The sequence below is a fragment of the Emys orbicularis genome, chromosome 21 (genome assembly GCF_028017835.1).
Source record: "Emys orbicularis isolate rEmyOrb1 chromosome 21, rEmyOrb1.hap1, whole genome shotgun sequence".
Classification (NCBI taxonomy): domain Eukaryota; kingdom Metazoa; phylum Chordata; order Testudines; family Emydidae; genus Emys; species Emys orbicularis.
Window position 1 is genome coordinate 21,896,874 of NC_088703.1, and position 66,999 is coordinate 21,963,872.

The following is a 66,999-nucleotide window of genomic DNA, read 5'->3' on the forward strand; positions in this document are numbered from 1 at the left end:
AATGGAAACTATCCAACACCAGATTGAATGGGTGGGTGGGATAATGAGATGCAAATATATGCACAGAGGGAGTGCGGACAGGGTCTGGGGGTAAAGAAAGAACGGGCTTGGGGCCCCCCTAGTCTGAGTTTCTGGGGTGGGGGGAGGAGCCAGGGACACCATTAGACAGACACCCCCCCCAGCACAGCAATGAGGCTTTAACTGGCCTCAGGGAAAGGCTGCAGGTGTGCCCCCCCCCCCCCAAAGAAAAAGGCCCCATCCCCCACCCCCCTGAACCAGCCAGTCCCCGCCCCGGGGCCGGATGGGAGCCGGCGCCCCCTAGAGGGGACAGGCCCCGCGCCCCATTCCCCACCCCCCGAGCCAGCCCGTCCCCGGCTGAGGGAAAAGGCCCCGCATGGAGCGGCAGAGAAAATCCTGCAGCGCCTGGCGCGGCTAGCAGATGGCTGGGGGGCGGAGAGGGGGCTGGCTGCGAAGGGGGAGAACAGGCTGTACGCAGGGAAGGTGAGAAAACAGCGCGGGGAAGGCGGAGCTGGCAGAACAGAGGAGGGAGGGAGAGAAAACCGGACTGGGACAGAAATCAGAGCTGGAGACGCGCACACTGAGCCCAACCAGCGCCCCCAGATGGACAAGGCCGGGCACTGCCCCCCCAGCCGGCGCTCCTGCCCTGTCCCCCCCCAGCCGGGCGCGGCCGGGCACAGACGGACGCCGCTGTGGTTCCGTCGCACTGTTTATTCCGCTCCTTTGACATGGCACGAGCCAGCCCCCCAACAAGCCAGCTGCCCCCCCCCATCCCCACGCCAGGGCAGCAGGGTCCCAGCCCCCCCACGGACAGCTGGTCTCTGGGCAGGCCAGGAGCAAGAGCTGGAAAGAAAACCCCAGGAGTCCTGGCTCCCAGCCCCCCCCCTCCCACCTGCTCTAACCACTACGCCTCGCTCCCCTCCCAGAGCCCGGGAAAGAACCCACGAGTCCTGGTTTTCTCTGTCCACCCATTGCTGCTGGGCATCACAGCCCCAACCCCCCACATGCCGGCTCCCCCTTGGTCTGGTGGGGGCCCCCCACTCTGGATCCTGGAGTCTCTCCTGCGGGCAGAGGGGGGGTCTGCTCAGGGGGGCCCCAGCTGGGGCTGGACGGGCATCTTCACAGTCAGCACCTGTGGGGAGACGAGGGGGCGATGAGTGGGGAGGGGGGCCGGGGGGCGTAGAGCTACAGCTGAGCAGCGAGGCGGGGGCGGGCTCATGGGGCAGGGGCCACTGATAAGGGGGAGGAGTCCCAGCCTGGTGGGAGGGGGCACACCTGAAGGGGCGGGGTCACGACAGAAAAGAGGGGGCCACAGCCGAGGCACAGAAGCGAGGCCACAGCCAGAGGGGGAGGAGTCACACCCTGGGGCAGGGGAGGAGTCACACCCTGGGGCAGGGGAGGAGTCACTGTCTTGTGGTATGGGAGTTTTTGTCCTAGGGGATGAGAGCTTGCCCCACCCTGATGCAGAGGGGCGGGATTCCCCGGGGGGGGGGCAGGGATGGGGGGGTTCCCCAGGGGGTTGGATGGCAGGGGAGAATGGGGGGGTTCCCCGGGGGGGGGCAGTGACGGGGTGGTTCCATAGGGGGCTGGAGGGCTGGGGCCAATAGGGGGTTCCCCGGGGGGGGCAGGAACAGGGGGGGTTCCCCAGGGGGCTGGAGGGCTGGGGCCAATGGGGGGGGTTCCTCGGGGGGGCAGGAACAGGAGGGGTTCCCCAGGGGGCTGGAGGGCTGGGGCCAATGGGGGGGGTTCCTCGGGGGGCAGGAACAGGAGGGGTTCCCCAGGGGGCTGGATGGCGGGGGGCAATGGGGGGTTCCCCAGGGGGCACGGTGGGCAATGGAGGGTTCCCGGGGGGCTGGATGGCGGTGGGCAATAGGGTGGTTCCCCAGATGGGCAGGGACAAGGGGGTTTCCCAAGAGAACTGGATGGAGGGGGGAAATGGGGGATACCCGGGGGACTGGATGGCAGAGGGCAATGGGGGGTTCCCCAGGGGAGCAGGGATGGGGGGGTTCCCGGGGGGGGCTGGTTGGCAGGGGGCAATGGGGGGTTCCCCGGGGGGCTCACCGCGGTGCGCCGGTGGAAGCGGGCGCGGCTGCGCTCCGGGACGACGTCGTGGGGGATGTAGATGTCGAGGACGTAGGGGTCCGGGCCCCCCCGCAGCACGACCCGGTCCTGCCCCAGCTCCAGGGAGAGCTCCCGCGCCGAGCCCTGCGGGAGGGGTCATGAGAGCCTGGGGGGAGAGAACTGCCCCATGGCCGGCACCCCCGCCCCACAGCGCCCCCCTGCAGGGAGAGATCCACCCCACAGCACCCCCTGCAGGGAGAGACCCACCCCCAGCCAGTACCCCCGCCCCACAGCGCCCCCCTGCGGGGAGAGACCTGCCGCAGAGTACTCCCGAGGGGAGAGACCCATCCCACGGCTGGCACCCCTGCCCCACAGCACCCCCCTGTGGGGAGAGACCCGCCCCACAGCCAGCACTCCCGCCCCCCAGCGCTCCCTGCACGGAGAGACCCGCCCCACAGCACCCCCTGTGGGGACCCGCCCCCAGCTGGCGCCCCTGACCCACAGCGCCCCCTGCAGGGAGAGACCTGCCCCACAGCCAGCACCCCTGCCCCACAGCGCCCCCTGCAGGAACAAACCCACCCCACAGCTCCCCCTGCACGGAGAGACCCGCCCCACAGCCAGCACTCCCGCCCCACAGCGCTCCCTGCACGGAGAGACCCGCCCCACAGCACCCCCTGTGGGGACCCGCCCCCAGCTGGCGCCCCTGACCCACAGCGCCCCCTGCAGGGAGAGACCCGCCCCCAACCGGCACCCCCGCCCCACAGCGCCCCCTGAGGGGACAAACCCGCCCCATAGCACCCCCTGCAGGGACAGAGCCGCCCCCAGGTGGCGCCCCTGCCTCACAGCACCCCCTGCGGGGACAAACCTGCCCCATAGCACCCCCTGAGGGGACAGACCCACCCCCCAGCTGGCACCCCTGCCCCACAGCACCCCCTGTGGGGAGAGACCTGCCACATGGCCAGCACCCCCGCCGGGACAGACCCGGCCAGCGTCCCGCCTCCCGCCACCCCCTGCTGGGACAGACCTGCCCCCTGGCCAGGGCCCCACCTCCCGCCCCCCCTGCTGGGAAAGACCCGAGGCTGGAGCAGCCAGGAGCTCCCCCCGGCAGAACTCACCACTCTGGGCAGGTGGATCTCAGCCAGCAGGAATTCGGGGGACCCTCCCGCCGGCTCTGCCAGGATGGTGAATTTGGGGAGCACAGGGGAGCTGTGGAAAGAAATGGGGGTGGGGAGGGCAGGCGGTCAGAGGGGGCCAGGTCTGAGCTCCCTGCCCCACACAGCACAACAGCCAGTGCCCCATTGGGGAGGGGCCGTATGGCAGTGAGGGGGGACCCAGCAGAGGGAGGGAGCTGTGCGGGGAAGGGATTTCAGTACCCAGTAAAAATCCCTGTCTGCCACCCCCCATCCCCCTTTGCCCCAAGGCCCGGCCATGGACCCAGCCCCCCGAGTCTGTCTGGGGACAGCACAGCCCCATGGGGCTTTAGCAGCCTCTCCCACAGGCACACACCCCGCCCCCCAGCATACACAGCCCCCTCCACCAATCAACTAGCCAGGGAACCATTTCAACCAGGCCAGCCAGACCCCTGCAATCACGTCAGTCTGATTACCACATCACCTTCTCCACGCACTGGATTTCATCGCCCCGCCCTTCCCATCCTGCTGCCCGGAGCCCCTTGTGCCTGACGCCATCGCAAAGCTGGGGTGCTGGGCTTTTGGGGGGTGCTGGAGAATCCTTTGTAGCCCCTCAGGCTCACAAAAGACCCACGGTTCTAGGCTTCCCCCACCCCGATGAAGCTGGGCACGGTCGGCTCAGATGAGTTGTATTTTCCATCCCTGGGTGCGTGCCAGATGGGGGAGAGCCCATTGCACTCCTGGGGGGACCGGGGTTCAGACACACCAGCTTTTTTCCTCACTACACATGGAGCCAGCGGAACTCTCTGCCACTGGATTTCCAGAGCAGCAGCCAGCAATCAGAGAACAGCAGCCATGGGGGGGGGGGGGGGATTGGGGAGGAGGTTGTTAAAATCCACAGCATCCCAAGGAGCTAGACCCCCAGGGGGCAGAGTCTAGGGGGGGAGGGTAATCAGACACCCCCCACCCCCCCCACTCACCTGAAGTCCATCTCCTGTATGACAGGGCTGGACTTGGTGCGGATGGTCTGTCCCGAGATGGAGCCCATGAACTTCCGGTTCTTCAGGATTCGCCACCCTACAGAGTGGTGGGGAAGGGGTTAATGGGGAGGGGCAGATTGGGGGCAGTGGATTAAGAGCCCCCCTACCTCCCACAGTCCTGCCAGTGCCCCTCATTCCCGACCCGCAGCCCCTGCTAGCCCAGCCCAGCCCCCCCCAGCCCTGCCGGTGCCCCTCACTCCTGACCCGCAGCCCCTGCTAGCCCAGCCCTGGGCTCCCCCAGCTCTGCCGGTGCTGCTCACACCCGACCCTGGACAGTACCCGGGTGATTGACGTGCATCTTGTACTTGTCTGCCAGCCCCTCCAGGGCTACGGTGATGAAGAACTCTTTGAAGAAGGGGTCAGCCTGGCACAGAGAAAGGGCAGGGTCAGCGGGTCCCAGGGGACAGCCTGGGGACCACTAGGGAGCTGCATCCCCCCCCCGCCCACACATTAACTCCCCCGCTCCACCCACAGCTGCGGGGGGCCCGGCCCAGCAGGGGGCGCTTACCTCCACTTTGCTGAAGAAGCCGGAGTTGATGACCACGTCGTACGCGGTGCAGCCGTTCCCGCCTGCGACAGAGAATGACTGTGAGCGCTCTGAGCTCCCCTCGCTCCGCGGCCGGGGATCAGACCCAGTGCGGCCTGATCTCTGGGGCCGGGTGGGAGCCAGCACCCCCGAAGGGGAACAGCCCCGTGCCCCATTCCCCACCCCCCTGAGCCAGCCAGTCCCTACCATGGGGCCAGGTGGGAGTCAGCGCCCCCTAGAGGGAAAGGCCATGTGTCCCATTTCCTGCCCCCCAAGCCAGCCAGCCCCCACCCTGGGGCCGGATGGCAGCTGGCACCCCCAGAGGGGACAGGCCCCGTGTCCCATTCCTTGCCCCCCTGAGCCAGCCAGTCCCCGCCCTGGCGCCCCCTACAGGCATAAGGGACAGGATTCCTTGCTGAGGGTCTGGGATCACAGTGGGTGTTTGTATGCAGGGGGGGCCAGGGGTCACCGTGGGAGGTTCCACCCATAGGGCTATGGGGTCACAGTGGGGGTGGCTCACTGTTGTCCAGCTCGGCGTGGGGCTCCCCAAGGCTCATGGGGATGCGGAAGGACGAGGTGCTGTCCGACTCAATCAGACACTCCAGCTCCTGGCAGCTGAGGTCGGGGGGCGCCGGGATGTGCAGCGACCGGCAGATGTTCACAAACACCTTCTCCTGGGAGCCCGCGTGGGTCTTAATGCAGAAGCCTGGAGGAAGAGGGAAAGGAAGGGGTTGGTGCCCCTCACTCCCGACCCGCAGCCCCCTAGCCCTGGGCTCCCCCGGCCCAAACTCCATACCAGGCTGAGGCTGGATTGGCTTCGAGTCACGCACCGAAGGCATCGCGCTCTGGATCTTCTGGGTGGCCTGCAGGGAAAGAGGGATGAGACAGGCACTGGACCCCACCACACCCACCCCGTGGTCCCTCCAGACCCACACGCCTGCGATGAGGCCCCAGCACAGACAGGTCCTTGTGAATGAACCCACAACTCCTCACCCCCCCCCCCCCCGGATCCCAGCTTGCCTCAACTCAATCGCGGCATCACCTAAAACAAATGAGAGTGGGACCAAGGGAGGATCCCACCAGTCACCGATTCCCCCATCCGATCCCACCAGTCCTCACAGGGTTGATCCTGCCCCACCAGATCCCATCAGCCCCCCGCTTCCTCCTCCCAGGGGCTGATTCCTCTGTCAGCTCCCTTGGCCAGATCCCACCTACCACAGCTATCAGAGTGCTGCAAACCCTGCAGGTGGGAAGGGAGCAGAGGCCACTGGGTCGACACCGCACCGAGAGATCCCTGCTGGGACCCAGCCCTGCCAGCTCCGAGGGCTTGCTACTCCCCCACAGGGCCCCACAAGCAGAGCCAGCCTGCTGCCCCCACAACGCTCCCCAGTGCAGCCCTGCACCCGGGGGGGTGCGGGCAGGAGCTGGGCCCGCTCACAGACCTGGAGCAGCAGCTGTCTGAACTCCTCATCGTCTTCCTCCTCCAGCTCTGCCGACAGCAGGGACTTGTCCGTCTGGGAGGCCATGGGCTCTGCTCCGGGGACGGGGCTGCAAAGCAGACAGAACTTCAGACGGATGTGCCCGCTCACGTGGCATGGGAGCGAGGGACCACGCAGCCCTGCCAGCCCCAAAACTGCCCCCTACCGCCATGGGCAGAGGGGCCCGCGGCCTCCCAAGGCAGGCCTGGTCCCTGCCAGCGCGGACTCCGGAGCAGTGCTGGAGCCCGGGGCACCAGGCCCAGCCACCGGCTGCACAGAGCGGATCGGGGCACCGGGGGGCATTGGCCCCTGGGGTGATCTATGCAGACTAAGGGACGGCAGCCCCCAAGGTGTCACCCCCCCGCGGCATCATGCCAGGCTGCCGGCACTGCCAGCCCAGGGTGCCCAGAGGAGGCTGTGATACCAGCCCCCACATCCCATCCCCCGCTGAGCCGGGGAGAGAACCCAGGAGTCCGGGCTCCCAGCCTCCCACCACTAGAACCCCACTCCCCTCCCCGAGCTGGGGAGAGAACCCAGGAGTCCTGGCCCCAGCCTCCCACCACTAGAACCCCACTCCCCTCCCCGAGCCGGGGAGAGAACCCAGGAGTCCTGGCTCCCAGCCTCCCACCACTAGAACCCCACTCCCCTCCCCGAGCCGGGGAGAGAACCCAGGAGTCCGGGCTCCCAGCCCACTCCCCTCCCCGAGCTGGGGAGAGAACCCAGGAGTCCGGGGTCAGGGAGGGCAGAAGGTCACACCAGCTTCCCCGCCCGCTCCTCGGGCACTGACCCCTGCCCTTTGCCTCCCCGCTGCTATTGGCAACCCTGGCCCAAGCCTGCGACGCCCACTTCCGGGAGCGTTAAACCAACTTCCGGTGTCTGTTGCCACACTTCCGGTAAAGACAGTATCGCTTCCGGGGTAGGGGTTTCGCCGCACTTCCCGTCTTCTGCCACATTTCCTATCACGGGGCGGAGGAGGCGGGACTTGCGGCGATTCACTTATTGGTTCTTTGTCAATTTCAGAGAGGCCCTTTCCGGCTTTTGGACGCCACACTTCCGGCTTCGGTCCGCCATACTTCCGGTCTCTCCGCAGCGCGGTTTTACCTTCTTCCGGCGGAAGTGACAGGTATAGGTCATGGCCCGTCCCCGAAACCCTAGTCTCTATGGTGCTCCGGAGGCCGGAAGTGGCGCTGGGTCCCTCCAGCGGCCAGGGGCGGGCTGCCTGGGGGCAGAGTCCGGCGGGGAGTCAATGGCTGGAGCTGCGGGGGGGCGCCCGTCCGTGTGGGGCATCTACAGCTCCATGGAGTATGGGCCTGCCCCAGAGGGGGCGGGGCCTGCCCAGGTAAGCCCCCCCCCCCCCCATTGGGAGCCCGGACTCCTGGGTTCTCTCCCCAGTGCTGGGAGACGAGGGGGGGCTGGGAGCCCGGACTCCTGGGTTCTCTCCCTAGTTCTGGGAGGGGAGGGGATGGGGGCTAGTGGTTAGAGCAGGGCGGGATGGGAGCCAGGACTCCTGGGTTCTCTCCCCAGCTCTGGGAGGGGAGGGGTGGCTAGTAGTGTGGGGGGGAGGTTGGGATCCAGGACTCCTGGGTTCTCTCTCCAGCTCTGCCCCAGGCTGCGTTAAGGTGGTTGAGTCCCACCAGTGCTGTGTGCCTCAGTTTCCCCACAGGCGGCAACAGCCCTGCTGGCTCCTAGGAGGCTGTGGGGATTCAGCTGCTAGGGCCTGGCTGGCAGGCTGGCCCTCGGCCAACGCAGAATTGCCAAGACAGCGAGATTCCACTTCCCCTTCCCTACCCCCACCCGCGGCCCTGACCTTGGTGTAGCTGAGGCAGCACCCGGGGCGGAGCGGGCGGGGGAGTGATGGCTGCACTGTGCCCAGAGCCCGGGCCCCGGGCCTCTCCCGTCCCACCTGGGTTTTTCCACTGCAGCCCCAGCTCTTGTCCTGCTGTGCTGACCCCGCGCCCAGACTCAGGAGTTCTTCCCTTGTGGGGGCGGGGACGGGATGACAGTACAAGAATAGAACCCAGGTGTCCTGGTACCCAGTCACCTCCTCCTAGATCCCACTCCCCTCCCAGGATTAGTAATAGAACCCAGGAGTCCTGACTCGCAGCCCCCCTACTCTAACCACTAGACCCCACTCCCCTCCCCGAGCCGGGGAGAGAACCCAGGAGTCCTGGCTGCCTAATTTCCCATCTTCAAAACACGCCCATGTTAAAACACATCACAGTGGGTTTGCTAAGAGCTGGGATCCAATGATTGACAGCCAGGACTCCTGGGTTCTCTCCCCGGCTCTGGGAAGAGAGGGGGATCTAGTGGTTAGAGCAGGGGGGCTGGGAGACAGGACTCCTGGGTTTTCTGCCCAGGTCTGACCCTCTGTGGCTGTGTGTCAAGTCCATTCCCCCTCTCCATATCTCAGTTTCCCCGTCTGTTTAATCAAACAGTGGGTAGCGTTTCATTTCAGCTCGCAGGGGTGCGTCTGTTATGCTGGGCTAAGAATCAGAACACAGCGATCCTGCTGGGAACACCCCCTGTCCCTGCCACAGCGGGACCCCTCCCCTCCCGCACCTGACTGGGCATTCTGCAGAGAATCCCCTTTTTGCACTATAGGGCTTAGGACCCGCGGTGACCACGTTCTGCTTCAAGCCACTAGAGGGCAGCGTGGGGCCGGTTGCCCCCTCGTGGGTGTGCGGTGTATTGCCGAGGGTCGGTCTGACCGTTCAAGGGCGTGTATTTCTCCTGCTTCCCCCCACCCCAGGCCTGGCTGGAAACTCACGGTCGAAGCTTTGGGCACTTCGTGGATGGCAAATGGTTGAAGCCGGAAGGCAGAGAAACCGCCAGCAGCAGCAATCCAGTCACCGGTACGAGCCCAGGCCGCAGCAGCTCACCATGTCTGACCCTGATGGGTTAAACTGGATCTTGAGAGGGGGGCGGGGAACGGGACGGGGGGCTTCTCCCCATAGGGGGCGCCGGCTCCCATCCGGCCCCAGGGCGGGCGACTGACTGGCTCAAGGGGACAGGAAATGGGACACGGGGCCTCTAGGGGGTGCTGACTCCCGTCCCAGCTGGTGAGTCCATGTGTGAACCGAGTTGTTTGGGTCACAGCTCAGTTCTGAGCAGAGTGTGGGGGGGGGGGGGGGCTGGGTGGAAAGCAGGGAGATCTCTCCATGGGGTGACGATTGGGGGGGGTGATCTCTCCGTGGGGAGGGGGGCTATGCGTAAGTGGGGATCTTTCTCCCTGGCCCTAGGGGAGCTGCTGGCCACCACCCTCCAGGGGGCGCCGGAGGATGTCGAAGCTGCGGTCCAAGCTGCCGCGAAAGCCTTCGAAGCCTGGAGTCGCCTGCCGTGCCACGCCCGAGCCCGGCATCTGCACAAGTGAGCGCCGGCCGCGAGGGTGCCGGGGGGCGGGGAGGGGGCGTTGGTTGGGGCAGTGGGGGAGAAAGGCGCCCGGTTTGGACATGTGGTTCTGTCGCCACCTAGTGACGGCAGCCTGCCTGGCGCCCGCGGAGCCGTCGTGGCGCCCCCTGCTGCCTGGCACGCTCGGCTCGCGACTGTCGCCACCCGCTGGCCGCGGCCTGCGTTGCGGTGACGCCAGCCCCGGCCTGACCCCGGCCCCCTACCCTTCTCCAGCGTGGCCCGGACCATCCAAAAACACCAGCGCCTGCTGGCGCTCCTGGAGAGCCTGGATACCGGCAAGCCCATCGGGGAAGCCCGGGACCGGGACCTGCCCCTGGTCGTGCGACATTTCTACCACCACGCCGGCTGGGCCCAGCTCATGGGCACCGAGATGGGGGGCTGGAAGCCCCTGGGTGAGTATCTCGCCCAGAGAGTGAGGGACCGCGGCGGGGTTCCCTCGCCCCGTGCTGGAGTCGTGCGCCTGTTTACGTGGGGGAAACTGAGGCCTGATGTGGGAATGGGGATTTAGGAGTGTGTAGCAGAGCTCAGCACAGAACCCAGGGGTCTGGGCTCCCTCCTGTAACTGCTTGACCTCCCCTCTGCTCCCAGAGCCTGGGAGAGAACCCAGCCACCCCCCGCTCTAACCACCAGACCCCATTCCCCTCCCAGAGCCAGGACAGAACCCAGGAGTCCTGGCTCCCAGCACCCCCCTGCTCTAACCACTAGACACCACTCCCCCTCAGGCCTGGGGAGAGAACCCAGGAGTCCTGGCTCCCTGCTCTGACCTCTCTCTTCCTCTACCTCCCCCCCCAGGGGTGGTCGCTGCCGTGGTTACCTGGAATTCCCCATTGCTTCCGCTGGCCTGGAAAATCTGCCCAGCTCTAGCCATGGGTAGGTGTGTGTGTGGGGGGGTTGCCCCACTCTGTGCCCCCCATGTGTGTTCCCTTGGGATCCCCTCGCCCCTCTTGGGGGCCAGCCCAACCCTCTCGCTCGGGGTTCACCCCCCCACCTCCATATTTCTATCCCCCAGGTCCTCTTGGGGGGTGTCACATGGTTCTGAGTCCCCCCAGCTCCTGTGTGTCTCCCCCAGAGCTTCCCCACACCCCCCTTCTAAGGGGAAGGGGTCGCCCAGCTGGGATCCCCCCCCTGTGATTGTCCCTGTCCGGGGGTCCCCCTGTGCCTGCCCCGTGTGGTCCCCTCTGAGGCCCCCTCTTCCCTTTTTGGGGGTCCCCCTTCTCTGAGCCCCCTGCAACCCCTGCCCTGAGCCCCTCACATGTGGTCCCCCTCTGAGGCCCCCTCTGTGGGGGTCCCCCTGCCCTGAGCTCCATGCGCCCCCCTCTTGACCCCCATCTACCCCCCCAGGGAACACCGTGGTTCTCCTCCCACCCCCCCGCGCCCGGCTCTCTGCCCTGCTGCTGGCCGAGCTGGGGGCCCAGGCTGGGCTGCCCCCAGGGGTGCTGAATGTGCTGACGGGGGAGGGGGCGCTGGCCGGGGGGCTGGCTGCCCACCCCGGGGTGGACGCTGTGGCCGTGGCTGGCTCCGTGGAGGTACGTGCTTCCAGGAGGAGGAGGGGGCTCTCCCCCTGACCCCAGGTGCCAGAGGGCTGGTCTGTGGGGGGGTGGAATTGGGGGGGCTGGTTTCTTGGGGGGAGCTGCCATGGTCTAGGCTGGGGGGATGGGAGGGGGCTCTGGAGAGCTGAGCTGAGAGGGGAGTGGGGTGCCCTGAAGGGAGGGGGCCGCTGTGACTTGGAGGGGCCTGGGGGGAGGGGGCTGGACCCCGGGGGTAGCTGGACTAGGGTGGGGGGCTGGGGACCTAGGCCATGGGGGGTGCTGGGCTGGTGGAGTTGGGGGCTGCCCTGGCCCCATTCCCAGCGCCCCCCCCCTCCCCGCAGGTGGGGCGCTCGCTGCGCCGCGCCACGGCCGGCAGGGGCCCCCGGCTCTCGCTGCAGCTGGGGGGTGACGCCCTGGCCATCGTCTTCGACTCGGCCGACCTGGATGGAGCCGCCGTGGGGCTGAGCAACGCCGTGAGCTGCCAGCGGGGCCCGGTGAGCAGGGAGTGCGGCCTTCCCCTAGGGGGCGCCAGCTGTCGCGGGGGTGGGGAATGGGGCCCGGGGCCTGTCCCCTCTAGGGGGCGCCGGCTCCCATCCGGCCCTAGAGCAGGGACTGGCTGGCACAGAGGGATGGGGAATGGGGCCCGGGGCCTGTCCCCTCTAGGTGGCGCCAGCTCCCATCCGGCCCTAGGGCAGGGACTGGCTGGCACAGAGGGATGGGGAATGGGGCATGGGGCCTGAGCCCTCTAGGGGGCGCTGGCTCCCATCTGGCCCCCAGGGCAGGGACTGGCTGGCTCAGGGGGGTGGGGAATGGGGCCTGGGGCCTTTCCTCTCTAGGGGGCGCTGGCTCCCATCTGGCCCCAGGGCAGGGACTGGCTGGCTCAGGGGGGTGGGGAACAGGCCCCCTCTGGATTGTGACTGCATTGCCGTGAGGGCCTGTGCCCTGCAAGGGGCGCTGGTGTGTCATTAACCCCTTTCCCCCCAGGCTCCTGGCGCCGGGGCGCTGCTGCTGGTGCAGGAGGCCGTGGCCGGGGCGCTGCTGCAGCGGCTGAGGGCGCGGCTGGGGAAGCTGCGTGTCGGGGACCCACTAGACAAGGCCATGGATGGGGGGGCCCTGGCAGACGAAGCCCAGCGGGATGCCATAGAGACCTACGTGGAGGAGGCCCGGGCAGAGGGGGCTGAGGTGAGGGGCTGGGTCTAGTGTGTAGAGAGGGTGGAGGCTGGGAGACCGGACTCCTGGGTTCTCTCCCTGGCTCCGGGAGGGGAGGGGGATCTAGTGGTTAGAGCAGGGGGGGGGCTGGGAGCCCGGACTCCTGGGTTCTCTCCCCGGCTCGCGAAGGGGAGGGGAGTCTAGTGGTTAGAGCGGGGGGGGGGGATTGGGAGCTCGGACTCCTGGGTTCTCCCCCTGGCTCTGGGAGGGGAGGGGGGTCTAGTGGTTAGAGCAGGGGGGGGAGGTTGGGAGCCCGGACTCCTGGGTTCTTTCCCCGGCTCTGGGAGGGGAGTGTCTGTCTCTGGGGCTCATGTGCTGCTGTCTCCCCACTCACAGATCTTCCAGGCGTGGGCAGCACTCCCGGCCCGAGGGCCCTTCTACCCCCCGACTATGATCACCGGAGTGGCCACCACCTCGCGCTGCGTCTGGGAGGAGGTAGGGGGCGCTCCCCCCACCCGCCTCGGGGTCAACCCCGGGCTCCCTCCGCCTGCGGGCTGGACCATGCATGGGGAAGTGGTGACCTCTGGTGGTCACGATCAGAATTGCAGTTCTCTGATTTCCCCCCAGCCCTTCCTGCCAGGGGAGAGCGCCCCCTGCTGTCCCCCGCCCCCTGCAGCCCAGCGCCCCCCGCTGTCCCCCGCCCCCTGCAGCCCAGCGCCCCATGCTGTCCTCCACCTTGCTCCCTGCTGAGCCCAGCGCCCCCTGCTGTCCCCCTCCCCGCAGCCCAGCACCCCCTGCTGTCCCCCACCCCGCTCCCCGCAGCCCAGCGCCCCCTGCTGTCCTCCACCTTGCTCCCTGCTGAGCCCAGTACCCCCTGCTATCCCCCTCCCTGCAGCCCAGCCCCCCCTGCTGTCCTCCACCTTGCTCCCTGCTGAGCCCAGTACTCCCCGCAGCCCAGCCCCCCCTGCTGTCCCCCGCCCTGCTCCCCGCAGCCCAGCCCCCCCTGCTGTCCCCCGCCCTGCTCCCTGCTGAGCCCAGTACTCCCTGCAGCCCAGCGCCCCTGCTGTCCCCCGCCCCCTGCAGCCCAGCGCCCCATGCTGTCCTCCACCTTGCTCCCTGCTGAGCCCAGCGCCCCCTGCTGTCCCCCTCCCCGCAGCCCAGCGCCCCCTGCTGTCCTCCACCTTGCTTCCTGCTGAGCCCAGTACCCCCTGCTATCCCCCTCCCCGCAGCCCAGCACCCCCTGCTGTCCCCCGCCCCTCTCCCTGCAGCCCAGCCCCCCCTGCTGTCCTCCACCTTGCTCCCTGCTGAGCCCAGTACTCCCTGCAGCCCAGCGCCCCTGCTGTCCCCTGCCCCGCTCCCCGCAGCCCAGCGCCCCCTGCTGTCCTCCACCTTGCTCCCTGCTGAGCCCAGTACCCCCTGCTATCCCCCTCCCTGCAGCCCAGCCCCCCCTGCTGTCCTCCACCTTGCTCCCCGCAGCCCAGCCCCCCCTGCTGTCCCCCGCCCTGCTCCCTGCAGCCCAGCGCCCCCTGCTGAGCCCCCTGCAGCCCAGCACCCCCTACCTCCCAAGACTTCTCTTGTCCTCTGCTGCAGATCCCTGGGCCGGTGCTGGTGGTCCTGTCCTTCCGGACCGCCAAGGAGGCCGTGGCACTGGGGAACAACCGCCGCTCCGGGCTGGCAGCCAGCGTCTGGACTGAGAACCTGCCCCTGGCCATGGAGGTGGCGCAAAGGTTAGTTCTGAGCCCACGGTCCAGCTCCCCCCACCCCACCCTGTGAATGCGCTCCCAGAGCTGCAGGGATCCGGTTCAGGTTTCGACCCCCCTGCCAAGGAAACTCCAGTCCCAGGGCCACAGGTCCCCCCCAGGCCTGTCTGTCCACCCCACTTGGTTACGCTCGAATCTCGGGGCCACAGCGCCCCCAATTTCACTAGCGTCCCTTGAGTTCAACCCTCGCCCGGGCGCTCGGCACCGGGAGGTCCCCGCAGTAAAACCAAAGCAAAGTTTATTGGCCGCGGTAGAAGACGAAGATTCACGGAGAAGCCGGCGTGGCAGAATCCGCTTTGCATTTGGGTATCGTGTAGACGCACGGCGTCCGTGTCGGTTTGATTTTGAATTCACTCTCACGGGGCAGACTTATGGGGTTTAAGCGGGTTTTGGGGGTTTCTCTGTGGCTGGATTGACGTGTTCCCAGTCGCGGGGGGGCGCCAGCCAATCGCTATTTAACGCCTCGCACCCGCTGAGATCTAGAGTTACAGTCTGAGCCCGTGAGGCAGTCTGCAGCGGAAGCCAGCTCCCCCGCGGGGGTTTTCACACGTGGCCTGGCCCTACGCTTGGACTGCTCTCGGTGGAAAATCTTTCCGTGGCTTGGTGCGGGCGGGCGGCGTTTGCAGATGAAAAACCCCTCCTCCCCCACCTGCCTGCGCCTTCCTCCTGGCTCAGGAGAGATTTCGCCCCCAAGGGTCGGTCCGGGCAGCGCCTGGCCAGCCGAGAGAAGAGAGATCCTTGGCTAGCCGGCCGGAGAAGTGTTCCCGGGGGCAGATCCGTTAGAGAAAGAGCCAGGCTGGATTTTGTGCCCGGGGTTAATCACGGTCACCGTCAGAAACTGACATCTTGTTTCCAGTCTGAAGGCGTCGCGCCCCGACTCCCAGCTGCTGGCCCCGATTCTGCTCGTTGGTTCGATATCTGAGCTTCCGCTCGGTCCCCCGCTTCCCCGGCTTTTTCTCGGTCTCCCAAGACGAGCGGCGCGTTTGGCGCGTTCTGGCAGGCCCCCGCGGCGGGGGTGTGGGGGGATCTCACTGGGGAAACGTGCCCATTTGTCACTGTGTACCCGCCCTCTGGGGCCAGCCTGGGGGTCCTGGGCTCTGACCTCCCCCCACCCCCCGATCTCGCTCCCTGTCGCAGCCTGCAGGTCGGCACCGTCTGGATCAACGGGCAGAACCTGTTTGACGCGGCCGCGGGCGTCGGGGGAACCAAGGAGAGCGGGAACGGCCGGGATGGAGGCAAGGAGGTGCGTGGGGCCGGGCCGGGAAGGGGGGGATATCAGGCTGGAGGGCCCATGGGGCTCACTTGTCCCTTCCTTCCCCTCCCAGGGTCTGTACGAGTATGTCAGACCGAGCTGGCAGAGCCGGCCCCTGCCCGGCCCCGCGGAGCTGGACTACAAAACGTTTGCTGCGTCCTCTGGGGACGCCCCGCCCCCCGTTCCCGGGCGCAGTGGGGTCGCCCGCCCCGAACTGGAGGAAAACATGCCAAGGTACTAACGACTCCTGGTCCCCCAGAGCTGGCATCCCTCGCCCGGTGCTGGGACGCGGCCCCTCTGGGGTGGGGTGCGGGGGCTGGGTACACGGGGACCCCCTCGCCCGGCGCTGGGACGCGGCCCCTCTGGGGTGGGGCAGGAGGGCTGGGCACACAGGGACCCCTCGCCTGGTGCTGGGACGCGGCCCCTTTAGGGTGGGGCGCGGGGGCTGGGTACACGGGGACCCCCTCGCCCGGCGCTGGGACGTGGCCCCTCTGGGGTGGAGCGCGGGGGGCTCGTTATACGGGGACCAATGTTCCCTCTAAATTTTTCCATCCACGTGCGGACTGAATTTTGTTCTGTGCAGCACCACTAGGGAGGTGACATGCGGCTGTGCGCCATCACCTCTGTACTTTCGGGCACCCCTTATCCCCCCGAGAGGTCACAGCTCATCCCTAGCTGGGTCTCAGGGAAGGTCTGTCTTCGGGTGACGTCTGCAGCACCTATCAGTTCATTCCTCCAGCCTCCTTCCACGAGGATGAAATGCAGCCACCTCTGGGGAGGGAAATCAGCAGCCAGCTAGCACAGAGAGCCCTGGGCAGTCGTTTGGAAAGAGACGGGGAATTTTGGATAGGAAGCGTCTTTTCCTCTTATGCAAAATGCTGGAGCTATTTAATGTTCAGACGGGGCTTCGGCTGTCAAAGTCTCCTCTGGAGGTAAAATATAATACGGCTACGTTCGAAATCCAAGTAAACGTTTCTTTCTAAATCAAGACATTAAGGCTTAAAATAATTGTAAAAAACTCAACTTCCCTCCTCCTATATTAACAATACGAAGCACTTTAAAAGCCCCGTTGACTATTCATGTTTTCCGCTGGATTAGCTCGGCCAATGAGTCAGGTTCACCTTTGGATCTCCTGCCCGCACACAATGTTCCAGTGTCTCGGTTATTGCAGTGAAACTCATAGGTCGCTACGTTTACACGGCACTTTCCAAACACGTGGGCTCGGGCAGACTTTCACTTGATGTGACGTTTTTCTCACGCTCCTTTCCGTGAGAAAAACTCTGCAGGGTCAGGCCTCTAGGTAAACCCCGTCTCCTGCTGCCTGTGATGACGTGGGACTGTTCTTAATGTTTTCTCGGAATACTGGGTGGGTGCCTCAGTTTCCCCTATGCAGGTGGGGGGTGTAAGAGGGTGTGATTGTTGCAGAGCCCTAGAGGGAGGTGTGATGCTGTTTGCACAGAGAAGGGCCAACATCCTGGCAACTGATGGCCTGGGCCCCTCCCCTGCAAGGTGCCAACTGAAGGTGTTGGAGAACAAAGAGATCAGGTGGCTCCTGGCCCGGGAAAGAGACAAAGGCCAGAGCAGGGGGTGTCAGTTTGGAGCCGGCTGGGGAAATGGAGGGAGGCGCCGACCCGGGATCTGGGCTCCCCACCCCCCAAGATGGACCTGACTGAGGGGTCCTGTTCTCTGTACCTACAAGCTCTGTTCTAGACTGTCTTCCTGTCGGCTAATAAACCTGTGTTACTGGCTGGCTGAGAGTCCTGGTGAATTGCAGGAAGTGGGGGGTGCAGGACCCTGACTCCCCCGGCATTCAGTGACACTGCCCATGAAAAACTTTGCAAACACAGGGAGGGGGAGTTTAAACCCACCAAGGGGGATGGTTGTCGTTGGAAATCAGACACAGACGTTTCTGTTTTGGTCATTTCCGTTTAAAACACAAACCGAAAAGCCAACGCTCTTTAGCGCTTTGGCGTTTGTAAATCTCAAAGGGGTTTACAGCATTGTTCCCCTCTGGGAAATGGGGAAACTGAGGCACTGTGGGGGGTGAGGTGACTTCCCGAGGCCGCACAGAAACTCAGTGGCAGAGCTGGGGAAAGACCCGGGGCTGCGGCGGGGAGAGAGGACTCCCGTCCCTGCTGCAGCCCCGGGGCTGGGGCCGGGGGAGAGGCGTCTCTCCCCCCCCCATAGCCCTGCATGGCCCAAGTTCCCCCAAAGCCCCATCACCACCCCCCCACCTCACCCCACTGCTCCCACCCACCCGACACATCCTCCACACTCACCCGTGTGCGCACCTTAGAGGGAACACAGACGCGGACCCCTCGTCTGGCGCCGAGATGCGACCCCTCTGGGGTGGAGCGCAGGGGCTGGGTAGACAGGGATCCCCGGCCCGGCGATGGGACGCGGCCCCTCTGGGGCGGGCCGTGGGGACTTTCCAATGAGCGTGAGGGTTCAGGGCTCACCTCGCCCCCCCCCCCCTTGTGTCTCTGCAGGGTGGACAGGACCTACAAGCTGTACTACGGAGGGGCTCAGAAGCGACCCGAGGGAATGGCCTCGCTCCCCGTCCTCGACCCCGCCGGCAACGTGCTGGCGTATGTGGCGGATGGCAGCGCCAAGGACATCCGCAACGCTGTGGAGGCTGCTCACAAGGCCGCGCCGGGGTGAGATGGGGAGTGGGGTCTAGTGGCTAGAGCGGGGGGGCTGGACGCCAGGACTCCTGGGTTCTATCCCTGGCTTTGCCCCTGAACTCGCGGTTTACCCTTCGTGCCTCAGTTTCCCTGTGTACCGAGCGAGGTCGCTGCTTGCCGTATGAGGCCTGGCTGCAGTTTGGGGCCCTCTCTGAGTTCCCAGGCCAGGTGGTGCCAGCCTGGAGCAAAGTGTCACCCACTTTCTGGCCCACTGCCAGGTGAAGATAAATACCCCCTCACTCCCCGGCCTCGCCTCTCTTATCTCTCCCTCACCAGCACAGGCGACCAGAGTCCCTGAGAACCCCGGCTTATCGCGGCTGGGACCTGCCCGGCATCTCGTACTGCTGGGAATGATTTCCTCCTCGGGGAGCCGGGCGGAGGGCGGGGGGGGGGCCATGTCCCATAGAGCTGAGATCTGATCAAACGGGGGGAGAATAATTTTTGCCTAAATTTTCCAGGGAAAATGACAATTTTGTTGTTTGGGGCGAAATCTGGAGAAGTTGGGACGGTTTTGGCCCCCGCCCAGAAAGGGACAATTTAGATCCAGAACTGCTGCTGCTCAGCCTTATGGGAGCCCCTTGCTGTGGGGCATCATGGGAGTGGTAGTTCATATGCCCCCTGTTCCTCTAGGGGTTCCTTGGCTGGACTGCATCTCCCCATCATGCACCTCAGCTGTCCTCCCTTTCTGAGATGCTGCAGTGCTTCATGGGAGTTATAGTTCAGACCTTCTCCTCCCTTGGCCGTGCATCATCTCCCATGATGCACCCCAGCTCGCCCTGCTCTGGGAGCGGGTTGCATAATGGGAACCCCTGGCTGTGGTTAGGGTCGCCAACTTTCTATCGGCACAAAACCGAACACCCTAGCCTCGCCCCTTCCCTGAGGCCCCGCCCCCTGCCTCACCCCTTCCCCGAGGCCCCGCCCCGCTCACTCCATTCCCCCTCCCTTGGTGGCTCGCTCTCCTGCACCCTCACTCACTTTCACTGGGCTGGGGAGGGGGTTGGGGGGGGGCTCTAAATGGGGGTGCGGGCTCTGGGGTGGGGCCAGAAATCATAGAATCATAGAATATCAGGGTTGGAAGGGGCCTCAGGAGGTATCTAGTCCAACCCCCTGTTCAAAGCAGGACCAATCCCAACTAAATCATCCCAGCCAGGGCTTTGTCAAGCCGGGCCTTAAAAACCTCTAAGGAAGGAGATTCCACCACCTCCCTAGGGAACCCATTCCAGTGCTTCACCACCCTCCTAGTGAAATAGTGTTTCCTAATATCCAACCTAAACCTCCCCCACTGCAACTTGAGACCATTGCTCCTTGTTCTGTCATCTGCCCCCATTGAGAACAGCCGAGCTCCATCCTCTTTGGAACCCCCCCTCAGATAGTTGAAGGCGGCTATCAAATCCCCCCTCACTCTACTCTTCTTCTGCAGACTAAACAAGCCCAGTTCCCTCAGCCTCTCCTCATAAGTCATGTGCTCCAGCCCCCTGATCATTTTTGTTGCCCTCCGCTGGACTCTGTCCAATTTTTCCACATCCTTCTTGCAGTGTGGGGCCCAAAACTGGACACAGTACTCCAGATGAGGCCTCACCAATGCCGTATAGAGGGGAACGATCACGTCCCTCGATCTGCTGGCAATGCCCCTACTTATACAGCCCAAAATGCCGTTAGCCTTCTTGGCAACAAGGGCACACTGCTGACTCATATCCAGCTTCTCGTCCACTGTAACCCCCAGGTCCTTTTCTGCAGAAATGAGCGGTTCAGGGTGCAGGAGGGGGCTCCGGGCTGGAGCAGGGAGTTGGGGTGCGGGAGGGGGTGTGGGCTCTGGGATGTGGCTGGGGATGAGGGGTTCAGGGTGCAGGAGGGGGCTCCAGGCTGGGGGGTGGGGCCGAGGGATTTGGTATGCGGGAGGGGGCTGTGGGTTGAGGCAGGGGGTTGGGGTGCAGGAGGGGGTGAGGGCTCCAGGCTTGGGGGTGGGGCAGAGGGATTCAGGGTGTGGGAGGTGGCTCTGGGCTGGGGCAGGGGTTGGGATGTGGGAGGGGGTACGGGCTGTAGACTGGGGCCAGGGATGAGGGGTTTGGGGTGCAGGAGGGAGCTCTGGGTTTGGAGGGGCTCAGAGCTGGGGGTTGGAGCTCGTGGTTGGGGCACAGGTTTACCTCGGGCGGCTGCCGGTCAGTGGCCCAGCAGGGCTACGGCAGGCTCCTCCCGTCCCACCCAGCTCCCCTTGGCCGGCGCTCGGGGCGGAGGCAGCGCACGGAGCCCCATGGCCCCCCCGCCCAGGAGCCGGACCCGCTGGCCGCTTCCGGGGCGCAGCGCGGTGCCAGGACAGGTAGGGACTAGCCTGCCTTAGCCCTGCAGCGCCACTGACCGGGAGCCGCCAGGGTCCCTTCTCAACCAGACAGCCGTGGTGCATCATGGGAGTTGTAGTTCTCTAGGGCGGGCGGGCTCCCTTCCTGGACTACGCCTCCCCCAGCAGGGAGCCACGCCCCCGAAGACCCCCACCCGCTCTGACCTGCGGGGAGTTCCCTTCCTAGCCCTGCTTTGCAGCGGCCCCCCAATGCACAGGGCCGTGCCCAGCGCTGCTGAGGGGCAGCCCCTGAAATTCGGGGGGGCCTCGGACGGGGGCGTTGGGGATTCGACGTCCGGGCTGGTGGGGAAAAGCGGGGCCAGGAGGGTGGGGGCCAGGTGTGGCAGCCGGGTGGAGAGAGGAGCCCAGAGGCACTTACATTTTATTGCTTTATTGCCTGGGGGTTGATTGGCGTAATCTGATCGGGGCTGGGGGGCAGCTCCCCGGCCAGGCCTCGTCCACCAATCAGATCCAGAGGGGCACTGGGTTGGGGGTGGGGTGGGGGGGGGCTGATCCCTTGGGGGAGGGGCAAAACACTGTTAGAATGGGAATCAACTCTGCAGTCTACTGGGTTAGAGTGGGGGTGGGGCTGGGAGCCAGGACTCCTGGGTTCTATCCCGGCTCTGGGAGGGGAGTGGGGGCTAGTGGTTAGAGCAGGGGTGGGGCTGGGAGCCAGGACTCCTGGGTTCTCTCCCTGGCTCTGGGAGGGGAGGATGGTCTAGTGGTTAGAGCGAGGGGGGGGGGCTGGGAGCCAGGACTCCTGGGTTCTATCCCGGCTCTGAGAGGGGAGGATGGTCTAGTGGTTAGAGCGGGGGGGGGCTGGGAGCCAGGACTCCTGGGTTCTATCCTGGCTCTGGGAGGGGAGTTGGGTCTAGTGGTTAGAGCAGCGGTGGGGCTGGGAGCCAGGACTCCTGGGTTCTCTCCCCGGCTCTGGGAGGGGAGGATGGTCTAGTGGTTAGAGCGGGGGGGGGGCTGGGAGCCAGGACTCCTGGGTTCTATCCCGGCTCCGTCTCTCTCCTGGCAGGTGGGGGAAGCGGGCAGCCCACGCCCGGGCGCAGGTGCTGTACTACGTGGCGGAGAACCTGGAGCTGCGGCGGGAGGAGGTGGCGTCCCGGCTGGGGGCGCTGACCGGGGCCCCCCCCAAGGAGGCACAGCGGGAGGTGGACCTGGCCCTGGAGCGCCTCTTCCACTGGGCGGCCTTCTGCGATAAATCCGGGGGTGCCGTGCAGGTGGGCCCCAGAGCGCCCCCTTCGGCCACGGGGCAGGCGGGGAACACCAGGGGGCGGGGGTGGGGTGGGTTTGGAAGTGGGGGTAGGGCGCAGTGGGGGGGGCAGGGCTTGGGGAGGTGAGGGATAGAGGGGCGAGAACAGGGGACGGGGCTGGGAGGGTGTAAGGTTGGGAGTGGACCCAGGAGGGGGTGGGACATGTGGGGTAGGAATGGGGGTGGGGGCTCTGCCCACAGGCTGAACAGAGCAGCAGGTGCCTGGGGGCGGGGTTTACTTTGTCGCTAGGGCTGGAAGTGGGGAGGGGGACCCCCCCGAATCATTCCTCTGGCTCTACCCCTCCCCCAGGAAACCCCCCTGCACGGCACCACCCTGCAGCTCCGCCAGCCACTGGGCGTCGTGGGGATCGCCTGCCCAGACGAGCGCCCCCTGCTCAGCTTCCTCAGCCTGCTGGCCCCCGCCGTGGCCCGGGGAAATGCTGTGGTGATGGTCCCCAGCCCACGCTACCCGCTGCCCGCCCTGGACCTCTGCCAGGTACCCGCCCCGGAGTCCACTAGCCCCGCCCCCTGTGTGCCTCAGTTTCCCCATGCCAAAAAGGGAGTCATCACCCCACCCTAGGGAGGACATGGCTGTTGAGAGATGGAAGAGTAGCTACTGGGAGCGTATGAGCCATTGGACTCTCAGACCCTCTGCCTGGGGAGTGAACCCAGGAGTCCTGGCTCCCAGCCCCCCTGCTCTAACCACTAGCCCCCGCTCCCCTCCCAGAGCCGAGAGCAGTAACCATAGCTCTGTTGGTGCTGGCTCCTGTCCCGCCCCCTCTGTGCTGCCTGGCTGGGAGCGACCCCACACACCAATTCGGGCTTACACTGCTTGAAACAGACCCATCCCCCCCACCTGAGATGGGGGTCCCCATTGGGCCGGGCGCTGCACAGACCCCTCCCCTCACCCGATCTCAAGCGAGGGACCCCAAGGCGTTACCCCCATGCCTGGGCAGAGCCCTGCAGGGCTACGTTTGGACCCGCGTCCGATCCGCAAACATGGTCCGCAGCTGTCCACCGATTTGCCAGGCTCTACACACCTAGATCAAGACTGAGAAGGCCACGCTCGGGGCTGACTGCACGAAACAGGGGAGCCACCCCCAAAACCTGGTGGTTTACAACCAGTAACACGAGTTTCTGCAGGCCCCCGCTGGTTCACAAGAAGCCGAAACACAATCCCCTGTTAGGCATTTCCAGCCCGATTCACCGGCCTCACAGCGGGTTTTTATAGTGAGAAGTTACTAAAAACCCAATTCCCCATGCACGAGGTTTTACCGATCCCCAAGGATCTACCACCCCCCGGTCCATGTCACTTCACATCTCACCCAAACATCTCCCCGGCCGCCAGCCCAACTAGCCAACGAGTTTATTTGGAAGAAAACATAAAAGTGGAGAGTTACTAACGGTGGGAAAGAACCACGTAGGTTACGAGCGGGTTCACGTCCTTAAAACAGAGTTGTCGCAGTTTCCGGGCGGGCACACGCGTCTCTCTGGGACGCTCCCAACCGGCTAGAAGCCCAGGGGCAGCGCAGGTGCTGCGGCCGAGCGACCACTTGGAGTCCCCAGGCCCCTGCCTGTGGCTTGTCCCCAGGCACAAGTCAGAGGTGGCCGGCTTGGGCCGGTGGTTTCTCTTTTCTCGCTGTCCCGGAGTTTGAGCCCTGTGTGGGACAGCCCTGTTCTGTGTCTAGCCGTTCAATTTCCTCGTTACACTCATTGACATAAGGCGGAGGTCCCCAGAGTGTGGGGAGTGCCCCCTGGTGGGGGGGCATGAAGGAACATCCAGCGGGGGACAACGGCGGGGCCCAGGCCAGCCCGCTCACCTGGCCCCGGGGCCGAGTCTGGGGGCAAGCCCTGCTGCAGTTCCGCCCCCTGGCCACGGCCCCAGACACCCCCCCCCCAGCCTCGGGCCCCCTTACCCCTGCCCCCCCCCCCGAGTTGCAGCCCCGGCTCTGGGGGGGCACGGATATGGGTAAGGGGGGGCCCCACCCGTTAAGTGAAGACAGTGTCGGTCAAAGTAGTCTCACATCTTTGATCTTATGGCTGACGACAGTCACCTGCGTAATCTAGAGGCCATTAAGACATGAAAGGGACTTCGCACCTCCCGGCTCCTTTGGTGGCATTGGTAACCGGCTCCCAGGAGCTCGGTAACCACAGCCACACACGCTCGGCATCGACGCTTCGATTCTTCTCGACACGAGGAAACGGGTTCGAAATTGTTCGGCGGCTGCAGCGCCTAGTTGGGGCCCTACCAAATTCCCGGCTCCTTTGGGTCCATTTCACGGTCGTCGGATTTTTCGCAGCGTCTGTTTCACGGTTTCAGATCTTTCCATCTGAAATCTCACGGTGTTGTCACCGGACGCGGGCGAGGGGGACACCCAAAAGAAGGTGGGGTGTCCGCAAGGCTATTTTGGGGGGAGTCACGGTATTGCCACCCTTATTTCTGCCCTGTTGCCTTCAGAGCTGGGTGGCTGGAGCCCAGAGCACATTAGGAGCACCCAGCCAGCAGCAGCCGCCGCTCTCTGGCCACCCAGCTCTGAAATCTGGTCTCCCCTACACCAGCCAGATGTCCTGGGGGGGGGGGGTGAGATTTCACAATCCATGATGTGTTTCTCACGGCTGTGATGTCGGTAGGGCCCAAACATAGTCACCCTGCATGGAGCAGCTTTAACGCTTCCACGCCCCCTGGGCAGCACTGCAAAGCGATGGGGAAACTGAGGCACGCACAGGGAAATCCTCCAAATACGGCAGAAGAGTCCTGTGCACAAAGCGCAGCTCCCGGCCTGCGTGACCTCAAGGGGCAGTGCAAGTGGAGCGTTTCCGTTCGCTTCCTCGTTAAGGAGCCCGTTAATTGCCTTCCCGAGTCGCTTGTTTCTGCTGCTAAGAGCTGGGAACAATTAACGCCGGCCCGTGGGGACCCCGCTGGCCCGGCCCCGGGCACGGCCCACGTGTTCCCTTCGGTGGCTGCATCCGACCACGCAGACGTTTCTCGCTTCGGCCCATAGCGTCCGCCAGGGATTTGTCTGTGCAACCCCCCCATCAGTTCTCTGGTTCTCTGTCCTGACCTATGCAACCAGCTCCCCGAGACAGGAGAGAACCCAAGGAGTCCTGGCTCCCAACTCCCCCCCCTGCTCTAAGCACTAGACCCCACTCCCCTCCCCGGGATAGAACCCAGGAGTCCTGGCTCCCAACTCCCCCCATGCTCTAAGCACTAGACCCCACTCCCCTCCCCGCACTGGGATAGAACCCAGGAGTCCTGGCTCCCCGCCCCCGCTGGTTCCAGTGGCTAATAGGGCCCATCTGCTTCCTCCCCCACTCAGATCTTCGACACCTCGGACGTCCCCGGGGGGGTGGTGAATATTGTGACGGGGAATCGGGACCATCTGAGCCGGACGCTGGCCCAGCACCAGGATGTTCAGGCCATGTGGTACTTCGGGTCGCCGCAGGTGAGAGCGATTCTGCCCCCACCGCGTGACCCCTGTCACGGAGTCCCCGGGCGATGCTCTGGAACTGCTCCCCCCAAAGCCAGTCAGGACTTTGGGGAGCCTCCTCTCCCTCGGAGCAGACCGTCTTCAGGGCAAGAAGCTCACACGGCTTCACCTTCCTGGGTCTGACCTTGGAGCATTCAGCATATGCCCCTCCGTGCGCGTCCCACAGCCAATCCGCCCCGGCGGGGTCCTGGGGAAGCCAGAGGGTCCTGCACCCCCACTTCTCAGTCAGACGTGACTCTCAGCCAGCCAGTAAAACAGAGGTTTATTAGATGACAAGAACACGGTCTAAAACAGAGCTTGTAGGTACAGCGGCGAATGGGACCCCTCGGCCGGGTCCATTCTGGGGCCCAGCGAGCCAGACACCCCCGTCTGCCCTCACTTCCCGTCCCCAGCCAGCCTCAAACTGAAACCCCCTCCAGCCTCTCCTCTCTGGCCTTTGTCTCTTTCCCGGGCCAGGAGGTCACCTGATCTCTTTGTTCACCTTTAGCTATTCCCTTGCAGGGGGGAAGGGCCCCGGCCATTTGTTGCCAGGATACAGGGTGTCGGCCATTTATGCACACTGGAGGCTTAAGAAATGCATAGGGGAAACTGAGGCACCCACACTGTATTCAGAGGAAAAATTAAGAACAGTCCCACTTCGTCACATCCCCCTTCGGCCAGCCAGTCCCCGCCCTGGGGCCGGATGGGAGCCAGCGCCCCCTAGAGGGGACAGGCCCGGTGCCCCATTCCCCACCCCCCTGAGCCAGCAGGTCCCTGCCCTGGGGCTGGATGGGAGCCGGCGCCCCCTAGAGGGGAAAGGCCCCACCTCCTGCTTCCTCTTTTAACCCTTTCTCTCCTACAGGGCTCCCAATTTGTGGAATGGGCCTCGGCCGGTAACCTGAAGCGGACCTGGGTGAGCCACGGGGCCCCCCGGCAGTGGGAGGACCCAGCCCAGGGGGCAGGTGAGGAGTTTCTGTACCAGGCCACCCAGTGTAAGAACATCTGGATCCCCATGGGGGAGATCTTTGCCAACTGAAGCCGGGGGTCCCCACCCCGAACCACGCAGCCCGAGGGCTATAATAAAAAGGCTTTGGTATTGTTTAACCCTGGTCCGTCTCCTGTTGCGGCCCGCGCGTCGCTGCCTGAGAAGGGAAACAGGCACGAGGCGGGGGAGAGAGAACGAATGAGAGAGGGAGTCTTGGCTCCCAGCCCCCTGGTCTAACTGCTACACCCCACTCCCCTCCCAGACCTCAAGCCACTAGAACTCAGGACTCCTGGGTTCTCTCCCCAGCTCTGGGAAAGGAGTGGGGTCTAGTGGGTGAGAGTGTGTGGGCGGGGTGTAAATCACTGCCCCCCCCCCCCCCCCGGAAAGGGCTGGGCCTGATGCCACAATACTGAGCGCCCTGGGGAGGGGGCAGAAACCTTGGGCGAAAGAATCGGCCCCCAGGGCTGGGATAGGGTAGTTATAAAGCTCGAATTTTATTGTCTCTCGTAATGATCATGGTTTGCCAACCCACCTCCGTCTTACAGGCTTGGCACACACCCAGGCCTCATGCTTCTTCCCCGCTCCCCTCCCAGAGCGGGGAGAGAACCCAGGAGTCCTGGCACCCAGCCCCCGGCCTAACCACTAGACCCCACTCCCCTCCCAGAGCGGGAGAGAACCCAGGAGTCCTGGCGCCCAGCCCCCCCTGCTCTAACCACTAGACCCCACTCCCTTCCCAGAGCGGGGAGAGAACCCAGGAGTCCTGGCGCCCAGCCCCCGGCCTAACCACTAGACCCCACTCCCCTCCCAGTGCGGGAGAGAACCCAGGAGTCCTGGCTCCCAGCCCCCGGCTCTAACCCACTGGAGCAAAGTGGGCTACAGTCCAGACCAGGGGTGGCCAACCTGAGCCTGAGAAGGAGCCAGAATTTACCATTGTTCATTGCCAAAGAGCCACAGTAATACGGCAGCAGCCCCCCATCAGCTTCCCCCGCCCCCCCCAGCTCCTCGCCAAGTCCTGGCGGGTGGATCCCGTTGGGAGCCCGTGGCCACCAGCTGACCTCCTTTAGTCAGTCGTACCACTCCGCAGTGGGGAGAGATCGGCGTCGATCCCGATCCAGTCGGGCAGGAAGGCAGCCGCAGGCTTGAAGATCTTGAGGAAGGGGGAATCGGGCAGGGTGTAGTTGGCCAAGTAGATGGTCTCCCCCCCAGCCAGGTAACCAGCCCAGATGCCGAAGGTCCCGATGGTCATGATCGTGTGGTTGCAATGGGCCAAAAGAGCAAAGTCCCTCCCCGGCGACGACTCCTTCCCGTCCCCCGAGAAATACACGTCCCCCCGCGAGGCGTCGATGTTCTCCCGGCACCACTCCATCCCGTTGCTGGTCACCACGAAGACCGGCTCCTGGTACTTGGCCCGGAAATAGCCCATGGCCTTCTCCAGGTAGGCCTGGTCCGCCACCACCCCCTTCCAGTGCTCGGCCATCTCCTGGATGTAATCCCCCCTCCGGACGTGGACGCCCACGTAGGTCACGTTCCGGCGCTGCCCACGCAGCCCGGCCAGGTACCGGTTGGCCGCCTCCTTGATGTGGTCGTGGAAGGAGAATTCCTGGAGGATCTCCTGCCGGAGGTGGTGGTAGAAGGTCCAGGAGCAGGGGTAGCCCGTCAGCCGGACGTATTTCCCCTCAATGTGCCTGTACTCCTCCGACATCCAGTCGTGGAGCTCATAGTCCTTCCACGGGACTCTCCGGACCACGTTGTTGGAGACCACGGGCAGGGTGATGCGGAAGAGCGGCGCCAGCTGTTGGTGCATCTCCGGGAGGATGTAGGCCTGGCGCCCGTTCATCTTGGCCAGGGCGTAGAGGGTGGCGTATTCCCCCATCTGGTTCCCCAGGCGCCCGGCGGAGTTCACAGTCCACATGCCCCGCTCTGTGGCAGGGGTTGTGGTGGGGTGTGTTGCTGGGGACCCCTTCGTTGGGTTCGGGGAGGGGAGCCTCTGCCATGCGGAGGGGAACCGGCTGCTTACGTGGATGAAGATGCAGAGGGTCATGATGGACACCAGCAGGCAGAGGATCAGCTTGAGGAGCCTCCGGAAGGGGACCCAGGAGCCCGGGGCAGTCATGGCTCCCAGCGATGTGATGAGGGAAGGAGATCCCAGCCTGGGGGAGGGGGGTGAATAGAAGGGAAAGGGGGGGGAACAGGGGAGGGAGGAAAGGGGGGGATGGATAGGCAGGTGGTTAGAGGAGAAGGGGGAGGGGCTCTTCCTGGCCCAGGTACCTCTGTTCCCAAAAGGCCTCCGGCTACCAGCAGAGCCCCGCCCCCGAGCTGCCCCCCCCCACCCCAGCCCAGCCGAGGGGCCGGTGACCCCAGCTCCAGCAGGACGTGTGTTGTTGGGGGGAGCAGAGCCACTGCTTGATCCCGGATCGGCCGCTTCAGCCGCAACCCAGCCCAGGGGCAGGCGAGAACAGTCAGAGCAACAGTGTTTCCACCCCCGCCCCCCACCAGCTCTGCTGGTGCCCCTCCGGCCTGATCCGCAGCCCCCCCTGCTGAGAGAGAACCCAGGAGTCCTGGCTCCCGGCCCCCCCTGCTATAACCACTGGACCTCACTCCCCTCCCAGAGCCAGGGAGAGAACCCAGGAGTCCTGGCTCCCAACCCCCTGCTCTAACCACTAGACCCCACTCCCCTCCCAGAGCCAGGGAGAGAACCCAGGAGTCCTGGTGAGTTATGGTGGGGAAGGGGGAGTCACTGGGGCAGAAGGGGGCTGTCATGGTCACAGAGCACACTGACTGCGAGGGGAGGGTGCCCCCTACCGAGCCCCCCGCCCCACTCCCTGCAGCCCAGCGCCCCCTGGGGCCAGGGGGGATGACGACGACGTCCTCTGGTTACCTAGAATCGCTGAGTTTTACCCCTTGGCCCCCGCCCAGAACCTCAGCAGTGGGGGGGGGGGGGCACAGCCGGCACCTACGGGGTATCAGACTGGGGGGGGGCACAGAGAGATGTGGCGTCGGGGGAATGGAAGGGTGGGGGGAGGGGATGCAGGGAGTGTGGAGATGGAGGGGGAGGGGAAATGGGGGAGGGGATGCAGGGAGGTTGGAGATGGAGGGGGAGGGGAAATGGGGGAGGGGATGCAGGGAGGGTAGAAATGGAGTGGGAGGGGAGATGGGGGGCGGGGATGCAGGGAGGGTGGAGATGGAGGGGGAGGGGAGGAGGAAATGGGGGAGGGGACACAGGGAGGGTGGAGATGGAGGCAGAAGAAGGAAGTAGCCCCCGGCGGAGGAGTGCGGGGCAGGGTGGGAGGTTTCCGAGCCGAGGGGCAGGACAGGAGCGAAGCCGGGTTGGGCCAGGCCAGGCAGTCTGGGGTCTGAAGGGATCTGGGGGCCGAGCCGGGGTGACGCCCCCCTGCCCTCTCCCCTGGGCCTGCGGCTGAGGTCCCAGCCCTGGGTCTCTGGGCCCAGCTGCACCAGGCCTGTCGCCACCCCCGGACGGACGGTTTGGGGAAGTCGAGCCAGGCCAGGGTCAGCGCCCCACGCCCCGGTCCCACAGCACTCAGAGCAGGGGGGGCTGGGAGCCAGGACTCCTGGGTTCTTGCCCTGGCTCTGGCAATGAGGCGACTCCCCTTCAAAGCCCCAGCTCTCGGGGCCCCGGTCCCAACCTCCCCCGGTCCCCGTCTCTGTTCCCCGGGTCAGGTCGCCCGCTGCCGTGCGAGCGAGCTGCTCTGCGGCGGTGACATCCTGCCACAGCTTCCTGAGCCAGCGCCCGGGCCGGAGCGAGACGTGAGGAAGCGTCACCGCCGGTAGGGGAGGCGTTACTCACCCCCATTCGCCCGGGGGGGGTGTTTCTTGATGCTTTTCGCAGCCCCGCTCAGCGCAGACAGGGGGCGTCCCGCGTCCCAACCTGGTCCTGGCACTTCCGGGTCCTCCGACCCTGAGCCGCATACGTGGGGGACGCCCGGCTGACGCGTTTCCTGTCTACAGCTGGCTTCCTCCGCCGGCTCCGGCGCGCCGGCTGCAGCCATTGGCCTCTCTCGGGCGAGTGGAGCTGGGACGGGTCTGGCCGTAAAGGAGGGACCAAAAGACGCCTCGTTATCTCTGGGCTCGCGCCGCTTCCCGGCCGGGGTTCGGGCCCCAGGTCCTGCCCCAGGCCCAGAGCTCCAGACTGGCTAGCACAGCTGGCCCCAGGGGGCGCTGGGCTGTGGGGAGCGGGGCGGGGGGGCTCAGCAGGGGGCACCCTCCCCTGGCCACCAGGGCTGGGCCTTAGCGACCGGGGTGGGGGGCGGGTCCTGTCCCTCTGACCCCATGAACTGAGCTGCCCGGTTCTCAGCCCTCTCTGACCACAGGCCTCTCTCTGCCCCTGCTTGGTGCTCACAAAGGGTCAGAGAAAACAGAAAACCAGGAATGACAGATCGGATTTGTCTAAGCGTTCGTCTACAGAACGAAATTAATTCAAACTTATTCGATTCGAATTTTCGGAAGCGATTTGATACATTCGGGGTGGTGTCCCCCCCACTAAAGCGCGTGAATTCGGCGGAGTGCGTCCACAGTACCGAGGCTAGCATCGAATGGCGGAGCGGTGCATTGTGGGAAGCTATCCCGCAGTTCCCGCAGTCCCCCGCCGCCCATTGGAATTCTGGGTTAAGCTCACGGTGCATGATGGGGCAAAAACATTCTCGCGGGTGTTTCTGGGGGTGTGTCGTCACTCGCTCTTCCCTCCGTGAAAGCTACGGCAGACGCCATACTGCCAGCAGACGGTGCACCGCCTGTCTCCTGGTACTAAGAAAGACGGGAGGACATGCGAGGTGGATTCACTCTACTCTTTTATCTAACCATTTCCCGCCTTTTCTCGGCTACCGTGAACCGAGCAGCACAGCTTCCGCCGCAAACTCTGCTCTCCCGCTCTTGCATCGCTAGCTAATTTCTCCATGTTGGAAAAGAGGAGACTAAGGGGGCATATGATAGAGGTCTATAAAATCATGAGTGATGTAGAGAAAGTGAATAAGGAAAAGTTATTTACTTGTTCCCATAATATAAGAACTAGGGGCCACCAAATGAAATTAATGGGCAGCAGGTTTAAAACAAATAAAAGGAAGTTCTTCTTCACACAGCACCCAGTTAACCTGTGGAACTCCTTGCCTGAGGAGGTTGTGAAGGCTAGGACTATAACAGCGTTTAAAAGAGACCTGGATAAATTCATGGAGGTTAAGTCCATCAATGGCTATTAACCAGGCTGGGTAAGGAATGGTGTCCCTAGCCTCTGTTTGTCAGAGGGTGGAGATGGATGGCAGGAGAGAGATCACTTGATCATTGCCTGTTGGGTTCACTCCCTCTGGGTCACCCGGCATTGGCCACTGTCGGTAGACAGGACACTGGGCTAGATGGACCTTTGGTCTGACCCGGTACGGCTGTTCTTATGTTCTTATGTTGTCTGTCCTGGGCTCCCGTGGAAGCTACAGAAGGCAACAATTCCCCGCTGTTTTTCGGCCATTGTGAACTGAGCCGCACAGCTTCCGCCACAAACTCTGCTCTCCCGCTCTTACAGCTCTAGTGAGCTTCCCGCCTCCGTGAAAGCTACAGAAGACAACCATTTCCCGTCTTTTATCGGCCATCTTGAACCGAACAGCTCTCCTACGTTTCACGCCCTTTTTCCAGGATTAGCCGTGCAGGGGCCATAGCCCGGCAAGCATGGAGCCCACTGCAGTTTTGACCATTGTAAATACCTCGTGCGTTATCCAGCAGTATGTGCAGTACCTGCAAAACCGGGCAAGGAAGCGACGACAGCGCGATTACTATACTGATGAGGACATGGACACACGGCATGTGGCGATTGGGAGATCATGGTGTTAATGGGGCAGGTTCATGCCGTGGAACGCCGATTCTGAGCCCGGGAAACAAGCACAGACTGGTGGGGTTGCATAGTGTTGCAGGTCTGGGATGATTCCCATTGGCTGAGAAACTTTCGTAGGGCCACTTTCATGGAACTTTGTGACTTGCTGTCCCCTGCCCTGAAGCGCAAAGACACCAAAATGAGAGCAGCCCTCACAGTTGAGAAGCGAGTGGCCATAGCCCTGTGGAAGCTTGCAACGCCCGACAGCTACTGGTCAGTCGGGAATCAGTTTGGAGTGGGCAAATCTACTGTAGGGGCTGCTGTGATCCAAGTAGCCAACGCAATCACTGAGCTGCTGCTATCAAGGGTAGTGACTCTGGGAAATGTGCAGACCATTGTGGATGGCTTTAATGCACTGGGGTTCCCTAACTGCGGCGGGGCGATAGACGGATAGATATCCCTATCTTGGCCCCAGCACACCGGGGCGGCCAGTACGTAAACCACAAGGGGTACTTTTCCATGGTGCTGCAAGCACTGTTGGATCACAAGGGACGTTTCACTGACATCAACGTGGGATAGCCGGGAAAGGTGCATGATGCTCGCATCTTCAGGAACTCTGGTCTGTTTGAACAGCTGCAGGAAGGGACTTACTTCCCAGAACAGAAAATTACTGTTGGGGATGTTGAAATGCCTATAAAAAGAACAGGAGTACTTGTGGTACCTTGTAATTTTCCACTACATGCATCCGATGAAGTAGGCTGTAGCCCACAAAAGCTTATGCTCAAATAAATTTGTTAGTCTCTAAGGTGCCTGTCATAACTATAAAGGGAAGGGTAACAGCTCTCCTGTGTACAGTACTATAAAATCCCTCCTGGCCAGAGACTCCAAAATCCTTTTACCTGTAAAGGGTTAAGAAGCTCGGGTAACCTGGCTGACACCTGACCCAAAGGACCAATAAGGGGACAAGATACTTTCAAATCTTGGGGGGGGGGGGAAGGCTTTTGTTTGTGCTCTTTGTTTTGGGGGTTGTTCGCTCTTGGGACTGAGAGGGACCAGACATCAGTCCAGGCTCTCCACATCTTTCTGAACAAGTCTCTCATATTTCAAACTTGTAAGTAACAGCCAGGCAAGGCGTGTTAGTTTACCTTTGTTTTCTCAACTTGTAAATGTACCTTTTACTAGAGTGTTTATCTCTATTTGCTGTACTTTGAACCTAAGGCTAGAGGGGAGTCCTCTGAGCTCTTTAAGTTTGATTACCCTGTAAAGTTATTTTCCATCCTGATTTTAGAGATGATTTTTACCTTTTTCTTTAATTAAAAGCCTTCTTTTTAAGAACCTGATTGATTTTTCCTTGTTTTTAGATCCAAGGGGGTTGGATCTTGATCCACCAGGAGTTGGTGGGAGGAAGGAGGGGGGATGGTTAATTTCTCCTTGTTTTAAGATCCAAGGGGTTTGGATCTGTATTCACCAGGGAATTAGTGAAAAGTTTCTCAAGGCTTCCCAGGGAAGGGAATTAGCTTTGGGATGGTGGCAGCGGACCAGATCTAAGCTGGTAGTTAAGCTTAGAAGTTTTCATGCAGGCCCCCACATTTGTACCCTAAAGTTCAGAGTGGGGAAGCAGCCTTGACAGTGCCACAGGTACTTCTGTTCTTTTTGCGGATACAGACTAACACGGCTGCTACTCTGAAATGCCTATAGTTATCCTCGGGGACCCAGCCTACCCCTTAATGCCATGGCTCATGAAGCCGTACACAGGCACCCTGGACAGTAGTAAGGAGCAGTTCAACTATAGGCTGAGCAAGTGCAGAATGGTGGTCGAATGTGCGTTTGGACGTTTGAAAGCGCGCTGGCGCAGTTTACTGACTCGGTTAGATCTCAGCACAACCAATATTCCAATTGTAATTGCTGCTTGTTGTGTGCTCCACAATATCTGTGAGAGTAAGGGGGAGACGTTTATGGCGGGGTGGGAGGTTGAGGCAACTCACCTGGCGGCCAATTTCGCACAGCCAGACAACAGGGCGATTAGAAGAGCGCAGCAGGGCGCGCTGCGCATCAGAGAAGCTTTGAAAGCCAGTTTCATGACTGGCCAGGGTACGGTGTGACAGTTGTTTTTGTTTCTCTTGAAGTTACCCGACCCCTATATATATGAAAGGAAATAAAGTCAAAATTGTTTAAAAACTGTTCTTTACTATTTGTTGCACAACACATTGAGAGAAATCAGAAGGTAGACCGCGGAGGGGGCATTTTGGGTTAGGGGGGTGGAGGCGGAAGGAAGGACAAGTCCAGAAACCAAATCAAAAGTTCGCATATGCCAGCTTTCTGCTGCTTGGGCGATCCTCTGGGGTTGAGTGTGTGGGTTCCCATAGCCTCCCCCCTCGTGTTCTTGGGCATCTGGGTGAGGAGGCTATGAAACTTGGGGAGGAGGGAGGGCGGTTATACAGGGGCTGCAGCGGCAGTCTGTGGTCTTGCTGCCTTTCCCGCATTAGATCCACCATACAGTTGAGCATGCCAGTTTGCTCCCCCATGAGCTTGACCATAGCGTCCTGCCTGCTCTCATCGCACGCGTCCCTCCTCTCTTCGTGTTCCTGTAATGCTTTACGGGACCCCGCAATTGTTTGCCTCCACGCATTCAGCTGGGCCCTATCAGTGCGGGAGGACTGCATGAGCTCGGCAAACATGTCGTCCCGAGTTCGTTTTTTCCACCTTCTCATCTGGACCAGCCTCTGGGACGGAGTAGATAGGGGCCACGTTGAAACATTTGCACCTGCGGGAGGAGAAAAAGGGAGGGTAGTGTTTTAAAAGATACATTTCAGAGAACAAAGGGGACACTCCTCAGTGAAACAGGCAATTCATAGTACACAGCACACGTTCTTTCTGTACAAGTTAGCAGTTTGCCTCTTACACTGAAGTGCCTGCCACTTTGGTGTGAGTCAGCCATCACACATGGCCGGGCAACAGAATTCAGCTTGCAGGCAGCCTAGGGGCACCTGGGGTTCTGCTTCTTCTACGTTCATTTCAATGCTTTCAAACTGCTGGGCCCCCTTTCCCATAGCAAGCAATGCCTGGTGGGTTTGCCATATAAAAGAAGGGCCTGTGGGCTCTCTGGGATGATCGCTTCACAGAACACACCCGCACCCCACACCCCGCACCCACCGCGTGGCACCGATCAGGCTCTCACTCACCAGAAGTACCTTCTCCAGGGTCATGGTCCTGGAGCCCACCTTGGGAGTGGGGGGAGGCTATTGGCTCCAGCGTTAAGAATAGTTCCTGGCTAGGGGGGAAACGGATTCCCCACTTGCTGCCTGTGCACTGTCCTCCTCCTCCTCCTCTTCGTCCTCCAATGACTCTTCCTCCTCGCTCCGTGCAACTCCCCCCTTGCAGGTGTCCACGGACAGTGGTGAGGTAGTGGTGGCGTCACCCCCCATAATTGCATGCAGCTCACGGTAGAAGCGGAATGTATGGGGCTGTGACCCAGAGCGCCCGTTTGCCTCCCTGGCTTTTTGGTACGCTTGCCTGAGCGCCTTGATTTTTGTACGACACTGCTCTGTGTCCCTGGAGTAGCCTCTTTCCGTCATGGCCCTGGAGACTTTAGCGTATGTATTTACATTCCTTTTTTTGGAACGTAGTTCTGCCATAACAGATTCGTCTCCCCAACATGCGATGAGATCCAGTACCTCCCGTTCGGACCATGCCGGAGCTCATCTGCGAATCCGGGACTGCGTGATCTCCTGTGATGGTGGACTGTGCTGATGGTCACCTGTGCTGATGGTGACCAAACAGGAAATGAAATTCAAAAGTTCCCGGGGATTTTCCTACCCACTTGGCTGGTGCATCGGAGTTGAGAGGGTGGACCAGAGCGGTCACAAGGGAGCATTCTGGGATAGCTCCCGGAGGCCAATAATGTCAAATTGTGTCCACAATACCTTTGACCCGGGATTGCAATCTCGATTTAAACGCTACTCCACTTGCCGAGGTGGAGTACAGAAATTGGATTAAAGAGCCATTTAAATCGAAAAAAAACGGTTTGGTCGTGTGGACGGAATCTTTTTTTTTTTCCGAATTAACTCGGCTAATTCCAAAATAACCGACTAGTGTAGACCAGGCCTAAGAACACTTTCCTAGATCCCCCAAAACCAGGCCATACTGGTTACAAACTGACCTGGTTTAGAGGGGAAGTGGAGGCAGCTATAAAAAAGAACAAATTGGAAGTGAGGGGAAATTGATAGTAATGAAAATCAATCAGAAGCGAAGAATTGTAGAAAATTGATAAGGGAAGCCACCGGACACAAGGAGAACTGTATGGCTACCAGAGTTAAGGACAATAAGGAGCTTTTTAAAGTATCTTAGGAACAAAAAGAATCCTTCCAATGGTGTTGGTCCATTACTAGATGGAAATGGCAGAATTATCACTAAAAATGAAGAAAGGCAATAAATATTTCTGTTCTGTATCTGGGGGGAAAAGCAGCTGATGCAGTCTCATCAGATGGTGATGCCGTCACGGACTCACAGATCGTGCCCACTCTTGGCCCCGTGCGGTCTGTGGGGGGGTGCCCCTTTCAGTGAGACAGCACTTCTCGGGGGTCCACTCTCTCTCAGGGTCAGGCCCCTCCACCTCCTGGAGCCACACCTCTCAGAGCCTTAGCACGTCTGTCTCTGCCATGGGCCCCCTCAGGGAGTCCCCTCGCTCTGGACCCCCAGGGCCTCCATCCCCCTGAAGGGGACGATGGCCCCCCCCCCCCCCGCCCTGTTCTCTAGACCGGAGCGACTCTCAGCCAGCGTAAAACAGGAGGGTTTATTGAGCGTTGAACACAGCACAGGAAACTCTCAGGGGCCTCAGGCCTGGCCTCCCTCAGCCCAGCATATCCCACTCTCCCCTGCATCCAGGTGGGCTCTGCCTCCTCCCCCTCTCCAGCCCAGAGCCCCCCTGCTTCCCAGCTGGGCATCTGATACCCCCAGCCCCAAGCCCCGCCTCTGTCCATTGTCTTCTCTCCACGTAACCAGGGTTGCCTGGGCCTCCTCTCCCCTCTTCCGTCCTCTGGCCCCTCTGGCTGGAACCGGCTGGTCAGATCACCGGGGTCCTCTCTCCACAGCCCATTGTCCTCCCACTGGCCAGAACCGGCTGTGACTCCTGAGCTGGGCCTCCGGGTCACCCGGTCACCAGTCACTGGGGTGTCCATTCTTCACGCCAGTGGTTGGGGTCCCAAGTTCCCTCTCCGGTCCTCTGTACCAACAAACTCCCTCTCCCCTCACCTCGTTAAACCAGTAACACCCAGGGACACTGAGTCCCACCCCCTCGGCATGCAAACCATTGGAAAAACCAAGAAACCCCCCCCAGTTTGTTTCAGGTGGGAAGGGGTGGAGTTGGGGGCAGGGCCCGTGGCAGAGCTCTGAGCACCCCCCGGCACATTGGAAAGTTGGCGCCTGTCGCTCCAGCCCTGGAGTCGGTGACTAGACTAGGAGCCGCCTAATAACCTCTGAAGAGCTGCAGGTGGCTCCGGAGCCCCAGGTTGGCCACCCCGGTCTGGACCAATCTTGTACATACTTGGTGCTTTAGAAGGATCAATTTCACAAAGCTGCAGACAATTATGAACCCCCGCTCTAACCACTAGACCCCACTCCACTCCCAGAGCCGGGGATAAAACCAGGAGTCCTGGCTCCCAGCCCCCCCCCCGCTCTAACCACTAGACCCCACTTCCAACCGCTCTAACCTCCCAGACCCTGTGACACCACACGCCGTATTCTTCAAAGAACTAGTGTAACAATATAATTATAGCATCACTGTGCTATAATTATGCAAGACGAGGCATGTGAGGTATCAATAGAAAGGTGACGATTGGCTGAATATGATTATGCTATTGGTGTGAACGTACCAGGCCTGAATATCAGGAATATCAACTCTGCACCAATGACCAGTGGGTTTCCCCCTGGGGAACGCCCAGCAGACAGCAGCCATCAGTCCGGCTGGGCCGTTGGGAAGAACAATACGTCCTTGAAGATGCTCCTCTCCCACCTGCCTGGGATGGGACAAAGCGCCTCTGACTCCTGGCTGCTTTGATCACGTGATCCCGGCCCCTGGTTCTGGACTCCATGATGGAATACCAGGAGGGGTGGGGGACGACACTGGAAAAAAGAATTCCCCCCACACACACCCCATGTGTCAATCCTATGTAAGGCAGGGGAGTGAGTTAATCTTGGTTCAGTCGTCACTGAATCCCCGCCCAGGCTGACTGCTGAGAACATCTAAGGAACAAAGACCAAGGTGGGGCGAAGGTCTGAGCCCGGGCTGGGAAAGGTGTCTGGCCTGTGACAGGAATACCTGGAGTTTTAAGCAGCAAGCAAGAGCAGTTTGCCTTCAAGAACCTCTGCAATCTGTCTAAGGCAACATTTAGGGGGAGAAATTCCTGCTTGTAACAATTTCTTCAGTTATGTTTCCGTGTTTATTTTATTTGCTGCGTGATCTGCTTCCATCTGTTGGCCAACACTTATCATCACTTAAAATCTATCCTGTGTCGTTAATACACTTGTTTTTTCTTTTCCCTAAAACCAGCTTGTGGAATTCACAAGTGGGGTGTGTGTGTGGGGGGGGAGAAACGCCGGGCGGATCTTCCTCCCCATTGCGGGAGGGGGCGGATTTCAGGAGCTTGCGCTGTGCAGGTCTCTGTGCAGCGCACGGCAACACAATTGGGGGTTTGCACCCCAGAGCGGGGGGAGCACTGGAGTGCTGGGCTATTCCCTAGCTGAAGCCTTCCCAGGCAGAGCGGATCTCCGTGTCTGTCTGTCTGCGGCTGGGCGTGTCCCTACCTGTGTGTGCTGGAGGAGGCTTGAGGGCCTGGCTTAGCAGGCCAGGGTGAGGGAGCCCAGGCTGGTGGAACAGGCGGGCTCAGTGGTACCCCAGTACATCAGGTGGCACCCCGCAGTGGGGGAGGCGACTCGGCACAGACCCCACTCACCTCCCAGAGCTGGACTCGAACCCAGGAGTCCTGGCTCCCAGCCCCCACTCTCCTCCGGTCTAACCATTCAACAGACGGAGACGGTCCCATCACTCTGGACACTCCTATGAGAAGTTGTCTGATGTAGGTCATTGGCTGCTCCATGTGGGGCTCTGAACTCCGCCAGCCCAGCTCCAATCGCCCCCGATCTCCCCAGCGCAGCCTGCACCAGCCGGGGGGCCCAGGTGCCCAGTCCTCGGGCGACCAGCCAGGTCCTGGTGAGTGGATCCCATTGGCAGCCTGTGGCTGATTTAGCCAGATGTCCCACTGCGCAGCGGGGAGAGATCGGCGTTGATCCCGATCCACTCGGGCAGGAAGGCGGCCTCAGGCTTGAAGATCTTGAGGAAGGGGGAGTCGGGGAGGGTGTAGTTGGCCAAGTAGATGGTCTCCCCCCCAGCCAGGTAACCAGCCCAGATGCCGAAGGTCCCGATGGTCATGATCGTGTGGTTGCAATGGGCCAAAAGAGCAAAGTCCCTCCCCGGCGACGACTCCTTCCCGTCCCCCGAGAAATACACATCCCCCCGCGAGGTGTCGATGTTCTCCCGGCACCACTGCATCCCGTTGCTGGTCACCACGAAGACCGGCTCCTGGTACTTGGCCCGGAAGTAGCCCATGGCCTTCTCCAGGTAGGCCTTGTCCGCCACCACCCCCTTCCAGACCTGGGGCATCACCCAGACATAGTCCCCCCTCCGGACGTGGACGCCCACGTAGGTCACATTCCGGCGCTGCCCACGCAGCCCGGCCAGGTACCGGTTGGCCTCCTCCTTGACGTGGTCTTGGAAGGAGAATTCCTGGAGGATCTCCTGCCGGAGGTGGTGGTAGAAGGTCCAGGAGCAGGGGTAGCCCGTCAGCCGGACATATTTCCCTTCGATGTGCCTGTACTCCTCCGACATCCAGTCGTGGAGCTCATAGTTCCTCCACGGGACGCTCCGGACCATGTCGCTGGAGACCACGGGCAGGGTGATGCGGAAGAGCGGCGCCAGCTGCCGGTGCATCTCCGGGAGGATGTAGGCCTGGCGCCCGTTCATCTTGGCCAGGGCGTAGAGGGTGGCGTATTCCCCCATCTGGTTCCCCAGGCGCCCGGCGGAGTTCACGGTCCACATGCCCCGCTCCGTGGCGGGGGTTATGGTGGGGGGTGTGGCTGGGGACTCCTTCGTTGTGTTCGGGGAGGGGAGCCTCTGCCATGCGGAGGGGAACCGGCTGCTTACGTGGATGAGGAAGGAGAAGGTCATGATGGCCAGCAGGTAGAGGGTCAGCTTGAGGAGCGTCCAGAAGGGGATCCAGGAGCCCGGGGCAGTCATGGCTCCCAGCAGTGATGAGGGAAGGAGATCCCAGCCTGGGGGAGGGGGGTGAATAGAGGGGAAAGTGGAGGGGGGGAACAGGGGAGGGAGGAAAGGGGGGGGATGGATAGGCGGGTGGTTAGAGGAGAAGGGGGAGGGGCTCTTCCTGGCCCTGGTACCTCTGTTCCCAAAAGGCCTCCGGCTACCAGCAGAGCCCCGCCCCTGAGCTGCCCCCCCCCCCCCCCCCGCCCAGCCAAGGGGCCGGTGACCCCAGCTCCAGCAGGACGTGTGTTGTTGGGGGGAGCAGAGCCACTGCTTGATCCCGGATCGGCCCTTTCAGCCGCAATCCAACCCAGGGGCAGGCGAGAACAGTCAGAGCAACAGTGTTTCCACCCCCACCCCCCGCCAGCTCTGCTGGTGCCCCTCCGGCCTGATCCGCAGCCCCCCCTGCTGAGAGAGAACCCAGGAGTCCTGGCTCCCGGCCCCCCCTGCTGTAACCACTGGACCCCACTCCCCTCCCAGAGCCAGGGAGAGAACCCAGGAGTCCTGGTGAGCTGTGGTGGGGAAGGGGAGGTCACTGGGACAGGAGGGGTAACAGAGAGCACTGACTGCGGGGGGAGGGCACCCCTGCCAAGCCCCCCGCCCCACTCCCTACAGTCCAGCACCCTCTTGGGCTGGGGGACGTCCTCTGGTTACCTAGAATCGCTGAGTTCTACCCCTTGGCCCCCGCCCAGAACCTCAGCAGTGGGGGGGGCACAGCCGACACCCACGGGGTATCAGACTGGGGGGGGTCACTGAGAGATGTGGGGTCACGGGAATGGAAGCGTGGGGGGAGGGGATGCAGGGAGGGGGGAAATGGAGGGGGAGGGAATGGGGAGATGGAGGGAGGGGATGCAGGGAGGATGGAGATAGGGGGGAGGGAAGGGGAAATGGGGGGAGGGGATGGAGGGAGGGTGCAGATGGAGGGGGAACGGAGGTGGAGATGGGGAGGGGATAGAGGAAGGGTGGAAATGGAGGGGGCGGGGAGGGGGATATCGGGGAGATGACGCAGGGAGGGGGAAATGGAGGCAGAAGAGGCGGAAGGAAGTAGCCCCCAGCGGAGGAGTGTGGGGCAGGGTGGGAGGTTTCCGAGCCGAGGGGCAAGACAGGAGCGAAGCCGGGTTGGGCCAGGCCGGGCCAGGGAGTCTGGGGTCCGAAGGGATCTGGGGGCCGAGCCGGGGTGACGCCCCCCTGCCCTCTCCCCTGGGCCTGCGGCCGAGGTCCCAGCCCTGGGTCTCTGGGCCCAGCTGCACCAGGCCTGTCGCCACCCCCGGATGGACAGTTTGGGGAAGTCGAGCCAGGCAAGCGTGAGCACTCCACACCCCGGTCCCACAGCACTCAGAGCATGGGGGGCTGGGAGCCAGGACTCCTGGGTTCTCACCCCGGCTCTGGCAATGGAGCGACTCCCCTTCAAAGCCGCCGGGCTCCAACCCTCCTCCCCCAGCTCTCGGGGTCCCGGACCCAACCTCCCCCGGCCCCCGTCTCTGTTCCCCGGGTCAGGTCGCCCGCTGCCGTGCGAGCGAGCTGCTCTGCAGGGGTGACATCCTGCCACAGCTTCCTGAGCCAGCGCCCAGGCCGGAGCGAGACGTGAGGAAGCGTCACCACTGGGGGGGGAGGGTGTTACTCACCCCCATTTGCCCGGGGGGGGCAGTTCTTGCTGCTTTGCATGGCCCCGCTCAGTGCAGACAGGGGGCGTCCCGCATCCCCTCGGGCTCCTGGCACCTCCGGGCCCCCCCGACATTCAGACCCCGAGCCGCACAAGCGGGGACGCCCGGCTGATGTGTTTCCTGTCTACAGCTGGCTTCCTCCTGCCAGGTCTGGCTGCAGCCATTGGCCGCTCTTGGGCGAGTGCAACTGGCACGTGTCTGCCTGCAAAGGAGGGACCAAAAGATGCATCAGGATCTCTTGGCTTGCGCCGCTTCACGGCCGGGCTTCGGGCCCCAGGTCCTGCCCCGGGCCCAGAGCTCCAGCCTTGCTAGCACAGTTGGCAGGGCTGGCCCCAGGGGGCGCTGGGCTGCGGGGAGTGGGGCGGGGATTCAGCAGGGGGCGCTGGGCTGCAGGGAGTGGGGGGGTCAGCAGGGGGCGCTCTCCCTGGCCACTAGGGCTGGGCTTTAGGGACCTGGGGGGGGGGGGTGTCTTGTCCCTTTGACCCCATGACCTGTGCTAAAAATGAAGAAAGGCAATAAATATTTCTGTTCTGTATCTGGGGGGAAAAGCAGCTGATGCAGTCTCATCAGATGGTGATGCCGTCACGGACTCACAGATCGTGCCCACTCTTGGCCCCGTGCGGTCGGTGGGGGGTGCCCCTTTCAGTGAGACAGCCCTTCTCGGGGGTCCACTCTCTCTTGGGGTCAGGCCCCTCCACCTCCTGGAGCTGCACCTCTCTGAGCCTTAGCACGTCTGTCTCTCGCCGTGGGCCCCCTCAGGGAGTCCCCTCGCTCTGGACCCCCAAAGCCTCCACCCCCCCGAAGGGGTTGATGCAACACTGTTCTCTAGCCGGGAGCGACTCTCAGCCAGCGTAAAACAGGAGGGTTTATTGAGTGTCTGAACACAGCACAGGAAACTCTCCGGTCTCAGGCCTGGCCTCCCTCAGCCCAGCACATCCCAGTCTCCCCTGCATCCAGGTGGGCTCTGCCTCCTCCCCCTCTCCAGCCCAGAGCCCCCCTGCTTCCCAGCTCGGCATCTGATACCCCCAGCCCCAAGCCCGGCCTCTGTCCATTGTCTTCTCTCCAGGGAAACAGGGTCTCCTGGGCCTCCTCTCCCCTCTTCCGTCCTCTGGCCCCTCTGGCTGGAACCAGCTGGTCAGGTCACCGGGGTCCTGTCCCTGCAGCCCATTGTCCTCCCACTGGCCAGAACCGGCTGCGACTCCTGAGCTGGGTCTCCGGGTTACCCGGTCACCGGTCGCTGGGGTATCCATTCTCCAGGCCATTGGTTGGGGTCCCAAGTTCCCTCGCTGGTCCTCTGTAACCACAAACTCCCTCTCCCCTCACCTCGTTAAACCAGTAACACCCAGGGACACTGAGTCCCACCCCCTCGGCATGCAAACCATTGGAAAACCAAGGAAAAAACAAGAAAATCCCCCACTTCGTCACATCTGCGAACCCTCTTTCCATGCCACTAGTACCGCTGGGGGAGTCAAACAGCTGCTACCAACGTCAGACTTTGTTAAATCAGCAGAAGACGGTTTGGAGCCCTGGGGCAATTCCGGAAGCCTGAAGAAAAGCGAACGTTGGGCCAAGATTTAGACAGGGTCAGGAGGCCGACCCCAGAGGCCCATTCCACAATTATAGGTGTCTCAGCCGGACATCCATCCCGGGCAAGTTAATGGAGCAGCTGCTACGGGACTCGCTTAATAAAGCCCGAAAGGCGTGTAACGTAATTAACGCCGCGCAGTTTGGGTTTATGGAGAATAGAGCCTCTCAAACTAACCCGGTAGCTTTTTTGGAGGAGATGACAGGTTTGGGTAACGACCTGGGGGCGGGGGGAATGATGCCGAGCCAGGGTCCAGGACACAGAGCCACGGGGGTCGCTGCGGGCAAACGACCAGCCTGCGTTTTCATATGGCTCCGTGTCAGCGTGTCCGTCCGGGACCCAGAGAACGCCGGTCACACGCACAGGCTGGGAGTCGCTCTCCTGGGCAGCCGGGAAAGATTTGGGGTTGTGGTGGGGACCCAGCCGCACCTGAGCTCCCCGGGCGTCGCTGGGACCGATGGGCTAACGGGATCTTTGGACACATCAACTGGGGATCCCCGAGTGGGAGCAGAGAGGTGGTTCGGCCTCTGGATCTGGCCTGGGGGCGGATCCTGCGCCCAGCTCTGGGGCCTGCAGTTCCAGGAGGATGTGGCAAAACGGCAGAGGGGCCGGAGAAGAGCCAGGGGGACGAGTGAAGGGTTAGAAAACCTGCCGGAGGGCGAGAGACGCCAGGAACTCCAGCTGTGTCGCTGAGCAGAGACGGCTCAGGGTGGACTCAATCACTGGCTCTAGGGACCGACGTGGGGAATGGGCTCCTCAGGCGAGCAGAGGAAGGTTGAACCCAGCCCCACGGCTGGAGGGTGGAGGGAGACAGATTGGTGGCAGCCGGCACACGTTTTTGCCAGAGGAATTAACCATTTGTGACATTATTGACATGAACGGTGACCGTATAGATCATTGTTGCAACCAAAGTCCTATAGTTGCACCAAATCTTGTACAAAGGAGGTCAAGTAAGGTGTCTATGAAAAGGTTGTAATTTGCTGGTTATGATTATGCTGTCTGTATGTGTGCATCATTTCTGTATTTGAAGTTATGAGTATTCGCTATGCACTTCTATCTCAATGTGTTTGATTCTAAGTAGCATCAGTGAAGAATATCAAGAAACACTTAACTGACAATGGACCTTGGGAGACTCCAATCCACATCTGAGGAGCTTTCCTGGGAACGTTTGTTTGTCACAGACTCACAGGTCGGGCGCACTCTTGGCCCCGTGCGGTCCGTGGGGGGTGCCCCTTTCAGTGCGACAGCCCTTCTCGGGGGTCCACTCTCGGGGTTAAGCCCCTCTACCTCCTGGAGCCGCACCTCTCTGAGCCTTAGCACGTCTGTCTCTGCCGTGGGCCCCCTCAGGGAGTCCACTCGCTCTGGACCCCCGGGGCCTCCACCCCCCGAAAGGGTTGATGCCACCCTGTTCTCTAGCCCGGAGCGACTCTCAGCCAGCATAAAACAGGAGGGTTTATTGAGCGTTGAACCCAGCACAGGAAACTCTCAGGGCCTCAGGCCTGGCCTCCCTCAGCACGGCACATCCCAGTCTCCCTGCACCCAGGTGGGCTCTGCCTGTCCGCGACAACATTCAAGGTAGCATGTGAGCAATGGCTGCTCTACCTGTAAAGAACTGCGACATGCATGGACATGTGACTCACCCATGTGACTCCAAACTCCATCTTGCGGCTGTGATTTTCCACAGTAAGAACAAAGGGGGGGGGGTGTCCTTCCTCATGGCAGAGGATATAAAAGGCCCTGGAATCCCCTCCATCTTGTCTTCCCTCCTGCTTCTGACTTCCGGAGGAACTTTGCTACAAACTGAAGCTCTGAACAAAGGACGGAACGACCCATCCCAGCTGGGATGTTTGTACTCCAGAGACTCGATTGGTTTAAATCATCAGTAATCCCGGCAAGCCTGAAACGAGCTTGGACTAGGAACGTTGCAATTGTTGGATGTTTTTGATTCCGTTTAACCCATTTTAACTCTCATCTCTATTTTCTTTCTTTTTATGAATGATTTTCGATTCTAAAGGACTGGCAACCGCGTAATTTGTGGGTAAGATCTGACTTGTACATTGACCTGGGGCTGGGGCTTGGTCCTTTGGGATCAGGAGAAATGTTTTTCTTTTACTGGGGTGTTGGTTTTCAGAACCATTCGTCCCCATAAGGAGCGGTGCTGGTGGTGATACAAGGGAACTGCAGTGTCTGAGGGAATTGCTTGTGTGACTTGTGGTTAAGCCAGTGGGCTGGGACTGAAGTCCTCTCTGGCTGGCTGGTTTGTTTTGCCTTAATAGGAAAGGAACTCAACGCTGTGACTGCCCTGCTCCAAGCAATTTGACCTGAATTTCATAGAATATCAGGGTTGGAAAGGACTTCAGGAGGTCATCTAGTCCAACCCTCTGCCCCAGATCCCTAAATGGCCCTCTCAAGGATTGAACTCCCAACCCTGGGTTTAGCAGGCCAATGCTCAAACCACTGAGCTATCCCTCCCCTTACTAATTGATACTCTCGGTTGTGTCCCATCAGAAGCCGCTTTGTTTCACCATCGCAACTGTTTAGCGGCAGATTCTCCGCCGGCTTCGCTGCTTCTGCCCAAGGGCGGCCCTAGAAATCGTCCGGGGCAGTTCCGGGGCCTAGAGCCGCGTTTCTTGAATGCAGCCACCACAGTGTCCAAGGCCTGGCAGGGGGAGCAGAGCAGCGGCCCCCTCCCTGCAGCGCCCGGCTGTTGCTGCAAAATAGCTAGTCCCAAGAGCGGCGAGATGCCCCGCGCCGGTGTTTGCGCTGACGGGCCGCGGGAGGCAGGGACAGAGCCGGGTCTGGGCTCCCCCCGCCTGGGCCTCCCTCGCAGTTTCCAGTTGCTGTAGCTACCGGAGCTTGACAGCTCTGGGTTAGGAGATCCAAACGGTCCCATCTGGCTTTGGAACATACTAATTCAACCCCACTCCCCTCCCAGAGCCGGGGAGAGAACCCAGGAGTCCTGGCTCCCAGCTCCCCCTGTTCTAACCACTAGACCCCACTCCCCTCCCAGAGCCAGGGAGAGAACCCAGGAGTCCTGGCTCCCAGCTCCCCCTGTTCTGACCATTAGACCCCACTCCCCTCCCAGAGCCAGTGAGTGAACCCAGGAGTCCTGGCTCCCAGCCAACCTGCTCTAACTGCAGTAGTAGGATTTTATGTTTGTATTTTGTATAACTCAGAATGAAGGATGTCGTATGTATTCAATATATCCATGTATGGTAGGATTGGATTGGATTCTGCCGGCCACCCTGGGTCGTTGGAAAAGACGCATCAGCCAGGCTGCCTGTCTCTGAACTGTTAAGGCAGGAACAGACCAGAACGGTCCTTATGGTGGATTATGGCCCCCTTTGGTTTTAGGAGAAGTTTTCATGACAATGTTGGCTCTAAGGTCTTGTCTCTTATCTGCATTGCAAAGGAAGTTGGGTATGGTTCTTTTGTAACCCCTGTGGTAACCATGTAACCCTTTGTAAACCGTAACCCTGTCTGAAATGCTCTGTACACTTGTCTGGGGTGAGGAGCAAAGGACGTGTGCGTGGTTAAGGAGGAGTGTGGAAGCCATCGCAGATGTCCAGATGGTCAAGAAGAAGTGAGGGACTTGGAGAGACGGCAGGAAAAATCCATTCGCCCGATGCTAAACGAGTTAGCGGCATTGACAACCTCAGAGGTGAGGCAAACACCCCCGAAGGCGAGACAAGAAATCAGCCCCTCGCCCCCTGGGGCCAGCCCTGACGGCTGTGCTAGCTAGTCTGGAGCTCTGGACCCGGGGCAGGACCTGGGGCCCGAACCCCGGCTGGGAAGCAGCGCGAGCCCAGAGAAAATGAGGTGACTTTTGGTCCCTTCTTTGCGGCCAGACACGTCCCAGCTGCACTTGCCCAGCCGGAGCCGGCGGAGGAACCCAGCTGTGGTCGGGAAATGCGTCAGCCGGGCGTCCCCGCTTGCGTGGCTCAGGGTCTGAATGTCGGGGGGCCCGGAGGTGCCAGGACCCTGTTGGGATGTGGGTCACCCCGTCTGCACTGAGCGGGGCTGCGAAAAGCAGCAAGAACTGCCCCCCCCCCGCGGGCGAATGGGGGTGAGTAACGCCTCCCCTACCGGCGGTGACACTTCTTCACGTCTCGCTCCGGCCCGGGCGCTGGCTCAGGAAGCTGTGGCAGGATGTCACCCCTGCAGAGCAGCTCGCTCGCACGGCAGCGGGCGACCTGACCCGGGGAACAGAGACGGGGGCGGGGGGAGGTTGGGTCCAGGACCCCGAGAGCTGGGGGAGGAGGGTTGGAGCCTGGCGGCTTTGAAGGGGAGTCGCCTCATTGCCAGAGCCAGGGCAAGAACCCAGGCCCCCCCTGCTCTGAGTGCTGTGGGACCGGGGCGTGGGGCACTGACGCTGGCCTGGCTCGACTTCCCCAAACCGTCTGTCCGGGGGTGGCGACAGGCCTGGTGCAGCTGGGCCCAGAGACCCAGGGCTGGGACCTCAGCCGCAGGCCCAGGGGGGAGGGCAGGGGGGCATCACCCCGGCTCGGCCCCCAGATCCCTTCGGACCCCAGACTCCCCGGCCCAACCCGGCTTCGCTCCTGTCCTGCCCCTCGGCTCGGAAACCTCCCACCCTGCCCCACACTCCTCCGCTGGGGGCTACTTCCTTCCGCCTCTTCTGCCTCCATTTCCCCCTCCCTGCGTCCCCTCCTCCATTTCCTCCTCACCTCCCCCTCCATCTCCACCCTCCCTGCATCCCCTCCCCCATTTCCCCTCCCCCTCCATCTCCAACCTCCCTGCATCCCCTCCCCCATTTCGCCCTCACCTTCTCCTCCATCTCCACCCTCCCTCCATCCCCTCCCCCCAGACCCCTCCTCTGTTCCCTCCCCTCCCCTCCCACTCAATCCTCACCTTCCCCCCATCTCCCCCTCCCCTCCCTCTCCATTTCCACCCTCCCTCCATCCTCTCCCGCTGCAGTCATGGCAGCCCCCTTCTGCCCCAGTGACCCCCCTTCCCCACCACTGCTCACCAGGACTCCTGGGTTCTCACCCCGGCTCTGGGAGGGGAGTGGTGTCTAGTGGTTAGAGTGGGGGGGGGGCTGGGAGCCAGGACTCCTGGGTTCTCTCTCAGCAGGGGGGGCTGCGGATCAGGCCGGAGGGGCACCAGCAGAGCTGGTGGGGGATGGGGGTGGAAACACTGTTGCTCTGACTGTTCTCGCCTGCCCCTGGGCTGGATTGCGGCTGAAGCGGCCGATCCGGGATCAAGCAGTGGCTCTGCTCCCCCCAACAACACGCATCCTGCTGGAGCTGGGGTCACCGGCCCCCTCGGCTGGGTGGGGCTTTGCTGGCAGCTGAATGTCTTTCGGGAACACAGATAACTGGGCCAGGAAGACCCCCTCCCCCTTCTCCTCTAACCAACCTCCTCTCCACCCCCCCCTTTCCTCCCTCCCCTGTTCCCCCCCCCTTTCCCTTCTATTCACTCCACTCCCCCAGGCTGGGATCTCCTTCCCCCATCACTGCTGGGAGCCATGACTGCCCCGGGCTCCTGGGTCCCCTTCCGGATGCTCCTCAAGCTGACCCTCTTCTCGCTGGTGTCCATCATGACCCTCTGCATCACCATCTACCTAAGCATCTGGTTCCCCACCATGGAGTGGAGGCTCCCCACCCCGAACGCCACGGAGCAGGGGATGTGGACCGTGAACTCCGCCGGGCGCCTGGGGAACCAGATGGGGGAATACGCCACCCTCTACGCCTTGGCCAAGATGAACGGGCGCCAGGCCTACATCCCCACGGACATGCACCAGCAGCTGGCGCCGCTCTTCCACATCACCCTGCCCGTGCTCTCCAGATTTAGCGCTTGGAGGATCCCGTGGAAGGACTATGAGCTCCACGACTGGATGTCGGAGGAGTACAGGCACATCGAGGGGAAATACGTCCGGCTAACAGGCTACCCCTGCTCCTGGACCTTCTACCACCACCTCCGGCAGCAGATCATCCAGGAATTCTCCTTCCACGACCACGTCAAGGAGGAGGCCAACCGGTACCTGGCCAGACTGCGCGGGCAGCGCCGGAACGTGACCTATGTGGGCGTCCACGTCCGGAGGGGGGATTACATCCAGGTGATGCCCCAGGTCTGGAAGGGGGTGGTGGCGGACAAGGCCTACCTGGAGAAGGCCATGGGCTACTTCCGGGCCAAGTACCAGGAGCCGGTCTTCGTGGTGACCAGCAACGGGATGGAGTGGTGCCGGGAGAACATCGACGCCTCGCGGGGGGACGTGTATTTCTCGGGGGACGGGAAGGAATCATCGCCGGGGAGGGATTTCGCTCTCTTGGCTCATTGCAACCACACGATCATGACCATCGGGACCTTCGGCGTTTGGGTCGGCTACCTGGTCGGTGGGGAGACCATCTACTTGGCCAACTACACCCTGCCCGACTCCCCCTTCCTCAAGATCTTCAAGCCTGCGGCTGCCTTCCTCCCCGAGTGGATTGGGATCGACGCCGATCTCTCCCCGCTGCGGAGTGGGACATCTGGCTAAAGGAGCTCAGCTGGGATCACGTGATGAAAGCAGCCAGGAGTCAGAGGCGCTTTGTCCCATCCCAGGCAGGTGGGAGAGGAGCATCTTCAAGGACGTATTGTTCTTCCCAACGGCCCAGCCGGACTGATGGCTGCTGTCTGCTGGGCGTTCCCCAGGGGGAAACCCACTGGTCATTGGTGCAGAGTCGATATTCCTGATATTCAGGCCTGGTACGTTCACACCAATAGCTTAATCCCATTCAGCCAATCGTCACCTTTCTATTAATACCTCGTATGCCTCGTCTTGCACAAAATATGTCACAGTGATGCTATAATTATATTGTTACACTAGTTCCATGAAGAATACGGGGTGTGGTGTCACCGGGTCTGGGAGGTTAGCGCGAGGGGGACTAGGAGCCAGGACGCCTGGGTTCTATCCCCAGCTCTGGGATGGCAGTGGGGTCTAGAGGTGAAGTTAGGCTTATAAGAAGCACACGGGGTCTTTTTCAGGGGAAAAGGCAAGACGCCGCGTTTATTGAAAATACAACGCTTAGCCTGTGCATTCAATCTCACACACACACACGGGTCCTGCACGCGCTCTTGTCGTCCCCAGTCTGTTGTAGGTCAAGTCAATCTAATGGCCAGTTAGACTGAGCACGAGGGAGGAGCTGGGCTCCGTCGGTCGCGAGCCGATGCTCCGAGGCTTTGCAGGCCTGACCCCAGAGTTCTCTGGCAAAACACCCCAGCTTTATACTTGTAAATTTCCACTTTACCCTCTGGATTTCGCAATGTCATTCTGGAGTCGTTAGTCCATAAGTGGTGTTAATCTTGGGGTTTTCCACTGTTATCTCCTATTTGTCGTCTCCCCTTCGGGGGTGTTTGCCTCACCTCTGAGGCTGTCAATGCCGCTAACTCCTTTAGCATCAGACACAATGGACGTTTTCTGATTGTTTCCTGCCGTCTCTCCAACTCTCTCACTTCTTCTTGACCATCTGGACATCTGTGATGGCTTCCACACTCCTCCTTAACCACGCACCCATCCTTTGCTCCTCACCCCAGACAAGTGTACAGAGCATTTCAGACAGGGTTACGGTTTACAAAGGGTTACATGGTTACTACAGGGGTTACAAAAGAACCATACCCAACTTCGTTTGCAATGCAGATAAGAGACAAGACCTTAGAGCCAACATTGTCATGAAAACTTCTCCTAAAACCAAAGGGGGCCATAATCCGCCATAAGGACCGTTCTGGTCCATTCCTGCCTTAACAGCAGTTCAGACACAGACAGCCTGGCTGATGCGTCTTTTCCAACGACCCGGAATCATAGAATATCAGGGTTGGAAGGTGTCACAGAGTGTGGGGGACTCAGGGCCCTGTACCCCCGGCTTCCTGCGATTCACCATGACTCTCAGCCAGCCAGTAAAGCAGAAGGTTTATTTAGACGACAGTGACACAGTCCAAGACAGGTCTTGCAGGCACAGACAACAGGACCCCCCTCAGTTAGGTCCATCTTGGGCTCCCAGGGCACCCCAGCCCCCTTGCGAGGTCAGAGCCCGTCTGCCTCCCGGCCATCTCACCAGCCAGCTCCTGAAACTCTCCCTTCAGCGACCTCTCCCACAGCCTTTGTTCAGTTTCCCGGGCAAAGGTGTCACCTCACCTCTAACCCCTTCCTGGGTTCTCATGTTACATGCTCAGGTATTCTCCCTCGGCCAGTCTCCCATCCCCCAATGCAGACTATCCTAGCCACACTCCCCTGTCAGCATTCAAAGATCACAGTAAGAACAGTCCCAGTTCGTCACATCTCTCCCCCCTCCGAGACCGAACTGAGCGTGGTCACTTTAGCCAGTGACCCGGGGAAGTTCGAATCTACCCCCGTTTCCATGGATGCCCCAGCATCCCTCCCATTCCTTGGTGAGAATTACACCAGGCCCTTCCAGTTTCACGCCCCCCCTTAGGTCGGGGGTGCTCGATGGCACTCGTAGTTCGCATGTGGGAAGGTTTATGCGGCCTGTGCCCTTTTCCCACCCCAATACCCCTGGGGTCCAACTGGGCTGGGGTCTTCTCCCAGCGCTCCAGTCTGGAGGTCTGTGCTTCGGGCTCTCTTGGTTCAGAGCCCCCCTTTGAAACTGGGCCACCCTCTGGAAAGGCTCCTCTATGCTGGGCAAGGGTCCTAAAGCCGTTTTCCCCTTGTCCCGGGCCTTCCTCCCCCTCTGACAGGGGTCACAGGATCGGCAGTACTGCCGGACAGTAACAAAGACCCCAGGCCAGTAAAAGCTCCGTAGCAGCCTCTGCTGGGTACGCCAGGTTCCCTGGTGCCCTGAGAGGGGGGTGTCATGGGCCCGGTACAGCAGCTGGCGGCGATACTTCTGGGGTACCACCAGCTGCCTCCTGAACCCCCCTGACTCCATTTTCCCTGGGGGAGCCCATTCTCGGTACAGGAACCCCTTCTCCCACAGGAACCTTTTCCGGCCACCTCTCCCCATGGTCTGTACCGCACCGAGGTCGGCCAGGTCCCTTATCTTCCGCAAGGAGGGGTCTTTCTGCACCTCGGCCTGGAACTCAGCAGCTGGGACAGGGATGGCCACCTGCTCTCTCTCGCCGGCTGGGTCTGAGGCCGCAGCCTCCCGGAGCCGTGTCCCTGGGTGTTCCCTCCCCACCGGGTTAGGGTCCTGCGCCTCAGGCAAGGCACCCTCCCCAAGGCCAGGGCGCAGTGCCCCTCGCCGGCTCTGACTGCAGGTCACAACCAGGGCACCATGGGGGTTGCTTGGCCAGTCCTTCAGGTCCCCCCCCCCCATCAACACCTCAGTGGGCAAATACGGGTGTACCCCCACGTCCTTGGGGCCCTCCTTGGCCCCCCACTTCAGGTGTACCCTCGCCACAGGTACCTTGAATGGGGTCCCACCCACCCCCGTCAGGGTCAGGTAGGTGTCGGGCACCACCCGATCTGGGGCCACCACCTCGGGCCGGGCCAGCGTCACCTCTGCGCCCGTATCCCAGTATCCATCGACCTTCCTCCCATCCACCTCCAGGGGGACGAGGTACTCTTTCCGGAGGGACAGCCCCGCGCCCACCGTATAAACCAAAACCCCTGAGTCTGGAGAATCTAGCCCCCCAGAGGAGCTGGCCTGGAACTCTCCTCCCTCCTTAGCAGGTGGTACTCTGCCAGCCCCCCTTCCCTGGGAGTGCTGCCTCTCGCCCGGCTGGGTCCCTACCCAGTCAACCCTCTGTGGATTCGGTCTGCTCAGTCTGTCCCTGAGCCTGGGGCACTGGGCCTGTATGTGACCTCTTTGGTCACAGTGATAGCAGCCCATGCCCCGTGGGTCCCCTCGAGCGGGTCGGATGGACCTGACGCTGGATGTTCCCCTTTGGTGGGGGTTCTCCATATTTCCCCGCTGGGAGGTCCCATGGTGACCCTCTCTCTGCGTTGTGGTGGGCCTGTTCCTTTGGGACTCCTCCCGGTTATCCCCTGCCCAACTGCTCACAAACTCGTCGGCCAACTGGCCTGTGTGCTGCGGGTTCTCTGGCTTTTGGTCCATCAACCATCGCCTCAGGTCGGATGAGCACTGCTCATACACGTGCTCCAGTACGAATAGGTTAAGCAGGTCCTCTATAGTTTGGGCCCCAGCTGTCCACTTGCAGGCATATCCCTGCGCCCGGTTGGCCAGTTGTAGGCGTGTGACCTCACAGGTTTTACGCTGACTCCGGAACCTTGTCCGGTACATCTCAGGGGTCAGCCCAAACTCGCGGAGCAGGGCCTTTTTGAACAGTTCGTAGTCCCCTGTCTCCGTCCCTTTCAGTCGGCTGTACACCTCCCTGGCTGTGGGGTCCAGTGAGGGGATGAGAAACTGGAGCCTGTCTGCAGGGTCAACCTGGAGCAGCTCGCAGGTATTCTCAAAGGCCGTCAGGAAGGTATCCATGTCCTCCCGCTCCTTACACGGGGCCAGGAAGCACTTATCAAAGGTCTTTGCAGTCTTGGGTCCCCCCTCACTCACCGCAGCCGGGGGCTCGCTGCTCCTCAGCCTGGCCAGTTCCAGCTCATGCTGACGTTGGTTCTCCTCATGCTGACGCTGCTTTTCCCGTTCTTCCCGCTCATGCTGACGTTGGTCCCGCTCATGCTGACGTTGTTTCTCCTTCTCTTCCTGCTCCTGCTTCAGTTCTTGCCGCCTTACCTCGAGCTCGAGCTCTTTCAGTCTCAGCTCCCTGTCATATTCCAGTCGCATCCGCTCCCGGGACGGGGAGCTCCGCCGGGACGATCCCCTGCTGGCCGCCGGGGTCAGGGTGCCCTCGGTATTCGCTGGGCTTCCCCCAACCCCTCCCCTAGGCATAGGTAGGCAGGGTCTCGGGATGTCCTCGGCAGCAGTCTGACCCCTCCCAGCCAGGTCAGGCCCCAGGGCCCACGCTGCATCCGCCGGGCGGCTTCCCTCAGGGACAGGGCTCGGTTCATCCAAGCGATCCCTCTCCTCCAGCTGGGCAATTAGCTGTTCTTTGGTGGACCTCCCAATGCGCAGCCCCCTCTGCCTGCACAGCTCCACCAGGTCGCTCTTGAGGCGTTTAGCATACATCCTCCTGCTGGCCACTCGCCGGCCTGTGATCTCCGCTTTCCACCGTTCCAGGGAGACCCCTAGTGTGCCAGCCCTTCTTCAGGTCACCACCTCTCTGCCAGGGTCGAGCTGCAGACTCCTCCGCCCCGGGACCGCTCGCTGCAATCCCCCAGGGGACCCTGTTACTGCAACAGTCCTTCTCTATGGTCACACACTCGCAGGGGTCAATCGCCCCCTGAACTGTCTCTCTCTGACTCTTCAGCCCATCTGGTCCCCATCGATCCCCCTTCGTTTTACTGCTCCCCAGTCACTTACTGCAGGAAGCGCCGTCCACGGGGTGCAGTACATCCCACCGCTGCCACCAGTTGTCACGGAGTATTGGGGGGCTCAGGGCCCTGCACCCCCGGCTTCCTGCGATTCACCATGACTCTTAGCCAGCCAGTAAAGCAGAAGGTTTATTTAGATGACAGTGACACAGTCCAAGACAGGTCTTGCAGGCACAGACAACAAGATACCCCTCAGTTAGGTCCATCTTGGGGTCCTCGGGCACCCCAGCCCCCTTGGGAGGTCAGAGCCCTGTCTGCCTCCCAGCCACCTCACCAACCAGCTCCTGAGACTCTGCCTTCAGCGACCCCTCCCACAGCCTTTGTTCAGTTTCCCGGGCAAAGGTGTCACCTGGCCTCTACCCCCTTCCTGGGTTCTCATGTTACATGCTCAGGTATTCTCCATCGGTCAGTCTCCCATCCCCCAATGCAGACTATCCTAGCCACACTCCCCTGTCAGCATTCAAAGATCACAGTAAGAACAGTCCCAGTTCGTCACAACCCTACCAAAGCTTTGCTAAAGTCAAGGAATAACACGTCCACTGCTTTCCCCTCATCCACAGAGCCAGTTATCTCCTCATAGAAGGCAATTAGGTTATCAGGCACGACTTCCCCTTGGTGAATCCATGCTGACTGTTCCTGATCACTTTCCTCTCCTCTAAGTGTTTCATAATTGATTCCTTGAGGACCTGCTCCATGAATAAATTAAAAAACTTGTTTCTTGTTTTCCCTAAAACCAATTTGTGGAGTTTGTAACTGGGGGGCGAAACGCCGTGCGGCTCTTCCTCCCCATTGCAGGAGGGGGCGGATTTCAGGAGCTTGCGCTGTGCAGGTCTCTGTGCAGCGCACGGCAACACAATTGGGGGGTTGCACCCCAGAGGGGGGGAGCACTGGAGTGCTGGGCTATTCCCTAGCTGAAGCCTTCCCAGGTAGAGCGGATCTCCGTGTCTGTCTGTCTGCGGCTGGGCGTGTCCCTACCTGTGTGTGCTGGAGGAGGCTTGAGGGCCTGGCTTAGCAGGACAGGGTGAGGGAGCCCAGGCTGGTGGAACAGGCGGGCTCAGTGGTACCCCAATACATCAGGTGGCACCCCGCAGTGGGGGAGGCGACTCATCACAGACCCCACTCACCTCCCAGAGCTGGACTCGAACCCAGGAGTCCTGGCTCCCAGCCCCCACTCCCCTCCGCTCTAACCATTCAACAGACAGAGACGGTCCCATCACTCTGGACACTCCTATGAGAAGTTGTCCGATGTAGGTCATTGGCTGCTCCGTGTGGGGCTCTGAACCCCGCCAGCCCAGCTCCAATCGCCCCCGATCTCCCCAGCGCAGCCCACATCAGCCGGGGGGCCCAGGTGCCCAGTCCTCGGCCGACCAGCCAGGTCCTGGTGAGTGGATCCCATTGGCAGCCTGTGGTTGATTTAGCCAGATGTCCCACTGCGCAGCGGGGAGAGATCGGCGTTGATCCCGATCCACTGGGGCAGGAAAGCGGCCTCAGGCTTGAAGATCTTGAGAAAGGGGGAGTCGGGGAGGGTGTAGTTGGCCAAGTAGATGGTCTCCCCCCCAGCCAGGTAACCAGCCCAGATGCCAAAGGTCCCGATGGTCATGATCGTGTGGTTGCAATGGGCCAAAAGAGCAAAGTCCATCCCCGGCGACGACTCCTTCCCGTCCCCCGAGAAATACACGTCCCCCCGCGAGGCGTCGATGTTCTCCCGGCACCACTCCATCCCGTTGCTGGTCACCACGAAGACCAGCTCCTGGTACTTGGCCCGGAAATAGCCCATGGCCTTCTCCAGGTAGGCCTTGTCCGCCACCACCCCCTTCCAGATCTGTGGCATCACCCGGACGTAGTCCCCCCTCCGGACGTGGACGCCCACATAGGTCACGTTCTGGCGCTGCCCACGCAGCCTGGCCAGGTACCGGTTGGCCGCCTCCTTGACGTGGTCGTGGAAGGAGAATTCCTGGAGGATCTCCTGCTGGAGGTGGTGGTAGAAGGTCCAGGAGCAGGGGTAGCCCGTCAGCCGGACGTATTTCCCCTCGATGTGCCTGTACTCCTCCGACATCCAGTCGTGGAGCTCATAGTCCTTCCATAGGATACTCCAAACCCTGAATCTGGAGAGCACGGGCAGGGTGATGCGGAAGAGCGGCGCCAGCTGTTGGTGCATGTCTGTGGGGATGTAGGCCTGGCGCCCGTTCATCTTGGCCAGGGCGTAGAGGGTGGCGTATTCCCCCATCTGGTTCCCCATGCGCCCGGCGGAGTTCACGGTCCACATGCCCCGCTCCGTGGGGTGGGGCGGGGACCCCTCCATTACATTCGGGGAGGGGAGCCTCTGACTTGCGGAGGGGAACCGGCTGCTTAGGTGGATGAGGAAGGAGAAGGTCATGATGGCCAGCAGGTAGAGGGTCAGCTTGAGGAGCGGCCGGAAGGGGACCCAGGAGCCCGGGGCAGTCATGGCTCCCAGCCGTGATGAGGGAAGGAGATCCCAGCCTGGGGGAGGGGGGTGAATAGAAGGGAAAGGGGGGGGGGAACAGGGGAGGGAGGAAAGGGGAGGGATGGATAGGCGGGTGGTTAGAGGAGAAGGGGGAGGGGCTCTTCCTGGCCCAGGTACCTCTGTTCCCAAAAGGCCTCCGGCTGCCAGCAGAGCCCCGCCCCCGAGCTGCCCCCCCCCCCAGCCCAGCCGAGGGGCCGGTGACCCCAGCTCCAGCAGGACGTGTGTTGTTGGGGGGAGCAGAGCCACTGCTTGATCCCGGATCGGCCCTTTCAGCCGCAATCCAGCCCAGGGGCAGGCGAGAACAGTCAGAGCAACAGTGTTTCCACCCCCGCCCCCCACCAGCTCTGCTGGTGCCCCTCCGGCCTGATCCGCAGCCCCCCCTGCTGAGAGAGAACCCAGGAGTCCTGGCTCCCGGCCCCCCCTGCTGTAACCACTGGACCTCACTCCCCTCCCAGAGCCAGGGAGAGAACCCAGGAGTCCTGGTGAGCTGTGGTGGGGAAGGGTGGGTCACTGGGGCAGAAGGGGGCTGTCATGGTCACAGAGCACACTGACTGGGTGGGGAGGGGACGGAGGAAGGGTGGAGATGGAGGGCAAGGGGAGGGGGCAATGGCGGGAGAGGATGGAGGGAGGGGGGAAATGGAGGGGAGGGGGCGATGGGGGAAGGGGATGCGGAGAGGGTGGAGATGGAGGGAGAAGGGAGGGGGAAATGGGGGGAAGGGGAAATGGGGGGAGGGGAAAATGGGGGAGGGGATGGAGGGTTGGCGGAGATGTAGGGAGAGAGGAGGGGAAAATGGGGGGAGGGGATGCAGGGATGGGGAAATGGAGGTGGCAGCGTGGGAGGTTTCCGAGCCAAGGGGCAGGACAGGAGCAAAGCTGGGTTGGGCCGGGCCGGGGAGCCTGGGGTCCGAAGGGATCTGGGGGCCGAGCCAGGGTGATGCCCCCCTGCCCTCTCCCCTGGGCCTGCGGCCGAGGTCCCAGCCCTGGGTCTCTGGGCACACCTGTGCCAGGCCTCTCGGCACCCCCGGATGGATGGTTTGGGGAAGTTGAGCCAGGCCAGCATCAGCACCCCACACCCCAGTCCCACAGCACTCAGAGCATGGCGGGCTGGGAGCCAGGACTCCTGGGTTCTCACCCCGGCTCTGGCAATGGAGCGACTCCCTTTCAAAGCCACCAGCCGCCGGGCTCCCACCCTCCTCCCCCAGCTCTTGGGGCCCCGGTCCCAACCTCCCCCCGCCCCCGTCTCTGGTCCCCGGGTCAGGTCGCCCGCTGCCATGCGAGCGAGCTGCTCTGCGGGGGTGACATCCTGCCACAGCTTCCTGAGCCAGCGCCCGGGCCGGAGCGAGACGTGAGGAAGTGTCACCGCCGGTAGGGGAGGCGTTACTCACCCCCATTCGCCCGGGGGGGTGTTTCTTGATGCTTTTCGCAGCCCCGCTCAGCGCAGACAGGGGGCGTCCCGCGTCCCCACGGGCTCCTGGCACCTCCGGGCCCCCCGACATTCAGCCCCTGAGTCGCACACGGGGGGACGCCCGGCTGACGCGTTTCCTGTTTACAGCTGGCTTCCTCCGCCGGCTCCGGCTGCAGCCATTGGCCTCTCTCGGGCGAGTGCAGCTGGGACGGGTCAGGATCTCTGGGCTCGCGCCGCTTCACGGCCGGGGTTCGGGCCCCAGGTCCTGCCCCAGGCCCAGAGCTCCAGACTCGCTAGCACAGCTGGCCCCAGGGGGCGCTGGGCTGCAGGGGCAGGGCGGGGGGATCAGCAGGGGGCGCTGGGCTGCGGGGAGCGGGGCGGGGGGGTCAGCAGGGGCGCTGGGCCGCAGGGGGCAGGGCGGGGGGTCAGCAGGGGGCGCTGGGCTGTGGGGAGTGGCGTGGGAGGGTCAGGAAGGGGCTCTGGGCTGCGGGGTGCGGGGCGGGGTGGGGGGTCAGCAGGGGGCTCTGGGCTGCGGGGAGCGGGGCGGGGGGGTCAGCAGGGGCGCTGGGCTGCGGGGAGCAGGGCGGGGGGGTCATCAGGGGGCGCTGGGCTGTGGGGAGCGGGGTGGGAGGGTCAGGAAGGGGCGCTGGGCTGCAGGGGGCAGGGCGGGGGGTCAGCAGGGGGCGCTGGGCTGCATGGGGTGGGGTGGGGCGGTCAGCAGGGGGCGCTGGGCTGCGGGGAGCGGGGCGGGGGGGTCAGCAGGGGCGCTGGGCTGCAGGGTGGGGGGTCAGCAGGGGGCGCTGGGCTGCATGGGGTGGGGCGGGGCGGTCAGCAGGTGGCGCTGGGGTGCAGGGAGCGGGGTGGTTGGTCAGCAGGGGCGCTGGGCTGGGGGGAGCAGGGTGGGGGGCTCAGCAGGGAGCACTGTCCTTCAGGAAGCAGGGGGTGCTCTCCCCTGGCTACCAGGGATGGCCTTTAGGGACCTGGGGGGGGGGGGCGGGTTCTGTCCCCCTGACCCCATGAACTGAGCTGCCTGATTCTCAGCCCTCCCTGACCACAGGCCTCTCTCTGCCCCTGCTTGGTGCTTTAAAAGGGTCAATTTCACAAAGCTGGAAACAATTATGAACCAGATCAGTCAGGAGGGAGAAATTAATCCGAAAAACAGGAATAACAGATCAGATTTGTCTAAGAACACTTTCCTAGATCCCCAAAAACCAGGCCGTACTGGTTACAAACTGACCTGGTTTAGAGGGGAAGTGGAGGCAGCTATAAAAAAGAACAAATTGGAAGTGAGGGGAAACTGATAGTAGTAATGAATATAAATCAGAATCGAAGAATTGTAGAAAATTGATAAGGGAAGCGATGGGACACAAGGAGAACTGTATGGCCACCAGAGTTAAGGACAATTTTAAGTATCTTAGGAACAAAAAGAACCTTTCCAATGGTGTTGGTCCATTACTAGATGGAAATGGCAGAATTATCACTAATAACGAAGAAAGGCAATAAACATTTCTGTTCAGAATCTGGTGGGAAGAGCAGCTGATGCAGTCTTATCAGATGGTGATGCTAACCCTCTTTCCATTCCACTAGTACCGCTGCAGAACTTAAACAGCTGCTACTAAAGTCAGACATTTTTTAAATCAGCAGATCTGCATAACTTGCATCTAAGAGTTTTAAAAGAGCAGGCCGAGGAACTTGCAGGATGGTTAACGTTGCTTTTGAATATGGTTTGGAGCCCTGGGGCAATTCCAGAAGCCTGGGCAAAAGCGAATGTTGGGCCAAGATTTAGACAGGGTCAGCGGGCCGACCCCAGAGGCCCATTCCACAATTATAGGTGTCTCAGGCGGACATCAATCCCGGGCAAGTTAATGGAGCATAGGGTGACCAGACAGCAAGTGTAAAAAATCGGGACAGGGGGTGGGGGGTAATAGGAGCCTATATAAGAAAAAGATCCAAAAATCGGGACTGTCCCTCTGGGCACCCTAATGGAGCAGCTGCTACGGGACTCGCTTAATAAAGCCCGAAAGGCGTGTAACGTAATTAACGCCGCGCAGTTTGGGTTTATGGAGAATAGAGCCTGGCAGACTAACCCGGTAGCTTTTTTGGATGACGCGACAGGTTTGGGTGACGACGACGGCAGTGTAGACATGGGGGCAGCATTTGCCATGGTACCGCATAACGTGGCGATTAAAAAACGGGGACACTATAAAATGACTATGGTGCACGTGAAATGAATTAAAAACTGCTGATGGGACTCAAAACGCATAGGTGCCGACTCCGTGGGTCCTCCACGGCTGGAGCCCCCACGGCGGAAAAAACGGTGGGGGCCGAGCACAGTCCCCCCACAGCTCCCCCCATCCCCCGCAGCACCACCCGCCTGCCAGTGGGCCCCGGATCAGCACCTCCTCCTCCCTGCCGCAATCAGCTGTTTCCCGGCATGCAGGAGGCTCTGGATGTGACGACGTGGGAATGTTCTTAATGTTTTCTCTGAATACTGGATGGGTGCCTCAGTTTCCCCTATGCATTTCTTAGGTATCTAGGTGGGGGGATCAGGGCGTGTGATTGTTGCAGAGCCCAAGAAGGCCCCTGTGATACTGTCTCCACAGAGAATGGCCAACGCCCTGTCTCCTGGCAACTAATGGCCTGGGCCCTGTGCGAGTTCCCAGCTTTATGGAGAAACCAGAACATCGTCCCTGGTCACATTTCCCGCGGACGTATGGCCTGGGGGCGGGGGGAAGGACGCCGAGCCCAGGGCAGGTACACGGAGCCACGGGGATCGCTGGGGGTGTTTTCCTACGGCGACGTGTCAGCGAGTCCGTCCGGGAGCGGAGAACGCTGGCCGGCCGTACGCACAGGCTGGGGGTCGCCCTCCGGGGCAGCCGGGACTCCGGGAGAGATTTGGGGTCGTGGTGGGGACCCAGCCACACCTGAGTTCCCTGGGCGGCGCTGGGGCCGAAGGCCTGAGGGGACCTGGGGACACAGCAACCGGAATCCCCGCATGGGAGCAGAGAGGTGGTTCGGCCTCTGGATCTGGCCCGGGGGCCTAGAGCCGTGTTTCTTGAATGCAGCCCCCACAGCGTTCAAGGCCTGGCAGGGGGAGCAGAGCAGCGGCCCCCTCCCTGCAGCGCCCGGCTGTTGCTGCAAAATAGCTAGTCCCAAGGGCGGCGAGATGCCCCGTGCCGGTGTTTGCGCTGACGGGCCGCGGGAGGCAGGGACAGAGCCGGGTCTGGGCTCCCCCCGCCTGGGCCTCCCTCGCAGTTTCCAGTTGCTGTAGCTACCGGAGCTCAACAGCTCTGGATTAGAAGATCCAAACGGTTCCGTCTGGCTTTGGAACATATTAATCCAACCCCACTCGCCTCCCAGAGCCGGGGAGAGAACCCAGGAGTCCTGGCTCCCAGCTCACCCTGCTCTAACCACTAGCCCCCACTCCCCTCCCAGAGCCAGGGATAGAACCCAGGAGTCCTGGCTCCCAGCCTCCCCTGCTCTAACCACTGGGTGATCTGCTTCCTTGTTTCTTGTTTTCCCTAAAAGCAGCTTGTGGAGTTTGTAACTGGGGGGCGAAACGCCGTGCGGCTCTTCCTCCCCATTGCGGGAGGGGGCGGATTTCATGCGCTTACGCTGTGCAGGTCTCTGTGCAGCGCACGGCAACACAATTGGGGGGTTGCACCCCAGAGGGGGGGAGCACTGGAGTGCTGGGCTATTCCCTAGCTGAAGCCTTCCCAGGCAGAGCGGATCTCCGTGTCTGTCTGTCTGCGGCTGGGCGTGTCCCTACCTGTGTGTGCTGGAGGAGGCTTGAGGGCCTGGCTTAGCAGGCCAGGGTGAGGGAGCCCAGGCTGGTGGAACAGGCGGGCTCAGTGGTACCCCAGTACATCAGGTGGCACCCCGCAGTGGGGGAGGCGACTCATCACAGACCCCACTCACCTCTCAGAGCTGGACTCGAACCCAGGAGTCCTGGCTCCCAGCCCCCACTCCCCTCCGCTCTAACCATTCAACAGACAGAGACGGTCCCATCACTCTGGACACTCCTATGAGAAGTTGTCCGATGTAGGTCATTGGCTGCTCCGTGTGGGGCTCTGAATCCCGCCAGCCCAGCTCCAATTGCCCCCGATCTCCCCAGTGCAGCCTGCACCAGCCGGGGGGCCCAGGTGCCCAGTCCTCGGGCGACCAGCCAGGTCCTGGTGAGTGGATCCCATTGGCAGCCTGTGGCTGATTTAGCCAGATGTCCCACTGCGCAGCGGGGAGAGATCGGCGTTGATCCCGATCCACTCGGGCAGGAAGGCGGCCTCAGGCTTGAAGATCTTGAGGAAGGGGGAGTCGGGGAGGGTGTAGTTGGCCAAGTAGATGGTCTCCCCCCCGACCAGGTAACCGGCCCAGATGCCGAATGTCCCGATGGTCATGATCGTGTGGTTGCAATGGGCCAAAAGAGCAAAGTCCCTCCCCGGCGACGACTCCTTCCCGTCCCCCGAGAAATACACGTCCCCCCACGAGGCGTCGATGTTCTCCTGGCACCACTCCATCCCGTTGCTGGTCACCACGAAGACCGGCTCCTGGTACTTGGCCCGGAAATAGCCCATGGCCTTCTCCAGGTAGGCCTTGTCCGCCACCACCCCCTTCCAGTGCTCGGCCATCTCCTGGATGTAATCCCCCCTCCGGACGCGCACGCATGTGTGTGTGTGTGTGTGAGTGAGTGAGAGAGAGAGAGACAGATTGAATGCACAGGCTAAGTCAGTGCGTCTCAAACTTTTTTACTGGTGCCCCCTTTCACACAGCAAGCCTCCGAGTGTGACCCCCCCTAATAAATTAAACACCCTTTAAAATATATTTAACACCCTTATAAATACTGGAGGTAAGCCGGGTTCAGGGTGGAGGCTGACAGCTCGCGACCCCTCCATGTAATAACCTCGCGACCCCCTGAGGTTCCCGACCCCCAGTTTGAGAACCCCTGCGCTAAGTGTTGTATTTTCAATAAACGCGGCGTCTTGCCTGTTCCCCTGCAAAAGACCCCGTATGCTTCTTATAAGCCTAACTTCACCTCTAGACCCCACTGCCATCCCAGAGCCGGGGATAGAACCCAGGCGTCCTGGCTCCTAGCCCACCCCCCGCAACCTCCCAGACCTTATGACACCACACCCCATATTCTTCATAGAACTAGTGTAACAATATAATTATAGCATCACTGTGACATATTTTGTGCAAGACGAGGCATGTGAGGTATCAATAGAAAGGTGACGATTGGCTGAATATGATTATGCTATTGGTGTGAACGTACCAGGCCTGAATATCAGGAATATCGACTCTGCACCAATGACCAGTGGGTTTCCCCCTGGGGAACGCCCAGCAGACAGCAGCCATCAGTCCGGCTGGGCCGTTGGGAAGAACAATACGTCCTTGAAGATGCTCCTCTCCCACCTGCCTGGGATGGGACAAAGCGCCTCTGACTCCTGGCTGCTTTGATCACGTGATCCCGGCCCCTGGTTCTGGACTCCATGATGGAATACCAGGAGGGGTGGGGGACGACACTGGAAAAAAGAATTCCCCCCACACACACCCCATGTGTCAATCCTATGTAAGGCAGGGGAGTGAGTTAATCTTGGTTCAGTCGTCACTGAATCCCCGCCCAGGCTGACTGCTGAGAACATCTAAGGAACAAAGACCAAGGTGGGGCGAAGGTCTGAGCCCGGGCTGGGAAAGGTGTCTGGCCTGTGACAGGAATACCTGGAGTTTTAAGCAGCAAGCAAGAGCAGTTTGCCTTCAAGAACCTCTGCAATCTGTCTAAGGCAACATTTAGGGGGAGAAATTCCTGCTTGTAACAATTTCTTCAGTTATGTTTCCGTGTTTATTTTATTTGCTGCGTGATCTGCTTCCATCTGTTGGCCAACACTTATCATCACTTAAATTCCTGCTTGTAACCAGTTACTTTAGGATCTAAGCTTATATTGCGTTGTGGTTTTATTTGCTGGGTGATCTGCTTTGGTCTGTTGGCGATCCCTTCTCATCATAAGAACATAAGAACATAAGAAAGGCCGTACTGGGTCAGACCAAAGGTCCATCTAGCCCAGTATCTGTCTACCGACAGTGGCCAATGCCAGGTGCCCCAGAGGGAGTGAACCTAACAGGCAATGATCAAGTGATCTCTCTCCTGCCATCCATCTCCATCCTCTGACGAACAGAGGCTAGGGACACCATTCTTACCCATCCTGGCTAATAGCCATTATGGACTTAGCCACCATGAATTTATCCAGTCCCCTTTTAAACATTGTTATAGTCCTAGCCTTCACAACCTCCTCAGGTAAGGAGTTCCACAAGTTGACTGTGCGCTGCGTGAAGAAGAACTTCCTTTTATTTGTTTTAAACCTGCTGCCTATTAATTTCATTTGGTGACCCCTAGTTCTTGTATTATGGGAATAAGTAAATAACTTTTCCTTATCCACTTTCTCAACATCACTCATGATTTTATATACCTCTATCATGTCCCCCCTTAGTCTTCTCTTTTCCAAACTGAAGAGTCCTAGCCTCTTTAATCTTTCCTCATATGGGACCCTCTCTAAACCCTTAATCATTTTAGTTGCTCTTTTCTGAACCTTTTCTAGTGCTAGAATATCTTTTTTGAGGTGAGGAGACCACATCTGTACACAGTATTCGAGATGTGGGCGTACCATGGATTTATATAAGGGCAATAATATATTCTCAGTCTTATTCTCTATCCCCTTTTTAATGATTCCTAACATCCTGTTTGCTTTTTTGACCGCCTCTGCACACTGCGTGGACATCTTTAGAGAACTATCCACGATGACGCCAAGATCTTTTTCCTGACTCGTTGTAGCTAAATTAGCCCCCATCATGTTGTATGTATAGTTGGGGTTATTTTTTCCAATGTGCATTACTTTACATTTATCCACATTAAATTTCATTTGCCATTTTGCTGCCCAATCACTTAGTTTTGTGAGATCTTTTTGAAGTTCTTCACAATCTGCTTTGGTCTTAACTATCTTGAGTAGTTTAGTATCATCTGCAAACTTTGCCACCTCACTGTTTACCCCTTTCTCCAGATCATTTATGAATAAATTGAATAGGATTGGTCCTAGGACTGACCCTTGGGGAACACCACTAGTTACCCGTCTCCATTCTGAGAATTTACCATTAATTCCTACCCTTTGTCCCCTGTCCTTTAACCAGTTCTCAATCCATGAAAGGACCTTCCCTTTTATCCCATGACAGCTTAATTTACATAAGAGCCTTTGGTGAGGGACCTTGTCAAAGGCTTTCTGGAAATCTAAGTACACTATGTCCACCGGATCCCCCTTGTCCACATGTTTGTTGACCCCTTCAAAGAACTCTAATAGATTAGTAAGACACGATTTCCCTTTACAGAAACCATGTTGACTATTGCTCAAGAGTTTATGTTTTTCTATGTGTCTGACAATTTTGTTCTTTACTATTGTTTCAACTAATTTGCCCGGTACCGACGTTAGACTTACCGGTCTGTAATTGCCGGGATCACCCCTAGAGCCCTTTTCAAATATTGGCGTTACATTAGCTAACTTCCAGTCAATGGGTACAGAAGCCGATTTAAAGGACAGGTTACAAACCTTAGTTAATAGTTCCGCAACTTCACATTTGAGTTCTTTCAGAACTCTTGGGTGAATGCCATCTGGTCCCGGTGACTTGTTAATGTTGAGTTTATCAATTAATTCCAAAACCTCCTCTAGTGATACTTCAATCTGTGACAGTTCCTCAGATTTGTCACCTACAAAAGCCGGCTGAGGTTTGGGAATCTCCCTAACATCCTCAGCCGTGAAGACTGAAGCAAAGAATCCATTTAGTTTCTCCGCAATGACTTTATCATCTTTAAGCGCTCCTTTTGTATTTTCATCGTCAAGGGGCCCCACTGGTTGTTTAGCAGGCTTCCTGCTTCTGATGTACTTGAAAAACATTTTGTTATTACCTTTGGAGTTTTTGGCTAGCCGTTCTTCAAACTCCTCTTTGGCTTTTCTTATTACACTCTTGCACTTAAGTTGGCAGTGTTTGTGCTCCTTTCTATTTGCCTCACTAGGATTTGACTTCCACTTTTTAAAGGAAGTCTTTTTATCTCTCACTGCTTCTTTTACATGGTTGTTAAGCCACGGTGGCTCTTTTTTAGTTCTTTTACTGTTTTTCTTAATTTGGGGTATACATTGAAGTTGAGCCTCTATTATGGTGTCTTTAAAAAGGGCCCACGCAACTTGCAGGGATTTCACTTTAGTCACTGTACCTTTTAACTGTTGTCTAACTAACCCCCTCATTTTTGTATAGTTCCCCCTTTTGAAATTAAAGGCC

The 66,999-nt window shown here is 61.0% G+C and overlaps 4 protein-coding genes and 3 pseudogenes across 4 annotated transcripts; 2 read left to right on the forward strand and 5 right to left on the reverse strand.

The window, feature by feature from the left end:
• Positions 1-1,102: 1,102 nt before the first annotated feature.
• PIH1D1 (PIH1 domain containing 1) lies at positions 1,103-7,035 on the reverse strand. Its single transcript, XM_065420891.1, has 10 exons — positions 7,010-7,035; positions 6,218-6,323; positions 5,572-5,638; positions 5,296-5,481; positions 4,758-4,819; positions 4,529-4,613; positions 4,190-4,286; positions 3,195-3,285; positions 2,080-2,223; positions 1,103-1,150 (listed from the first exon to the last, which is right to left on the reverse strand). The coding sequence occupies exons 2-10, from the start codon at positions 6,299-6,301 to the stop codon at positions 1,103-1,105; spliced, it is 864 nt and encodes a 287-aa protein (XP_065276963.1). The 5' UTR covers positions 6,302-6,323; positions 7,010-7,035.
• A 350-nt stretch (positions 7,036-7,385) lies between these two features.
• Positions 7,386-26,198, forward strand: ALDH16A1 (aldehyde dehydrogenase 16 family member A1). Its single transcript, XM_065420982.1, has 17 exons — positions 7,386-7,592; positions 9,003-9,105; positions 9,493-9,619; positions 9,875-10,053; positions 10,454-10,531; positions 11,003-11,187; positions 11,532-11,684; positions 12,175-12,372; positions 12,736-12,834; positions 13,930-14,066; positions 15,237-15,342; positions 15,425-15,585; positions 17,841-18,008; positions 21,395-21,599; positions 21,942-22,127; positions 24,949-25,074; positions 25,961-26,198. The coding sequence occupies exons 1-17, from the start codon at positions 7,386-7,388 to the stop codon at positions 26,132-26,134; spliced, it is 2,592 nt and encodes an 863-aa protein (XP_065277054.1). The 3' UTR covers positions 26,135-26,198.
• A 945-nt stretch (positions 26,199-27,143) lies between these two features.
• LOC135893109 (galactoside alpha-(1,2)-fucosyltransferase 2-like) lies at positions 27,144-30,090 on the reverse strand (annotated as a pseudogene).
• Positions 30,091-39,135: 9,045 nt separating this feature from the next.
• LOC135893020 (galactoside alpha-(1,2)-fucosyltransferase 2-like) lies at positions 39,136-42,005 on the reverse strand. Its single transcript, XM_065420805.1, has 2 exons — positions 41,832-42,005; positions 39,136-40,220 (listed from the first exon to the last, which is right to left on the reverse strand). The coding sequence occupies exons 1-2, from the start codon at positions 41,869-41,871 to the stop codon at positions 39,136-39,138; spliced, it is 1,125 nt and encodes a 374-aa protein (XP_065276877.1). The 5' UTR covers positions 41,872-42,005.
• Positions 42,006-47,334: 5,329 nt separating this feature from the next.
• On the forward strand, positions 47,335-49,951 carry LOC135893017 (galactoside alpha-(1,2)-fucosyltransferase 2-like; annotated as a pseudogene).
• A 6,259-nt stretch (positions 49,952-56,210) lies between these two features.
• LOC135893016 (galactoside alpha-(1,2)-fucosyltransferase 2-like) lies at positions 56,211-58,777 on the reverse strand (annotated as a pseudogene).
• A 4,117-nt stretch (positions 58,778-62,894) lies between these two features.
• LOC135893110 (galactoside alpha-(1,2)-fucosyltransferase 1-like) lies at positions 62,895-64,171 on the reverse strand. Its single transcript, XM_065420892.1, has 2 exons — positions 64,093-64,171; positions 62,895-63,403 (listed from the first exon to the last, which is right to left on the reverse strand). The coding sequence occupies exons 1-2, from the start codon at positions 64,169-64,171 to the stop codon at positions 62,895-62,897; spliced, it is 588 nt and encodes a 195-aa protein (XP_065276964.1).
• Between the last annotated feature and the right edge of the window lie 2,828 nt (positions 64,172-66,999).

Bases quoted from the DNA above. Each gene is read 5' to 3' on its own strand.
- PIH1D1 (XM_065420891.1), bottom strand. From the start codon at position 6,301: ATGGCCTCCCAGACGGACAAGTCCCTGCTGTCGGCAGAGCTGGAGGAG. The intron at 5,482-5,571 runs GTATGGAGTTTG...CTCTTCCTCCAG, and splicing joins GCCAATCCAGCCTCAGCCTG to GCTTCTGCATTAAGACCCAC. The intron at 1,151-2,079 runs GTGAGCCCCCCG...GTCTCCCCACAG, and splicing joins GCTTCCACCGGCGCACCGCG to GTGCTGACTGTGAAGATGCC.
- ALDH16A1 (XM_065420982.1), top strand. From the start codon at position 7,386: ATGGCCCGTCCCCGAAACCCTAGTCTCTATGGTGCTCCGGAGGCCGGA. The intron at 9,106-9,492 runs GTACGAGCCCAG...CCCTGGCCCTAG, and splicing joins CAGCAGCAATCCAGTCACCG to GGGAGCTGCTGGCCACCACC. The intron at 11,685-12,174 runs GTGAGCAGGGAG...CTTTCCCCCCAG, and splicing joins TGAGCTGCCAGCGGGGCCCG to GCTCCTGGCGCCGGGGCGCT.
- LOC135893020 (XM_065420805.1), bottom strand. From the start codon at position 41,871: ATGCAAAGCAGCAAGAACTGCCCCCCCCGGGCAAATGGGG. The intron at 40,221-41,831 runs GTGAGTAACACC...CCCCTCCCCCAG, and splicing joins CCCCCCCCGGGCAAATGGGG to GCTGGGATCTCCTTCCCTCA.
- LOC135893110 (XM_065420892.1), bottom strand. From the start codon at position 64,171: ATGGAGTCCAGAACCAGGGGCCGGGATCACGTGATCAAAGCAGCCAGG. The intron at 63,404-64,092 runs GTGGGAGAGGAG...GCACTGACTTAG, and splicing joins CTTTGTCCCATCCCAGGCAG to CCTGTGCATTCAATCTGTCT.